The 72,089-nt window shown below is 36.1% G+C and overlaps 1 protein-coding gene across 1 annotated transcript; it reads left to right on the top strand.

Moving 5' to 3' along the window:
• The first annotated feature begins 39,172 nt into the window (after window positions 1-39,172).
• LOC113299997 (protein MAIN-LIKE 2-like) lies at window positions 39,173-43,012 on the top strand. Its single transcript, XM_026549127.1, has 3 exons — window positions 39,173-39,309; window positions 39,784-40,563; window positions 41,167-43,012. The coding sequence occupies exons 2-3, from the start codon at window positions 40,219-40,221 to the stop codon at window positions 41,383-41,385; spliced, it is 564 nt and encodes a 187-aa protein (XP_026404912.1). The 5' UTR covers window positions 39,173-39,309; window positions 39,784-40,218; the 3' UTR covers window positions 41,386-43,012.
• The last annotated feature ends 29,077 nt before the right edge of the window (window positions 43,013-72,089 follow it).

Raw genomic sequence — 72,089 nt, 5'->3', positions numbered from 1 at the left:
CGACAACGGATGAAGACCAAGTGATCCATCAAGTGAAGATTTAAGTTTATAATTAGTGTAGAAATTCAGAACCTCTTAAAGGTATCTCTCTAGAAAATGTTACAGCGAATTGGTCTCAATTCGTTGTAGCTTAATGGGTTGTAAGTTTTTTGGGTTGTTTTTTCTCTTTTTTTAGAAGAGTTCGGCTTGAGTTTCTCTTTGCCTTGTCTGTGTTTGGGATATTTGTTCTTCGCTTACTTCCTGTAAGCTTTTTTCAATGAATTATTTTCTTTGCCGAGGAAAAAAAAACTACGAAATGTGGTCTATTGAAAATTAGATGCCTTCTATATTGGTGTATAGATTATTTTTTTTTAATGAAATATTGGTGAATGGATGAAGGTGTAAGTGTAAGACCATCTCCATTGAGGGATTTGTTCAAGAAGCCATCTCCTGAGGGGTTGGAATTTCCCATAACTCTTTTTCCATATCCCTGAATCTGATAAGAGAACATGGAACAAGGAAAGCCGTAAATTATCCCCTGGTAATGGATTTAAACAACATTCAATTTCGATCTGTATTAACTTCAACGGTCAGTATATATGTTCCTATTACAAAGCTCTAAATATCTACCAAAAATGAGTGCATTCCGGAATACCAATCTTCATTGTTTATCAATCATAATTTAAACGTTTGAAAATCCCATGGTTTTCAATGGCAGATTTTCAAAGTAGTAAATGACGGTGTTATACGTCTCGAAATGTAAAATAAAAGTCAGGTTTTCTTGTTGTTGGATTCGATTGGTACAATTTTTTTGGTTGAGTCAACCTAGTGGAAATTTTTTCATCTTTCTTTTGATTTTGTCTTTCTGAAATCTTTGTTGTTAGATGTTTGAAATAGTTGCATTAAAAAGCTTTCGTTCCTTAAAAATTCACATTCTAATTTTAATATTTCCGTAAAAAGTTTTCTCCGTTTTGAATGTCTAACTAATTATCTATTTTCTCTATGTGTTTACAAATTATTTTATCCCTAACGGCCTTTTCCTTGGTTTCAGTTGTGATTAAAGCGTTCGTAGAGTACGTTCAAAAGCTCATCGAAGGAATTATCATCAGCAGTATGGCCAAATTTTCTTGGAAGAAGAAACCAGATATCTACACTGAACTGGTTCAACCATAAAAATCCTTCATGTTGAATTTTTTCAAATTTTAAAACTAAGTTATGCTTTAGAATTCAGTTTCCTTATTATTCTCATACACCCCCTTGACAACTACCCAATATTCTATGTTACAAATATTCTTATTATATTATTCGTTACAAGATTTTATCCCGAATACTTGTGCAAATATTTTGAGTAATTACATCGGCTAGTCAAAGCAAAACAATAACACTCTTAGAAGCCGTCAAATCAATACATATCTTCTGATACTAAAAACTATTTTACACATTACAGACATGGATGGTGAGAATTAAAATCGAGTATCTGATCTAGTGTGAAAAAGCAGGGGTCTAACAACCACACCCAATATTTCGTTCGGCAATCTGAATAGACAAACTCCAATATACTTTCAAGAGAATCAACTAGACAGTCAGACTCAATCTATAGAAAAGTATATCAAAGAGTTTATATCTCTATCTCTCAATTCAATCTGCAATCAACAAATAGGAATTTGCGAGCCTGATTGAATATAAGAGAAATAACTTGACACGGTACCAGAGACTAATGTTCAAGGATCAATCAATTTTACTCTACAACCAAAGGTTGGATTTACCAATTGATCGATTCAACGCACAACCTGTGATATTTCAATTATATAACAAAATATAATGCGGAAAATAAATAACACAAACACCAGAATTTTGTTAACGAGGAAAACCGCAAATGCAGAAAAACCCCAGGACCTAGTCCAGCTTTGAACACCACACTGTATTATCCGCTACAGACACTAGCCTACTACCAATGTACTTAGGACTGGAATGTAGTTGATCCCTAATCAATCTCATATTGATCAAGGTACAGTGGCGCTCCTTACGTCTCTGAACCCCAGCAGGATTCTACGCACTTGATTCCCTTAGCTGATCTCACCCACAACCAAGAGTTACTACGACCCAAAGTCGAAGACTTGATAAACAAATCTGTCTCACACAGAAAAGTCTATTGGAATAGATAAATCTGTCTCCCACATAAGTACCTACGATTTTTGTTCCTTCTTTTGATAAATCAAGGTGCACAGGAACCAATTGATAAACCAGACTTATATTCTCGAAGAACAGCCTAGTATTATCAATCACCTCACAATAATCTTAATCGTATGGAAGCGAAACAAGATATTGCGGAATCACAAACAATGAGACGAAGATTTTTGTGACTACTTTTAATCTTATCTGTCGGAGATAAATCTCAAGAAAATCTTAGCAAAGATAGTACTCAATCACGATAGTAGTAGTAAGATCGAAACACGCAACTATAGAGAAAATAGTTGGGTCTGGCTTCACAATCCCAATGAAGTCTTTAAGTCGTTAACCTACAGGGTTTCGTGAAAAATCTAAGGTTAAAGGAGAATTGACTCTAGTCGCAACTAGTATCACACATGAGGTGCGGGGATTATATTTCCCAGTTGCTAGAGTTCTCCCTTATATAGTTTTCAAATCAGGGTTTGCAATCTTAGTTACCTTGGTCACAAAGCATTCAATATTCACCGTTAGATGAATACCTGATTAGATTCAAGCTAATATATTTCAACTGTTAGATCGAACTTAGCTTGTTATACACAAATGAAATGTTCCCTCATTTAGGTTTGAGTAACCGTACCTAAACGTGTACACCATGTTGACTCAACAGTACTTAACCGAGGTTAGCTATATGAACACTCTCATATCAACATTATTCATCTTAACCATAACTAGTTCAAATGACTCAAATGAAACTAGTTAAAGAGTTGTTCAATTGTTATATTCTCATAGAAGTATCCAAGAACACAACTGAAGCAAAATCGGTTTGATTCACTCGAATCAATTCATGAACATTATAGCCACAGTTTTCAAAGAATGCATTCCTTAATATATAAATGTATTAGTTCATGAGCCACCGATTTTAGAACTTTAACCACACAAGTATGCATACGGGTACGCATACCTAAGTAGCCGGTCTGAGTTTGGGTTTGCCAGTATAGGAACGGGTACGCATACCTTAGTACACTTCCAAAACCCAGCAGAAATTTCCGTACCTATACCATACGCAAGTACTCGTACATGTATGTGTACTTGGTACCCGGAATTTCACAAACCATCCAGTACGCATACGGGTATGCATACTATGGTTCCCGTACATGGATTACATATATGCAAGTACGCATACTATGTATATATCCAATAGTTTTAAGCTCTATTTAAATCATTGAAATTTTCTTAGAGGATGACAACAGCTATTTTCATACACTATTAGCATCAAAGAAATTTTCAAGATGTTGAAATAATCATTGAAAAAGTGGGGGTCTAACAACCTCACCAATAATTCGCTTAGCAATCTGTATGGACTAACTCCAATATACTTTCAAGAGAATCAACTAGACAGTCAGACTCAATCTTAAGAAAAGTATATCAAGGAGTTATATCTCAATTTCTCAATTCAATTCTTACTCAAGCAAATAAAAATCTGCGAGTATAATTGAATACAAGAGAAATTAACTTGAACGGTATCAAAGACCAATGTTCAAGTATCAATCAATTTCAATCAACAACTAAAGGTTGGATTTACCAATTGATCGATTCAACGCACAACCTGTGATATTTCAATTATATAACAAAATAGAACACGGAAAAAAAATAACACAAACACCAGAAGTTTTTTTAACGAGGAAACCGCAAATGCAGAAAAACCCCAGGACCTAGTCCAGATTGAACACACTGTATTAAGCCGCTACAGATACTAGCCTACTACAATCTAACTTCGGTCTGGACTGTAGTTAAACCCCAATCAATCTCACACTGACCCAAGGTACAATTGCGCACCTTACGTATCTGATCCGAGCAGGATACTACACACTTGATTCCCTTAGCTGATCTCACCCACAACTAAGAGTTGCTATGACCCAAAGTCGAAGACTTTAATAAACAAATCTGTATCACACAGAAAAGTCTACAGGAATAGATAAATCTGTCTCCCACAGAAATACCTACAAGTTTTGTTCCGTCTTTTGATAAATTATGGTGAACAGGAACCAATCGATAACCCGGACTTATATTCCCAAAGAACAGCCTAGAATTATCAATCACCTCACAATAATCTTAATCGACTAGCCAAACAAGATATTTCGGAATCACAAACGATGAGACGAAGATGTTTGTGACTACTTTTCTATCTTGCCTATCGGAGAAATTAATCTCGAGCCAATTTTACAATTGTACTCAATACGATAGAAACATCAAGATTAGATCACGCAACTACAGAGAAAATAGTTGGGTCTGGCTTCAAAATCCTAATGAAGTCTTCAAGTCATTAACCTACATGGCCTCGATAGAAACCTAAGGTTAAAGGAGAATCGACTCTAGCTTATACAACTAGTATTACACAGGAGGTGTGGGGATTAGGTTTCCCAGTTGCTGGAGTTATCCTTTATATAGTTTTCAAATCAGGGTTTGCAATAAATGCACCTTGGTAACAAAGCATTCAATATTCACCGTTAGATGAAAACCTGATTAGATTCAAGCTAATATCTTTCAACCGTTATATCGAATCTTAGCTTGTTATACACAAATGAAATGCACGTTCATTTAGGTTTGTGTAACCGTACCTAAATGTGTACACCTAGTTGGTTCAACAGTAGTTAACCAAATGGTTAGCCATATGAGCACTTTCATATCAACCATATTCATCTTCACCATAACTAGTTCACTCGAATCGATTCATGAACATTATAGCCACGGTTTGCAAATTGCATTACTTAATATATAAATGTTTTAGTTCATGAACAAACCAATTCTAGAAAGTAACATGCTTAAGTATGCGTACGGGTATGCGTATTTAAGTAACCAGATTTGTGTTTGTTTTGGTTTTCAAACTCAGTAGAAATTCACGGACGTGAACTTTACGATAGTATGCGTACAGGTACGCATACTTAGGTAACCGGATTGAGTTGGTTTTGATTTCCAAACTCAGTAGAAATTCACGGTCGTGAACTTCCGCCAGTATGCGTACATGTACGCATACTTACCCAGTCTCCATCAACCATTTAGTACGCACACAAGTATGCATACACTTGGTTCCCGGTTTTGGACTTGTACACTAATGTGCGAACACACTATATGCTTATATCCAAAGATGGTTACATATTCTAAACTCTCATTTCAATCATTGAAATATTCTTAGAGGATGTTATATAAAGGTTATTCACACACTATTTTTCATCAAAGTGATTTTCTACAATCTTTGATTGATATCATATGGAGAAAAATTTAGATGCTTCCAGACTTGGAAAAAGGCAGAGAAGTAGCAACACTCCTTCTACAAATCAACCTCAAACTTCTTCTTCCAATCACCAAAATGGCCATGGTGTAGATGAACATGCTACTCACATAATCACTACAAGGGATAACAAATAATGATACGCACAAAGGGAGAGTCAGGTAAACTACAGAGATTCATTCTTTTATTTAAGAAAACTATTTCAGTTTAACTCTATTTAAATCATCACTACATTTTCATTGTCCTTACATACTTTTTGTCTCTGCGTTTTAATTTTTTACTATTCTACTTCTTTACATTGTTGCATCTTAGGTCTTTTTTCATTTACATATTAATTATTCAGTTTAATTTCAACATGAAAGTCATTTATTGGAATACTCTGGGATTCAAATCCTCAAATACCGGAGATCATATCAGAAACTGAAGATAATACCGACTCAACATGAAAGTCATTTATTGGTGATCTAATTCATCTTTTGAATAATGATTCTTCTACAAAAACCTAACAAATTCTAGCAACCATACCCACATGATAGGCCATCCATTCTCCACATAGCATACTAGTGTACAAACATGTACATCTCTTCAAAAACCTAACAAAATCTAGTATCCATACCCACATGACATGCCATATATTCATCACAGAGTATTTCAATGTACAAACATGTACACATCTAAATAAAAATAACAAAATATAGCATTCATACCCGCAAAACATGACATGCATTCATCATAGAGCCAACTAGTGTACAAGTATGTACACAGCTACAGAAAATAACAAAATTAAGTAGAGCATTTATTGAAACAAAATAACTCATGTATTCATCACAAAAAATTTCAGTGTAGAAATATATACACATCTACCAAATAAAGCATCAATATATTCATCACAAAGCATTTCAGTGTATAAACATGTACATATCTACAAAATAATTTAACAAAATGGAGCAACGATTCAAACAAATATACCTATCAATACATGAGGTCCAATCAAGATTATATGTTTAAGTTTTCTTTTGTAGGATCAAAATCTCGCAACAACGACATGCTTGCAAAATTACTAGCAATACATCACGAAGACATCGCAGTATGATTTCAGAAATGACATAACAGATGAAATCAGCTTAAACGTGAGAAAAGTATGATGATCGTGCGAAATTTAGGATGTTTGCGAAGTTAACATTTGTAAGTTTGCGAAAATACCGCAAACCGGATCCGAAATTAGGGGAAATGTGAGTTGTAATCCACTACATATGAGCTGTCATCCACTACGTAATATCCTATATAAAGAGAAAGGCAAGAGAGAGAAAGGGGGATAATCAAAAAAAGAAAAAGGAGATAGACACTTTAGGGAGGACACATTTGTAGAGAGAGAGAGCAGAATTTGTATTATTATCTTCTTCTTCCTTCTTCAACCAAGAGCTCCAAATACTCATTAATGGAGTCTCAATTATAATCCATATGTAATTACAAATAATCATAATGAAGATCCCTAAACCCGTGGATGTAGATCACATTGATCGAACCACGTAAATCTAGTGTCTTATTTTCTATTTTCATTATCTTTATCTTTATTTTCATATCAAATAAGTTTAGATCTAGAAATCATAGTCATGATAATACAAGGGGTGTGTTGTAGGATTTCCTGCAACTACATAATGGCGCTAGAAACAGGGAGGAGTGAAGGATTTATCCCTCCTGTAGCTTGTTGGTTCAAAAAATTTCCATGAAGATTAGCTATTGTTCATATTTTTCTAGATCTACAAAGTTTAGGTTCAAAAATGGAAATTTTATGGAAGAAATCACACTTTCAGGGAGTAAACATCATCAACAATTCAAAGACATAAAAAGAGTGAGAGAAAAAATTAGTTGTTGTGGTGAAATTTAAGGAAAAAATGGAAGTTTCAGTGGAAGCTTTTCATGTTCAGGAGAAAAAGGCAAATGTGAAAGAAGTTAAGGAAGGACGAAGAAAATATAAGAAGCAGATGCTGCAATTTCTATCACAAACAGAAATTCGCACAGATGGTTTGAGCTGGAGCGAGTAACCGATAGGTCACGGGTTCGAATGTCGCAGTGACACATATTTTTCATTTTCTTCTCATTTGCATGGGAGAATAAAAGAATAAGAGAAAAATATTGTGCGTTTATTTTGCAAAGAGATTCTTGAACAGTTGGTCAAGAGAACAATATGTACGTTCGTGGTCGCAAGTTCGAACTTCCCTGCGAGCATAGTTTTCTTCTTTTTACAGATAGCGAAAAAATGAATAATTTCGCAATATTGTTTCATTAGTTCGCAAACAAGAGGTAGCACAGTTGGTCAAGCTTCGCTAGAGTGAGTTGTAAGACTCGAGTTCGAATCCCTCATCAAGCTTAATTTTTCGCACATTTTTTAAATCCTAAAGGCGAAGAAATGGAATAAAGTACAGCATTGTGTGTTTCTTTCGCAAGCAACAAGTAGCGCAGATGGTCAGAGAAGGAGTATGCAAACTAGAGGACATGGGTTCGATTCTCCCTGCGACCAAATAATTTTTGCTTCGCAAATATTCATTTCGCAGAGTTGATATGTGATTACTTCGCACAGTCTTTGATTATTTCGCAAGAGAGGGTTAGCACAGTTGGTCAGGAGGCATGAATACAAGCAGCAGGTCGCGGGATCAATTCTTGCTTCTCGCATGTTTATTTTTATTATGCGAAATTTATACAGAATTGCCTCTTACACAGTTGGAATTTGATTACTTCGTAAGAACTTTGATTATTTCGCAAAAGAAGCTTAGCACAGTTGGTATGGTGCGAGAAAATCCAAGAAGCAGATCAAGGGTTCAAATCTCACTTCTCACACTTCTTTTCGCTGCGCTAAATTCATACATTTCAAGGCATTTATTCACTTCTTTGACAACAACAGTGACTCACATGAAAGCTAAGTACCACTTTCCTTGAACATTTTACTTTATACTAAGAACGAATAAAAAGATTTTTGATTTGATTTACAAAAAAGCGATTCAATCGCACGATTACAAATATTTCAAGATTTCAAAGATTATAAAGATTACTAAGATTTCAAGATTACAAAGACTTCAAAATTACAAAGATTGCGAGATTTCAAAATTACAAAAACTGAGAAAATTCAATTTATATATTTCTCTAGAATATTTCTTTTGCGGAGAACAAAAAGATTTTTGATTTGATTTACAAAACGCGATAGAATCGCAGAATTACAAAGATTTCACAACTACAAAGATTTCAGAGTTACCATGTATTAGAATTTCTCTTGAATATTTATTTTGATTCAAATGATATGATATTATGAGAATGAAAGAATGAATGAAAGAGATGACAGAAATGAAAGAATGAATGAAAGAGATGACAGAAATGAAAATATGAATGAGAGAATAAAGAAACACGAACATTTTGAAGAAACAAAGAGACGCGAAAATTTCGCAGAAACGCGAATAAAATTTCGCAGATAGGGGCGAACCTTTATGGCGTACACCCTAGTTCGCGAATAAAATTTCGCAAGAGGCAAATGTGATACCTAAAGTACGTCATATAAGGGGGTACCTGTTGCATGGCTCAGGGAAAGGTTACACCGCCCCCAGAACCTGAGTCATGGAGATTTGGGGTCAATAAAGCCCATCCGGGAGAGGCACCTTGGATTCTCAGCTTAAGCATATGACTTAGATTGGGAGACTAAGGTAATAAGGACTCTCCCAAGGAGTGCAGAATCTGATCAAGGCGCCGAGGTACACGGTTGAGTCAAGAGTTCCAGGGGCGTTTGAAGCATCCTTGCCATTCTTGACAAGTCTTGGCTTATACTGCACTCGGCCCGAAGAAAACCCCACTTCGCGTGCAGTCTCGTAACCATAATCCCTGTAGGTAAAAGGTCTAAGAGGCTGCGAAAACAACTGGTTGTTGTTAAGACCGGATGGGAGGAGCTAACCTTGTATGGTAGAAGTACGCCTCCTTGAAGGGGCAACCAGGGGGGAGATAAGGGCGGCACCCTCCATTAGGGAGCTGATAAGTGTCTTAAGACGCAAATGTCATGAGGCTTTTTACTCGCAAGGGTATTAAGGCTTGTCATATTTGTGCAACAATCCTGAAGAGACAATAATACTAGAGAAAAAGATAAGACGAGATCAATGGGTCATTACATGAAAGTGTGAAGACGTCCTGCGATTTCGTCGCAAGACGGCAATGTCATGGGGCTTTATTTTCGCAAGAATATTTAGGCCTGTCATATTGTCGCAACAATTCTGAAGAGGCAACAATACAAAAAAAAAAGTTAAGGCAAGATCAATGGGTTTTTGCATGAAAGTGCAAAGACGTCCTGCGATTTTGTCGCAATGACAAGAGGTGGCAAAATAAGACCTTTAACTAGGAAGGCAAAATAAGACCACATAAGAAAATGAGTAAGCAAGTAAGCTTGCGAGAATGATTATATGTAAGAAAACAAGCTTGCGAATATGTACATGGAAATGAAACTGAGGCAGTGAAAATGCCGCAGACTTGATATTATGATCATACTGTTATGAGATACTAATAGTGCAGGAAAAAAGGAAATATGAAACACAAGTAAGAACTTGTGAGGAACAATAACTACACGAAGAGGAATGCATACACTAAAGAAAAAGTCAGAGAAATGGAGAATGAAGGAAATTTAAAGCTACATCAATTTTAGCGTGCAAAATGAGCTAAGTAACGCAAACATTAGATATACATTGCAATAGATAAGCATTCTCATCATACAAACATCATACTCGCATCATAAAAGCATTACATAAGCATTTCATAGCATAAACATCGCATACACATTTCATAACATAATCATCACATAAGCATTATATTCGCACAAGTACTTTCCAAAATTGTACGGAATAATATTGCAGAACTTCGCGATAATATCGCAGAATTTCGCAGAATTATTCAGAATTTCGCAGGATTATTCAGAATTTCGCAGGACTTTTCAGAATTTCGCAGAATTATTTAGAATTTCGCAGAATTTTTCAGAATTTCGCAGGATTATTCAGAATTTCGCAAAATGTGTCAGAATTTCGTAGGATTATTCAGAATTTTGTAGGATTATTCAAAATTTCGTAGGATTATTCAGAATGTGTCAGAATTTTGCAGAATGTGATTATTTCGCAGAATGTGATTATTCCGAACGATATGATCATTTCTCTCAATTATTTCGCACAATTATAAGCAACTTGAAAAGATTATACTATCGCATGAGCACAAAACATGAGACAAATGAAAGATGAGAATGAAGAAACAATTCGCACATTCAACATTTTCTCAAGGATTCTACCCTCATAGATAAAGAACAGAGGCAACTATGGATTACCAAGAAAACATTTTATGTTCTTTATCTTCTCGGCAAGAATCACCAAAAATGGAGTAATAATTTCGCATGAATAGAGGCAATACTTATTATTCGCAGTCAAGGATGGATACTTCTTATATTTCGAGGATTGAGTACTTCTTATATTTCTTCAAGGATACTTCATACTTCTTATACTTCAAGGTTTGATACTTATTATTTACTTCGCAACGCTCCGGAATTTCACAAAATAATAGAGGCAAGGACGTACTTTTCAAGTCCAGTATTCTTTCGCTCGTTCCTTCATCAACAAAGATCAAAGACTACTCCAACAACACGTATCTCGCTCCAACAATTACAACAACGGATTTTTTCCTGAAGATCGCTCTTCAAGCAATATTCAAGAAAAAAAAGGCAAGATGTAGGATCAGAATCTCGCAACAACGACATGCTTGCGAAATTACTAGCAATACATCAAAAAGACATCGCAGTATGATTTCAGAAATGACATAACAGATGACATCAGCTTAAACGTGAGAAAAGTATGATGATCGTGCGAAATTTAGGATGTTTGCGAAGTTAACATTTGTAAGTTTGCGAAAATACCGCAAGCCAGATCCGAAATTAGGGGAAATGTGAGTTGTAATCCACTACATATGAGTTGTCATCCACCATGTAATATCCTATATAAAGAGAAAGGAAAGAGAGAGAAAGGGGGATAATCAAAAAAGAAAAAGGAGAGAGACACTTTAGGGAGGACATATTTGTAGAGAGAGAGAGCAGAATTTGTATTATTATCTTCTTCTTCCTTCTTCAACCAAGAGCTCTAAATACTCATTAATGGAGTCTCAATTGTAATCCATATGTAATTACAAACAATCATAGTGAAGATCCCTAACCCCGTGGATGTAGATCACATTGATCGAACCACGTAAATCTTGTGTCTTATTTTCTATTTTCATTATCTTTATCTTTATTTTCATATCAAATAAATTTAGATCTAGAAATCATAGTCATGATAGTACAAGGGGTGTGTTGTAGGATTTCCTGCAACTACATCTTTCAAGAACACAACTGATAGAAACATGTTACTTCTCCGTTGATTAAAGTTTTATGAATACATAAAACAAATCAAAACATGAAACAAAAGATCCAAAAACTGATAAAAAACTGAAACAAGAAATCAAACATCAGATAAATATTTTTGATCAATCAAAAAGCAAACAGAAAAAAAATTGATATGTGAATCTCATCGAATAAATCTCCTCTCTCTATGAGCCTCATCGATAATATCTCTCAGATCTAATCTCAAACAACAAAATAATAATTAAGAATAAAATTTTATAATTTCAAGTCAGAAATGTTAATCAAAAGAAATCTTGAGTTCAGTCTAAAAAACACTAAAATAAAATTTAACTGAAATTCAATTTTGAAAATGTTAAACTAATAACTGTAAATAGAATGTAAGTGGTAAGAGGAGATAAAACTTATCTTGATAATTATTTTAGCTGACGTAAATCTTTAGATTCAATTGTTGATGATGATGTATTGATGCTCAACAACTTTTCATCATTGATTTCCAGTAGATCTCCAAGAACAAGCGTTGTTGGTGATGATTTTTTTTTTGTGCTTGTGTTGAATTAAATCGAGATAACTCAAATGTTTTTTTAATCTCCAGTTCAAAATCGCCTCTCTCCCTCTTCTCTCTTCTATGTTTTCTCCGATATAATTTTTTAATTTCCAAAACTATTACAGTTCAAGGACATTTTGGTTAATGAAAAAAGTCTTTTTTTTTTTTTTGATTTGTAAGAAAAATAAATATCTCGTCTAAATTTTGGACTAACCATTACTAGACTTGAGGGACAGGACTAGAGAATCCAAAGCTCATATTAACTTACAGACTAAACGATTATTTCTACTCACGCAAAGCTCTTCCCCAGGAGAATCCGGATGCCCACTTTAAGAAATACGCAACTTTTTAACCGTATCCAAAAATACGCGTCCCTTTGAAGTTTATATGCTTTGAATTCGGTGGGTCTTTTATGTTTCAAATTACAGGAAAACCAGGTGTCCACTAACAGTAACAAGAAAATAGCAGAGATCCAATAAAATAGTTGTAAACAGAGGTGAGAAAGAAGATGAAGGTGAAAATAGTAAAAAAAATTCTTTGAGACCACAAATCTCAGAGAGTGATCAAGTCAGGCTGATTTCAGACCAAAGGCAACACCCTCTTCCCGTATGGGCAATGGAAAGAGATGAAACTGCTGCAACTCTCCCTGATAATGTTCATAATTTATTACTGATGAATAAGATGATGAACGCCAAGGTTTGTTCAAAATATTCTTTCTATGTATATTTGATGACTGTTAGTTTGATGTTTTTATAATACGTAACAATGTCATATCCTAGGTTGTTTTTGAATACGTGGATGTTCTGGGGTAGGACCAAAACTCGAAAGAGTTTTGTGTATTTGGAGGCAAGAGAGGGGGATGGGAACTCCACCAACTGTGTCATGGTTCACTGCAACCATGAAAATGTTCGGGATTAGGGTGGTTAATAGTACGAAACAAATTAGTGCGACAAAGAAAAAAACAGTTCCACTGAAAAAAGAGGACATCCCCAAGTCTACAACGACAAAGGTGAAAAAATTAAAATTGATGTTGAATTTTAGACTAAAAAAACAAGAATTCATGATTAACCCTAATAAGATAATGTCAATTTTAAGGTAATTAGACTTCATGATTGACCTTGCGAAGATTTCTAAATTAATGTAATTAAATTGATAACAAAGACAAAAAGTAAAATTATCATCTAAACTTACACCATGTTTGTTTACTCCTGATTTATCTGAGTCGTCTGGATCTGAATCATCTGGATCTGAGTGAAATCACCTGACTCATCTGAATCTGAGTCGATATGTTTGTTTTGAGTCAGATCTGACTCATCTGACTCGGAAATAAGTGAGTCAGTGGTTTGGTCCCATGAGTCAGGGGTATTTTGTTACCTGACTCAAATGAGTCCGAGTCAGGGGTTATGTCTGAGTCAGAGGTCGAGTCAGATCTGACTCAAAATGGAAAACAAACGGTCTGACTGCTGACTCGGTCCGAGTCAGGGGTTGACTCAGATTCAGACGCCGAGTCAGCTGCAAACAAACAAGTTCTTAAACTTATCTCTATAGCCTCCACTTAATGATTTTTGGTATTCTTCATCTTTCTCAGTGAGAAATCAGACTTAAAATCACAAATATGATCACATAAAATAGAGAGATGATTTTAGTACTAAATATAAATTAGATCCAGAGGACAAACAAATACAGAAAGCTGAGTTTATGTGTATTATATTTTCCATTTAGTTTTAATTAACAAACAAACTAGCTCAATATAAATAATTTATTTGTATCACATTTAATAATTAATCAATTGTTTTCCTTATATATCTACGGACCGTGAGTTATAACCCCAAAGGTGTCACTGTTCATCCACAAAAACCCATCAAAATAAAAATATAATAAATAATGATAAGAAAATTTGTTTAAAATAAATAACGATAACTATACATATACTAGTGATATATGTATAGTTATATAAGTATTACAAAAATAAAATAAATAATAATAAGAAAATAGATAGTTCATTATTATGTTGATTAACATATTTATTGTGTGCATTAATACTAACTTAATTCTGAAAGTACGTGGGATGCGTTAAAAATACAATAATATAAAGACGTGATATTCCTTTGAAAAATGTGAAAAAGTAATACAAACAAACTCTGATAATTTAAAAATATCCTATGATCTGTACTGGGACTACTTCCAACCTTAGTTGGCAGCATAAGCTGACATGTCCTAGAAAAAAAATAGATCCATCTGGACGTAAACGGTAGTTTAACAATATTTTTAGCCATTAATCATAAAAATAAAGGGGCGTTCCTTTATATACCCCACAAAACACTAACGGTACCCCCAATAGTTAGTTATATTAGTTATAATTTGGATAACATGAGAAATGCTGAATTAATAGATTCTTTTGATACAGATACCTCCTATATAACCATAAAAAATGATCGTAAGGAAAATAAAATCCCGTACAAAAAAATCATCTTCAATATCCTTGAAGATTCGAACTGCGTGGAGCTTCTGCTTAAGATCTAAATTCCATTTACAACTGCAACTGCCTGTTTTACAGCGTTCTTCACAAGGCCATGGATTTCTTGCATTCCTCACCACCTCATCATCATGTGTGTACGCTTCATGAAGAAATTCAGTCCGATAGGAAAATCCATCAACATCCTTAGGTCACTACCTTACACTTTTTAATACATAGAGAATGATACCTTTGAATACCAATGAAAAACAACGAACCATCCTAAAACAGAGATACCAACATGATCATTACTATTACTAACCCAACATATTTTATGATTCAACCAATTAACCCTTTTTTTCTAATTAAACCAAAAGATATAAACCCTAAATACCAACAGAACTCATGCCAATATATATAAACTTCCAATTCCCACAAAGAATCCACTTATTTAACATAGACATTATCAAAAACATAAATAAGAAAACTCCGACCAATACCCAACAGATGAACACAGTCAAATTCATACATCTTGACAAAACCAACGCATAAACACCCAATCTTTCCCCATCTTCTCTACAAAAAGCACTAAGGAAAAAACTCTATAAGTGTTTATATCAAGTAATCAAACCTCTTCAATCAACAAAACAAGACGAACACAAGATTAAACGTAAGACTATGATTATAATGGGGGGCACCGTTTAATGAGAAAAGTTCAAATAAAAGCTCAGACTACGGTTAGAGGTTCCTCGAACCAGATCTGTGAAGAGAGTAGAGAAGAACAATAACTCCATAGTCTCATCAATTTCGTAGAAGTTAGGTTTGGGTTTTTGTCTATCTCGCAGATATGCGTATTTAGAAGATTGATGGGGTAGGTAGATAAATGTTGGGGGTAAGCAAATAAAGGGGTATCGTTAGTGTTTCTGGGGATATATAAAGGAACACCCGAAATAAATAACGGTGGAGATTAGATTTTATCTATTTGGGTTAGTTTTTAGTAGAGATCTTTTTCTCTTGAAGTATATGTTTATAAAGTGTGTGTCAAGGTGTGTGTCAAACATCGACTATACATTGTGCATATTCAAAAGGTAAATTTTTATAGAAAACGACTCTTCACGAAGAATGGAAAAACCAAAACGTAATAAAGAACTAATACAACAATATCACCACATTTTACGATATGCATCTATGATCTAAAGATGTACATAACCCTTCAGATTTCTTCATCTTTATTTTGACAACAAATAACGAAATAATTTAGTATTTATTTCTCTAGAAATAGAGACGATAAAACTAAATCTAAAATAGATCAAACCTCATAAGAAGTAGGGTGGGAATTTTGGTAATGATAATAATTGTCCAAATCAAGACGATTCTCTTTCTATTTTCAGAAGGTGATCAATGCATGCTAAATACAAACAAAGATCAATACCTTATGCCAGTATGGATGTAGGGAGAAGATGTTTCCGAAAATCTCACAGAGTATATTTTTATATATCCTGGCTAAATCGGGACCTACGACTAAAAAAAGGCTTATTAAGAAGTAATTTCTAGAAACCCCTTATCCTCCTATTTATGTTAATGGCTAATATGCCCTTATTCATTAGTGATGATTAATTAAGTTAATATTAGTGAAATTAATTAGTGTTTGAGTTTGATTATAGTGTTAGTGAAAAACGGGAGTCTAACAACCACACCCAATATTTCGCTTAGCAATCTGTATGGACTAACTCGAATATACTTTTAAGAGAATCAACTAGACAGTCAGACTCAATCTTAATAAAAGTGTATCAACGAGTTATGTCTCACTTTCTCAATTCAATACTTACTCAAGCAAATAGAAATCTGCGAGTCTAATTGAATATAACAGAAATCACTTGAATGGTACCAAAGACCAATGTTCAAGGATCAATCAATTTCAGTCAACAACCAAAGGTTGGATTTCCTAATTGATCGATTCAACGCACAACCTGTGATATTTAAATTATATAAAAAAATATAATGCGGAAAAGAAATAACACAGACACCAGAAGTTTTGTTCACGAGGAAACCACAAATGCAGAAAGACCCCGAAACCTAGTCCAGATTGAACACATACTGTATTAAGCCGCTACAGACACCAGCCTACTACAAACTAACTTCGGTCTGGACTGTAGTTGAACCCCAATAAATCTCACACTGATCCAAGGTACAGTTGCGCTCCCAGCAGGATACTACGCACTTGATCCCAGCAGGATTAGAGCTGTCAATTTATAACCCGGCTTGCGGGTTGACCCTAACCCGGCTTGTTTCAACCCGGCCCGGCTTGGCTTGTTGTCTAAACGGGCCGGGTTAGGGTTGGCATATACAACCCTACTAGAAAACAAGCCGGGCTAGGGCCAATCCATGGGTTACCCGTCAACCCGTCAAAATTAATAAATATATCCCTCAATCCCACCAACTCTTTAAAATCCATGATTTGCAAACATATATTAGAATTAGTTAATTTTAAATCAATAAATAAAGCTAATTTTGGATCTACCCAAACAAATATAACAATTTTTAGATTTTAAATAATCAATCAATAAATTAAATTACAACTTAGATTCATCAATCACATATTTATTCGGGATGTCCTAAATTGATAAAAATGACTAGCATAATTTAAACAGTGAGTTAGTCTTACTCACATTAATTTAAACTTATAAAATGATAAAAAAAAAAAAGTAAAATGCTTAGTTGATGTTAGGGTTCTCTGCCTAAGAAAACTAAAGCGCCGTAACCGGCTATATCGTTGATTAAGTGGCAATAAAAACGTCCACTTTACAACTCAGTGGTGGGGCTTCTAGTTAAACACCAAATTGACCTAGGTTCGAACTTTACTAAATGAATAATCCTAAATTTTAAATTTAATTTTTAAATTGATAACATTAACAAGCCAACCCGCCAACCCGTCAGGGTTGACCCGTCTAGGGCTAGGGTTGGGGTTTTGAGCTTGTTCGTGAATAGTATTAGGGTTAGGGTTGACCCTAACCCTAGTACGGGTTAACAAGCTAGGGCCGGGTTGACCCTAGCTTGCCCGTTTGACAGCTCTAAGCAGGATACTACGCACTTGATTCCCTTAGCTGATCTCACCCACAACTAAGAGTTCCTACGACCCAAAGTCGAAGACTTTAATAAACAAATCTGTATCACACAGAAAAGTCTACGGTAATAGATAAATCTGTCTCCCACAGGAATACCTACGAGTTTTTGTTCCGTTTTTTGATAAATCAAGGTGAACATGAACCAATTGATAACCCGGACTTATATTCCCGAAGAAAAGCCTAGAACTATCAATCACCTCACAATAATCTTAATCCACTAGCGAAAGAAGATATTGCGGAATCACAAACGATGAGACGAAGGTGTTTGTGACTTCTTTTATATCTTGCCTATCGGAGAAATCAATCTCAATCCAATCTTACGATTGTACTCAAATACGATAGAAACATCAAGATCAGATCATGCAACTACAAAGAAAATAGTTGGTTCTGGCTTCACAATCCCAATGAAGTCTTCAAGTCGTTAACCTACAGGGTCTCGAGAAGAAACCTAAGGTTAAAGGAGAATCGACTCTAGCTAATACAACTAGTATCACACAGAAGGTGTGGGGATTAGGTTTCCCAGTTTCTAGAGTTCTCCTTTATATAGACTTTCAAATCAGGGTTTGCAATCAATGTTAGCTTAGTAACAAAGCAATGAATATTCACAGTTATATGAAAACCTGATTAGATTCAAGTTAATATCTTTCAACCGTGAGATCGAATTTAGCTTGTTACACACAAATGAAATGCACGTTTATTTAGGTTTGTGTAACCGTACCCAAACATGTACACCTAGTTGGTTCAACAGTAGTTAACCAAATGGTTAGCCATATGAGCACTTCCATATCAACCATATTCTTTTTTACCACAACTAGTTCAAATGACTCAAATGAACTAGTTAGAGAGTTGTTCAATTGATTAGATCTTATAGAAGTATACAAGACACAATCGAAGCAAAAACGATTTGTTTCACTCGAATCGATTCATGAACTTTATAGCCATGGTTTGCGAATATGCATTCCTTAGTTTATATAAGTTTAAGTTCACGAATAACCGTTTTTAGAAAATAACCAACTTAAGTACGCATAATGGTTCGCGGACTTAAGTACCCGGAATAAGTTTGTTTTCAGTTCACAAACTCCAGCAGAAATTCACGGGACGTGAACTTCTGACAGTGCGCGTACTAGTACGCGGACTTTAGTTCCGGTTTTTCTTAGCAGCAAAGTACGCATACTTTGGTTCAAGGAATAAGGACTTACACACGTATGTGTTACCGCATAATGTTTATATACTTCCAAAGTTATATATTCTAAACTCTCATTTCAATCATTGAAACATTCTTAGAGGACGTTATATAGTTGTTATTCACAAACCATTTTTCGTCAAAGCCATTTTCAAGTAATTGAAACTAATATGACTTTCGTCACTAGTAAAGATGAACTTGGCCAAAGCGAAAGATTACCAACACATATTTCGAGAAATAGATAAGCGAGATAAACTCAGCTCGAAATAGCAAACGTGCATAATCAAATTTTATATATCAATACGACTTTTGTCTCAAGATATGAGATGGAGTAGTTAGAGTTTTGAGTGATAGATAAGTTCAAGTCTCCACATACCTTTTAGTCGATGAAGTTCCACAAGTTCCTTGAGTAGTTCTTCGTCTTTGTATGATGATCTCCATGGAGTCTTGAACTCAACTACACTTTCTATCCTAGTCCGACACTTAGCTATAAGTAGACTAGAAATCAAGACTTATAGTTTTGATCACTAACATTGACAAACATGCTTGAGATAGAAACGCATGTGAGTTCGACCGAGCATGGCTCTAACAGTTAACATTAAAGTATAAATTCATTTCCTATTTTAAGGTTTGGAGGGAAAGAAGAAGTAGAGGGAAAAAAGAAAAAACTAGGGTTTGTGCTTTTCTTAGCAAAAATGAAACTTTATAGTGACGATGAAGAATCTAGTAGTGATGAAGAAGTGGGTGCATTAGATAATTATGAATTCGATCCTACCTAATTGGATAATTTTTTGAATGAAGAAGAACATGACAACCAAAGAATGCTTGAGGAGCACAAGAACACTATCTTCGGGAAGAAGAAGATGATAATGCTTCAAATACACAAGTATGAGTTGTAATTATTAGAGCACTGCTCGATCGAACTCGCATGCGTTGCTATATCAAGCATGTTTGTCAATGTTAGTGATCAAAACTATAAGTCTTGATTTCTAGCCTATTTATAATGTCTCGGACTAGGACATAGATTGTATAGTTGAGCTTATTTTTCACGGCGTTCATCATTTGAAGACGAACAACTACTAAATGGATCTTGTGGAACTTCATCGGCAAAAGGTATGTGGAGACTTAAACTCATCTATCACTTGGAAAGTCTATTTCTACTCTATCTCCTATATTGAGACATAAGTCGTATTACGATATACTTTTCTATATACACATTTGAGATTTTGAGCTGAGTTTAACTTGCTTACATATTTCTCGAAATATGTGTTGACAAGTTTTCGCTTCGACCAAGTTCATCTTATATCATGTGAAAATTTCCGAGTAACATCTTACATGGTTTGCGTGATACAATTCATTTGATGTTGTCTTGGAATGTTTCGTAATGATTATATCAATAACTTGAAAATTGCTTTGATGTTAATTGTGTGTGAAAAACGACTATTGTCATACTCTAAGAAAGTTTCAATGATTGAAATAAGAGTCTAGAACACTTAACCATTATTGGATATGTCATGTTATGCACTTTTACACATATGTAATCCATGTCCGGGAATCATAGTATGCGCACCCGTTTGCGTACATGTTGGTTTGAGAAATCCGGGAACCTAAGTATGTGTACCCATTTGCGTACTGGCGTATAGGTTCATGTCCGAGAATTTCTGCTGGGATTTTAAGTTTGCGTACCCGTTTGCGTACTGGTGTAACTCAATCTTAGTCCGGGTATTTCAAGTATGTGTACCCGTTTGTATATACTTGAAAGTTAAAGTTCTAGAATCGGTTTTAAACATGAACATAAACATTTATATAATAAGGAACACAATCTTTGCAAACCGTGACTATAATGTTCATGATTAATTCGAGTGAATCAAACTGATTTTGCTTCAATTGTGTTGTTGTATAATTCTATGAGAATATAACAATTGAAAAACTCTTTAACTAGTTTCATTTGAATCATTTGAACTAATTATAGTTAAGATGAATAAGGTTGATATGAGAGTAATCATATGGCTAACCTCGGTTAACTATTTGTTAACCAACATGGTGTACACGTTTAGGTACGGTTACATAAACCTAAATGAGCGTACATTTCATTTGTGTGTAACAAGCTAAGTTCGATCTAACGGTTGAAATATATTAGCTTGGTTCAATCATGTTTTTCATCTAACGGTGAATATTGAATACTTTGTTACCAAGGTAACTTGGATTGAAAACCCTGATTTGAAAACTATATAAGGGAGAACTCTAGCAACTTGGAAAACTAATCCCCACACCTATTTTGTGTTACTAGTTGGATAACTAGATTCGATTCTCCTTTAACCTTAGGTTTCTATCGAGACCCTGTAGGTTAACGACTTCAAAGACTTCATTGGATTGTCAAGTCAGACCCAACTATTTTCTTTCTAGTTGCGTGTTCTGATCTTGCTCGATTCTATCGTATTGAGTACAATTGAAATAATTGACTCGAGATTAATTTTTATGATAGGCAAGATAAAAGTAATCACAAACATCTTCGTCTCATTGGTTGTGATTCCACAATATCTTGTTTCGCTAGTCGATTAAGATTATTATGAGGTGATTAATAATACTAGGTTGTTCTTCGGGAATATAAGTCCGGTTTATAAATTGGTCCCTGTTCACCTTGATTTATCAAAAGACGGAACAAAAACTCTTGGGTATTTCTTGGGTATTCAATCTTATATACTTTTCTGGGTGAGACAGATTTGTTTATCAAGTCTTCGACTTTGGATCGTAGCAACTCTTGGTTGTGGGTGAGATCAACTAAGGGAATCAAGTGCGTAATATCCTGCTGGGATCAGAGACGTAATTAACGGAACTGTACCTTGAATCAGTGTGAGATTGATTAGGGTTCAACTACATTCCAGTACGAAGTTAATTGGTAGGAAGCTAGAGTCTGTAGCGGCTTAATACAGTGTGTTGTTCAATCTGGACTAGGTCCCGGGGTTTTTCTGCATTTGCAGTTTCCTCGTTAACAAAATTATGGTGTCTGTGTTATTTATTTTCCGCATTATATTTTGTTATATAATTGAAATATCACAGGTTAACTTGTGCATTAAGATCAATCAATTAGAATATCCAACCTTTGGTTTTTGATTTACATTGATTGACACTTGAACGTTGGTCTTTGGTACCGTTCAAGTAACTCCTCTTATATTCAATCGAGATCACAGATTTATAAATGTTGATTGCGGATTGAATTAAGAGTTAGAGATATTAAGCTCTTTGATATACTTTACTCTAGATTGAATCTGACTGTCTAGTTGATTCTCTAGAAAGTGTATTGGAGTAAGTCCTCTCATATTGCCAAATGAATTGTTGGGTGTGGTTGTTAGACCCCCGCATTTTCAATTAGTATCAGAGCAGGCAAACACGTTTAAGACCTCATAAGTCTGCGTTTGTAGCAATCTGATTATTATGAGCGAGTCTATCTCTAATAACGTACCGGTTCATAAATTATCAGATGATTTTCAAAGCTTGGATTCACCTGAGAGAACTGTCACATCTAGGTCAGTATCTAAACATTCTCTTAATGTAGAACCTGTTGAAGTTTGGGAAATACGCCTAGAAGAACAGTTGGATGAACTTTCTGATGAAGGTGATTCAGATATTGATAGAGATGTTGATGAGGAAGTCTCAGAGTATGTTAAGGTTTTGAATTCTTTAGAAAAGAAGAAGATGGCAACTTCTCATGTCACACCTATTCTGACTCCTCTCTGTCGAGAAAACAAGAAATTGAGAAGATGTTACGCAGGTGTTTATGTTTCGAATCGTTCTAACAAATTGATCCTCAAGGATTCTGAGGAAAACCTACGTACAAAGTCACTTGAATGTGATAATCTCTATCAAAAGTATTTTTTGTTGGAAGAGAAACTTGCAGAATGTGAAGCAAGGATTAACTCCCAAAAAGCAAGTTTTGATGATAGAGAAAGCACTTGTCTTGCTCGAGAAAAACGCCTTGAGGATGATTTAGCTAATGCTCTTGGTAAAATAAAGATGTTGGAAGATGACTTGCAAAAGTTCAATACTAGTTCAAGCAAATTAACCACTATGCTAGGAGCAAGTAAAAATGACCGTGATACACGAGGATTGGGCTATAAGGGAATAAATGCTCCAAGTATTAGCAAAGAGGTAAAATTTGTCAAGGCTAGTGAGTCTTCTCAACAAAATGTTTCCACTGATGGCAAAAGTGAAATACCTTCACCGGAAGTTAAAATTTGAAAGATCAATGTATATCAACCTCCAAAGTCAGCACATACGGATCGAGGTAAGAACATTCCTCATGTTTGCCACTATTGCGGAAATAAAGTCCACCTGGAAAGGAGATGTCGTTTCCGTATAAGGAATGAGAAACTTGATGATGTTCTTGTTTGGGCATCACAAGAAGTTGTGAAACCAAGATCATATGTTAAGGTTAATCCCTTTAACGCTATAGGTTGTAACTGTCCAACCTTTAGGCAAAGGAATCAGTGTTGCGATAAACCTAGATTTGCCTATAAATGTCATAAGAATCCTTTTCACAATCGTAATGATTATCAAAAGGATAACTTTGTAAATATGAAGACAAGATCCGATGCTCCCAATTGGAGAAAGACTAACTTGCAAAAGAATAATCAATCCAATTCTCTTTCGAGAATTCCAGAAGAGAGTAACGGGAAGAAGGGTCAGGTTGTTTCTAAACATACTCAGAAGTGGATACCAAAGAAAGTTTATGATGCCTTGAGTGAGAAAATAAATAGTCTCCCAGAAGATTCCATGACTATGGAGAAGGCAGTATCCATGATGTTGGAACTTAAAAAGTTCTTTGGAAAGATGGATTTGGATGTGAAAGGTTCTAAAAACGCTCTCTTTCATGATAATCCAAAAGTCACTTGTGGTGAGCAAGATATTGTTCACCTCAACACAACTTGAGTGTGCTGTAAGTGCATCCTCACCAAGGAATGCCCTGCTATGAATACGGTGGGGGAAGCATGAAAATTGGGGCGCACACATTATGTTCGGTAAGGATGTAGAATTCGATTCTTCTAAAAAGGTATGTCTATAAACTTGAACTATATTTTTTTATTTGCTTAGAGTACTTATAATTATCCATGTACCGTGATTATCGTTCATTTCGACCTAGCTTGATCTGTGTTTAAGGTTCTTAAATGTTTAGATATGAAAATAGTAGTTCCGGATGTTTGGACTTCATGGTACACATACCAAGTATGCATACCATCATTTAAAATCAAAATCCAGGGGTTTTAGTACGCATACCCGTTTGCATACTGCTCCAGTACACGCAAATTCGTTTGCAAACCCGTATGCATACTGGCCTGTAGATATCGTTTTTCGGTAAACATGTGTTGGCCGTAACTTCTTCGTCCGAACTCGGAATGACCTCATTCTTTTTGCATTCTCTTCCTATTTGAATTCTCTTCAAAATGGTGATGACAAATACTAAATTTGGATGAGTTGAGGTTAGTCCTTGTCCCATATCTTGTTTTTGAGTGTTTTGCTCCGTTTTGTCGCACTTGTTCTACTTCTGTTGGACTTGGGCACTTAGATTCTTGGAGTAATTCTATTCTAAGATCATTTGTAGCTTTTACAAGAATTATGTTGGTGAATCATAAAGAAGGAAGTTCAAGAATGGACAGTAGTACACATTGCTATGAGATTCTTGAATGTTCACAATCATCTTATGTGAACTATGATGCATGGTCCTTAATGACTTTGTATGTTCTTATTTGTTAATAAAATCTTTTTATACGCCTCTGGTAACACTCTTGGTGTAAATCCGTGCGAAAAAAACTTATTCTACCTTTTAAGGGCAAAGATTGTTTTTGCAATATTAATTCTTATGGTTTTATATATTGCAACTTGTTATGGGATATGTGTGTTAGTGTCCGTGAATTTTTATTGTCCCATACTTTGTCAAAAGTTAAGTATTTCATATGTCGGTATGCAAGTATTGATAAAAAATTGAATGAACTTTTGACAAACAAAAGTTAAGCCTATTATGATATTATGCAAATATTGATGGAAGATAGGATGAACTTTTGTTTACAAAGTTTAAGTCTATTATATGTCATTGTGCAAATAGTGATGAAAGATATAATGAATATTTGTTTATTCCGCAGTATTTATCTTCCCTGATCCATATTTTTTATGTATATACTGTGCGGCTTCGTAAGTTCTCTTATGTTTAACATTTCCGATTGAACTAATCATGGGTTCTCTTGTGGTTAATTTAGTTGAGATTTTTGGGCCTTCTTTTCTTGTGAAAGTAAGGTCACTCTTGTTGTTCTTTCGGGAATGACATTTTGTGGGGGAGAGTTCTTTTTGAACTTGTGCTTAATTGCCAAATCTTTATGGGGAGTGCGGCTGCGGAATATTATAGGGGTTATCTTGTATCTTTATAAACTCCTTGATGAATGCATTTAACTTCGGCTTTATGATTGCATCTAAATTAGTTGGTATGTTATTCTCTTTTGGTCATGAAGTATCTCTATGAAAATTTCTTGAGGATCCCACTAGTTTTCGTACCTTTGCCAATTTATATTGACAAAAAGGGGGAGAATTAACGTGTAATTTCATACTACAAATACATATGGTTTACGAATCATTATGTAAGGAGGAGTGGTTTTCATATTGATATGAAGTATTGACTAAGGGGGAGTGATACATATCACCATAGTATTGATACATATCACCATAGTATTGTTGTCAAAGTTGTGATACAATTGAACTTTGATGTTGTGTAATAATACTATGACACTGTATAACAATGATTGAGAGCATTTGTTTTCTCATTGTTATCGCTACGGATCTTCAACAACTATGATGCTGAGTTGAACACGTTTAGAATCATGGAGTACTTGGAACTGACGAAGTTTTCGAGTCGTGTTGAATATTCCAAGAATATCAAGCATTTGTATGAGAAGCTACAAATTTTTATTTATTTTGTAATCCATATGTATTGATAATTTTGTAACTAAAATTGACAAAGGGGGAGATTGTTAGAGCACTGCTCGGTCGAACTCGCATGCGTTGCTATCTCAAGCATGTTTTTCAATGTTAGTGACCAAAACTATAAGTCTTGATTTCTAGCCTATTTATAGATGTCTCGGACTAGGACATAGATTGTGTAGTTGAGCTTAGTTTTCACGGCGTTCATCATTTGAAGACGAACAACTACTAAGGGGAGTTTGTGTAACTTCATCGGCAAAAGGTATGTGGAGACTTAAACTCATCTATCACTTGGAAAGTCTATTTCTACTCTATCTCCTATATTGAGACATAAGACGTATTACGATATAGTTTTCTATATACACATTTGAGATTTCGAGCTGAGTTTAACTCGCTTACATATTTCTCGAAATATGTGTTGGCAAGTTTTCGCTTCAACCAAGTTCATCTTATATCATGTGAAAATTTCCGAGTAACATCTTACATGGTTTGTGTGATACAATCATTTGATGTTGTCTTGGAATGTTTCGTAATGATTATATCAATAACTTGAAAATTGCTTTGATGCTAATTGTGTGTGAAAAACGACTATTTTCATACTCTAAGAAAATTTCAATGGTTGAAATAAGAGTCTAGAACACTTAACCATTATTGGATATGTCAGGTTGTTCACTCTTTCACATATGTAATCCATGTCCAGGAACCATAGTATGCGCACCCGTTTGCGTACCTGTTGGTTTGAGAAATCCGGGAACCTAAGTATGCGTACCTGTTTGCGTACTGACGTACAGGTTCATGTCCGAGAATTTCTGCCAGGATTTGAATTTTTCGTACCCGTTTGCGTACTGGCGTAACTCAATCTTACTCCGGGTATTTCAAGTATGCGTACCCGTTTGCATACTTGAAAGTTAAATTTCTAAAATCGGTTTTAAACATGAACATAAACATTTATATAATAAGGAACGCAATCTTTGAAAACCGTGGCTATAATGTTCATGATTAATTCGAGTGAATCAAACCGATTTTGCTTCAGTTGTGTTCTTGTATAATTCTATGAGAATATACCAATTGAACAACTCTTTAACTAGTTTCATTTGAGTCATTTGAACTAGTTATTGTTAAGATGAATAAGGTTGATATGAGAGTAATCATATGGCTAACCTCGGTTAACTATTTGTGAACCAACATGGTGTACACGTTTAGGTACGGTTACATAAACCTAAATGAGCGTACATTTCATTTGTGTGTAACAAGCTAAGTTCGATCTAACGATTGAAAGATATTATCTTGGTTGAATCAGGTTTCTCATCTAACGGTGAATATTGAATGCTCTGTTATCAAGGTAACTTGTATTGCAAACCCTGATTTGAAAACTATATAAAGGAGAACTCTAGCAACTGGGAAACCTAATCCCCACACCTCTTTTGTGTTACTAGTTGGATAACTAGAGTCGATTATCCTTTAACCTTAGGTTTCTATCGAGACCTGTAGGTTAACGACTTCAAAGACTTCATTGGATTGTCAAGCCAGACCCAACTATTTTCTTTCTAGTTGCGTGTTCTGATCTTGCTCGATTCTATCGTATTGAGTACAATTGAAATAATTGACTCGAGATTAATTTCTCTGATAGGCAAGATAAAAGTAATCACAAACATCTTCGTCTCATTGGTTGTGATTCCACAATATCTTGTTTCGCTAGTCGATTAAGATTATTGTGAGGTGATTGATAATACTAGGATGTTCTTCGGGAATATAAGTCCGGTTTATCAATTGGTTCTTGTTCACCTTGATTTATCAAAAGACGGAACAAAAACACTTAGGTATTTCTGTAAGAGACAAATTTATTCAATCCTATAGACTTTCTGTGTGAGACAAATTTGTTTAACAAGTCTTCGACTTTGGGTCGTAGAAACTCTTGGTTGTGGGTGAGACCAACTAAGGGAATCAAGTGTGAAGTATCCTGCTCGGATCAGAGACATAAGGAACACAACTGTACCTTGAATCAGTGTGAGATTGATTAGGGTTCAACTACAGTCCATTCCGAAGTTAATTGGTAGTAGGCTAGAGTCTGTAGCGGTTTAATACAATGTGGTGTTCAATCTGGACTAGTTCCCTGGGTTTTTCTGCATTTGCGGTTTCCTCGTTAACAAAATTCTGGTGTCTGTGTTATTTCTTTTCTGCATTATATTTTGTTATATAATTGAAATATCACAGGTTGTGCGTTAAGATCAATCAATTAGAATATCCAACCTTTGGTTGTTGATTTATATTGATTGACACTTGAACATTGGTCTTTGGTACCGTTCAAGTAACTCCTCTTATATTCAATCGGGATCGCAAATTTCTATTTGTTGATTGGGTATTGAATTAAGAATTAGAGATATTAAGCTCTTTGATATACTTTACCCTAGATTGAGTCTGACTGTCTAGTTGATTCTCTAGAGAGTGTATTGGAGTAAGTCCTCTCAGATTTCCAAACGAATTGGTCGGTGTGGTTGTTAGACCCCCGCATTTTCAGTAATTAATGATCCACAAACATCTATTTGCATGTCTAGATCTCCCACAAAGGAAAAAAAAATTCAAAATAAATTCCCAGAATTGGTTTATTCGATATCACCACTTAAATCGATTCTGGATAAAATCCCCAAATTGGGTATCATAATCAGTTGTTGCTCATCACCATATAATCCGATTGTAGTAAATTTTTGGCGCGATGGGTACGTGACCAAAATCGGTTTCAGTTGGTGATGTACATATGCCGATTCCTTCACTTGGATGTTCAATTAAAATACACTAAGTTCACAATCGGTTCATTTATGTATATATGTAATCCGATTGTGGAGACGAAATGATACAAGAATATAGATGACGAAGATCGGATTACATATTATGCAATGTGAACCGATTGTGAAATATGGAATTTTTCTCTAAAATCATCAAGTCCTTAATCGGACTTTATAATTTCTCATATAATTTGATTCCTGTCAATCGGTTGTCTCGACTGTGACACATAAACCGATTCTAAATCCTACACCTTTCTATATATGTTGTAGATTGTTGTGGCGTTCGACGAAGATCATCCCAAAGCTATGTCTCTGCTGGGTGCTGATACCTCTTCCCATTATTCACCGAGTTGGAATGGAAAGAAAGAAACGATGCAAAGCAATGGTTTATAGACAAGGGCATAAAGATCAAATGCACATTAGTTTTAGGTCGTCGTTCAAAAAAAGATCGTTTGAACTTGTTTGTGAGAGAGGTGGAAAGCAAGAAAGTCACTGGGCAAAGGACAGACCGTACGCGAAGAAGACGACAAGAGAATACATTACTAAATCAAAGAAGTATGGTTGCCCGTTTAAGATTATAGTTAATAGACCCAGTTGATCATTTGCACTTTTCATAAACTCTTAAAATTGAAACTAGCACGGTTCTATTTCTTAGTGTGAGCTTCAACTATCAATGCCGCTTCGAAATGATAAAACCGCTCTCCTCTCCAAGCGGCATATTCATCCCGTGCCAAAGTACCAACAACTATAATCCTATTCTTGACTTCTCTACAAATCCGAACTTGAACCCCGAATCGGTTGATTCGTGCATTAACCTAAACCGATTATTGTTGATGTTCAACCATAATCGGGTTATGTAGGTGCACAATAAAAACCGGCTGCTTGTAACATCAACCATAATTAGACTAATATAATGCACATATTAGCCGATTCTGGGTGCATTTTCAGAAAATTTGATGAGTGAATTTCAAAGATTTAAAGGTAAATCATTATAGAGTAGCTCTTAGAAGGAATGGATTAAAGGGATTTATCTCAATCACTTGAATTGTTTGGTTTTTTTTAGAAAACCCAAAAAGGGTCATTAGATTTCAATTGTTGTTTGTGATTGATTAGGTTTCAGTTTTAACTTTGATTTTGATAAAAATTGAAAAAAATTTTGAGTTTTGATTAATGATTTTTTTTATTTGTTAATTAAATGATTATGATTTTGTATTTGCATTTGTATTAGAATAATTAAAGTTTTTTTTAAGGTTAATTTAGTATTTTTACCATCATTTAGACACCCCATACCCTACTCCTTAGGTTAGTTGGAGTAATTCATAAACCCCAATTAATCACAGTAGGTCCCAATTTATCCAGGTTATATATTCAATACTAGAAAATAAAAAATTAAAAGTTAAGTATGTCTTCTGGTAAGTGAGACTTTGAAACTCTAACGAAACCCTCTCTCCGTAACTGTGTTTTCCAAAAAAACTCTCTGAAATAAATCTTCCTAAATCTTTGATTCTCAAATATTGTAATCCAAATCTGTTGGATATTATCTAAATTTTTCAGATTTTCCAAATAGATTTGGATCCAATACGTAGACATATTATCAGTATTTTAATTAAATAAAACATCGCTATTGTATGCGATTTATGGGTTTTCCCAATTTCAATTTCATTATCTCTCTAATGGTTTTCTTAAATCCATCAGAGGTTTTTCATAGTCTTATAGGCTTTTCTAGCAATTGTTACAACAATTGTTTCAAATACATCAAGGACAATTTCTTCCGGCTTGACGTATATCTACAATTTCATGAAGATCAATGGCAACCGGATTTGATTGTGATAATGATGTTTCGTGCTTATTACTCCCCTTTGGGACAACATCTTAATGAAGAAGACATTGAAGAAGAAGATAAATTCTTCAAATCAAAATGGCAGAATTCTAATTCAAAGGCCATCCCTCAAATATCATCAATTTCCTTTTTGAAATTCATGTATTTAATACGTTTGTATTACAATTTTCTTATTATTGTGATACAAAAAATCTGTATTTTATTATGTTTTTCAATGATGTATCTGAACACGATGTATACAATCTTTCCATATCAATGAAATTGAGAGGATTACCTCTTTTCCCGTCAAAAAAATAATAATTAAACAATGTCATAGCGTACGTTGCTTTTGAACACCTATATACTAAAGGAAACTATGGTGTCGAGCTAAATTCATCCATAACTTAATGACCATCCATATATATGAGGACCCTCGGAATTTTGTCGGGTGAAAATCCAAATGGGAAGTATCAAAATGATTCTCCATCAACAATCATTAATCTCCCAATTCTTCCATCAACTCTTTCCCAATTCTGATTACTTTCATGTAATGTAATCATTGTCGCTCATTTTGTTAGAAAATTATTTTATCTATATCCAAGTTTTACAAGTTTTATCTCTGCAGTGTTCTGAAACTACAATCCTTAGCCACTTTTGCAAGAAACCTGATTTCCAAGTGAGGAAATCAGTGTTTTAGATTTCTTTTCTTCCCACTCTCTACATGATCCCCATTCTTCCTGGCACACCTTCACACATGAACCATTAATTTGTCAGTTACAAAAACTTATCTATCTTGTAACTGCTAATAACTGCTTGTCAACTGCCTTCGATTGGTTTTATTGAAACCTTTATCATCATTACCTCTTTAGGTTCTTCTTCTATACTCTACATTCTTCCCATCATGATGAACTCTAATCATTTCAACCCCGATGGTGATCTCTTACAACACTTCTCAAACCTGTTATCACAAGAGAAATCTTCATCCACCATTAACCTCAATGCAAATTTCCCAGGCGCAAAACTCAACCATCAAAATTGTCTGGTTCTCAAAATCATTAAAGCAAAAACTCCACAAATCAACACTGTCAGAGAAATACTTCAGAAATTATGGAAAACTAACCATCCATATTATATTTCTCTCTTCACAGATGATGCATTTTTAATCAAATTTGAATCTCAGGCTGATGCAATTATGATATTAGATGGTACTCCATGGATCATCAAAGAAGAATTATATGCTTTGGAAAAATGCTTACCTGGGAAACTACCTACAAACTACAAGTTTGAAACTGTTGAATTTGGTCTACAGATTCATGGCCTCTCTGTTGAGAACTTATCTGCAATGTTTGTCTTTGAATATATCTCTCAATTAGGTACAACCAAACCTATAAGGAGTTATGAGGCGATGTCATGGGGAAAATTCGCAAGAACTAAAACTCACATCAATATCAACGATCCTCTGCCTCAAGAATTAGCCTTTACTCTACCAAATAACCCATACTACACTGTTTCAATCAAATATGACAGACTGCCTAAGTTTTGTTTATTTTATGGTCGTATAGGTCAAGGTTTGTCCTAAGGTCAGTGTTCTCAAGGATTACATCTTCACCAACTATCCAGAGGCGCTTCATGAACAAGCACTTGAGATGATACAACCTAACTTTTCTCCATCCATTAATACATCTGCAAAATATCACGTATATGAAGTTCCGGTTTTCAAAGATATTTATGTGGTTGAAGAACATAATAGAACAACATCAACACCCAACTATTATGCTGCTTCATCTACCCTTAAAATCCCAGTGATATCTCCCTCTACAACTACAACCCAACCCTCCAACCTTCAGGAATTTGATAATACACCTGTTACTGGAAATATCCCTTCTTCAAGGTTGAGATCAAAGATAGTTATACCAGATAACTTTACAGTGAAAAGAAGATCTATGGAATTCTTCTACTTTGGAAGACAACAATCAACCTTTGATATTGTTTTTCAATCAGCAGGTAAGGGTAATGCATCTTTGAACAAGGGTAAACAAATTATTCGATCAGAGGGTACTTCTTCTCATAATTATTCAGGTTTTCATCAAAAATGGTCTGCACAATTTATTCCTTCCTCTGTTGTATCGGTGGCTGAAAAACCGGATTGTCTCAATCCGATTAATACTTATCCAAAATATCATAGTACAAAAAGAAGTCGGATTTTACCTTCTTGTTCTCTAAGAAATATCTCTGATAGGGAAGGAATATCTAGTGGTAATTTTCAAAGCCAAAACTTCAGGCTTATTATGGATAATGCTGTAATTCCTAGTTCTTCTGCGTTATCTTTTTCAAGGGCTATGGGGACTGACAAAGGAAAGAAGGTTGTTGCTAAACCCCCTGCAAACTCAAAAAGTTCGCAACGGAAAAATGTACCTGGAACACAAGGAAAAAATAATAACCTTTCTATCCAACAATCTGTTGAAGTAAAAACTCCAAAGAGAAGACAAGATGAGGGTTATATCAAATCTAATTCTCCTCATCCTAAATCTCAAAATAAATTGATAGCTGGAAATTCTTCTTCTTATGGTGCAGCGATAAAACCTAAACAACCGCATGATAAATGTTAATCCTTTCATGGAATTGTTGGGGTTTGGGGAATCCCCCAACAATTAGATCTTTGAAAACATTCCTCGGTGGTACAGATCCTTCTATTCTTTTTCTCTCAGAAACAAAAATGTCTGAACAAGTTTCTCTTCAGCATGTGACTCAATTTGGTTTTCAGCATCATTGTATTGTGGCTTCTGTAGGAAGAAGTGGAGGATTATGGTTATTCTGGAAGGATGATATAAACATTGAAATTGTTTCTCAATATTCAAATCTTATACGTGCTAAGGTTCAGGATATTTCTCAACATTCTTGGAATTTATTTTGCACTTACGGACCTCCAGTTTCTTCTCAGAGATCAAGTTTTTGGTACAATATGACTACATATGCACATAATGTCAATGGAGCGAAGTGTTTCATAGGAGATTTTAATGCTATCGTTTCTGGTGCTGAAAAATTTGGTGGTCTTCCTTTTTTAAACTCAAATATTTCGTACTTTAATAAATTCATTCATCTGAATCACCTCATCGATCTGGGATACAAAGGTCCGGCTTACACTTGGACTAATGGCAGGAATATTGAAGGTTTAATTCGTCAGCGCCTAGACAGAGTCCTCGCAAATCCAGAATGGTGTATAGCATATCATAATGCAGTTGTACTTCATCTCCCAAGGATTGCCAATGATCATGCTCCGATTCTTTTGAATACATGCAGAAATATTTCAAGAGCACCTCCTCAATACAAATTTGAAGCAATGTGGCTTTCTCACCCTGAATTCTTTCAGAAGGTTAGTGAGTGTTGGTCTCAATACAATGAAGAAGATATACAGTCGAAATTAAGAAAGATTGGTTCTTTCCTCACTGAATGGAGTCATAGAAGAATTGGTTGTGTAAAACACAAGATCACAATTCTTAAACAAAAACTTTTGAGAATTCAATCTTGGCGTCCTTCTGCAGCAAATATCCAAAAAGAAAAATTGGTAGCGGATGAACTGAATGAATATCTCATCATGGAATCTACCTATTGGGATCAACGAATGAAGCAGAATTGGGCCAAATGTGGAGATCAGAACACAAGGAATTTTCACTTATCTGTAAATCAAATGAGGAGGAAAAATACTATTAGCCATCTAATGACTAGTAATAAAACCTGGACGTCAGATCAAAGTGAGATTGCTAATGAATTGGTCCATCATTTTCAGAATTTGTTTCAACAACCTTTACAACAGGTTCCCTCTCAACTGTCTTTGCAAGGTCAAGCGGTTTTCACTCTGGATAATGATGCTCTATGCAGGGTTCCAACTATGGAGGAGATATGGGATGTTGTAGTTAAAATGGGTTCCTTTACTTCTCCTGGTCCGGATGGATATTCTCCGGTTTTCTATAAGAAATGATGGTCAACTGTTTGTAATGATGTTTTTAAATCAATAAAGAACATATTCGAATATGCTGCTTTACCAGATTTGCTCAATCATACTAACATCTCTTTGATTCCGAAGGTTAAGAATCCTGCTACACCAACAGATTTTCGTCCTATATCTCTGTGTAATGTCTTATATAAGATTGTTACAAAAAATTCTATCAAATAGAATCAAGCCATATTTGGAGGAATTTATTTGTTGGTCACAGAACGCTTTTGTTCCGGGCAGTCAAATTCTTGATAATATTATCATCGCAAAGGAGCTATTACATTCTATGAATATTTCAAGGGCTACAAATGGACACTTTGCTCTTAAGGTGGACATGGCAAAAGCATATGATAAGGTGAATTGGAACTTCTTAGGAGATATGTTAAGTATAATGGGGATTTCAGGTACTTTTCATACTCTTATTATGAATTGTGTGACTTCTGCTTCTTTTTCCATCAACAGCAATGGCTCTCACATGGATTTTTTAGAAGTGAACGTGGCATTCGTCAACGATGCCCTCTTTCCCAAACTCTATTCATCATTTGATCTCAAGGTCTCTCACTTCTTATGGAGAAATATGAACGAAAAGGATTGTATCATGGCTTTCAAATTAATAGATGGGCTCCAATTATTTCTCATCTGATGTTTGCTGACGATCTTTTCTTTTTTGGTGAAAATATAAGAACCAATGTGAGGAATCTTTTGAGGTTGTTACAGGAATATGCGGATATGTCAGGGCAGCAAATCAATTATAACAAATCATCAATTCACTTCAGCAAAGGTATTTCAGCATTCAGAAAAGAAGTTATTATGCAAGATTTAGGTGTTAGAGAGATGAATATTGAAGATAAGTATCTTGGCATCTACCCTCTCAAATCTGATTTTAGGATTTCTAGCTTTGATTTCCTGTCAGACAAATTTATTAGCAGATTTCCAGGGTGGAGACTGCATTTTCTCAATACAGCAGGCAGAACTGTGTTAGTAAAAGCTATCTTCAATGCAATCCCAATTTACATCATGGGGTATTGCTTATTACCTAAAGGAGTCTTGCAAGAAATTGAAAAGATAATTCGTTCCTTCTGGTGGGGTCATAGCTCGGAGGAAAGAAAACTTCATTTCATAAACTGGAAAAAAAATGGAGCTACACAAAGATGGTGGAGGCCTGGACATAAAAAATATGGAACTGATGAAAATTGCTTTGGTATGTAAACTTTCCTGGAGATATTTGGAATCAAAAGACGCAATGTGGGTTAAACTACTCTCTGCAAAATACATTCATGATATATCTTTCTGGAATGCTGAGGTTTATGAGAAATGTTCTTCAAGCTGGAGTAGTATTCTACAAGTAAGACATGTTCTCGTTAATAGGGTTTTCTGGCAAATTACAAATGGTAACAGTGTAAATATCTGGAATGATCCTTGGCTTCATCAACATTTGGATCATCTTTTGAATCGTCCTTCTCAGTTGCCAAACAATATTGTAACAATTAGTGATCTAATTCTTCAAGATACAAAATCATGAAATGTATCACTGCTACAACAATTATTCTCGCCTGAGACGGTTCAATCCATTTCATCCATATACTTAAGTGCATAGGAGAACTCTGAAGATTTTTTTGGTTTGGTATGGTTCATCTTCAGGTAAATTCACTACCAAATCTTGTTATAAAATCTTACTAAACTCATCTCCTTCAAGCTCAATTCTTAGTGCTTTTCCATGGAAGAGATTTTGGTCTTTCAAACTCTTGCCAAAGATACAATTCTTCATATGGAAAGTGATTCATAATGGGATAGCTGTCAAAGGAAATATTCACAGATTTGTGCCAAATATGGAAGCTGATTGTACCTTTTTCCATCAAGAGTTGGAAACAGTGGGTCATTTATTATTTGATTGTCATAAAACAAGGCAAATTTTTATGAGTGCTGGAGCTGATCTAGGCGTTTCCTCCTCAGGGATTGATATTAATCAAGTTTTACTTAATTGGATGGATGAAAATTTAAACCACAATTTTATCTTTAATCTTTGTTTGATCTGGAATTTGTGGAAGCTGCGAAATGAAATAATCTTTTCTCAGGGTAACTTTTCAGAGACTGTGGTTATCAGAAACACACATGTGGACTTCAAATTGTGTGTTGATACAAATGATGGGTACGTTTCTCATCTTATCCAGTTAGGGAATTTTCATAGTTGGAATCCTCCAGAGTTTCCTTATGTCAAAATTAATGTGGATGCTGCTTTCATTCCAAACAATGGAGCGGCTGGCGCTGTAGCCCGTGATCACAATGGTGTTTTCCTTGGATGTGGAACTATCACTTTTGATGCAACTTCCTCTTTACTGGCAGAAACAATTGCTTGCAGACTAGGAATGATGTTGGGAAGTCGCTTTAATTTTAACAAGATTATCATAGAAGGTGACGCAACAAATGTGACTGATGCAGTGATGGGGGATATTCGTAATATTCCTTGGTCTATATGGTCTGTAACTCTTGAAATAAGAGATTTAGTTAACTCTTTTTCTGATGTTAAGTTTCAGTCAGTTCCTAAAATTGCAAAAAATTTGGCTCACTTGTTATGCCAATATGCAATGCATCACAATGTAAATAGTTGGTGGGAAGCTCATTCCCCACCTCTTTATATCATTTCAAACCTCAATTCTACTGAGGTAGTTTAATAAATTTGAGCTCGTTGAGCCCCTTTACCGTTCAAAAAAAAAAAGATTCTCCATCCGGTTACTTCTAGTCCGATACGTCATCCGGCTCATTAGTGTCCGGACGCATATTTTTGCGAAATAACTTATCTGGTCACTTGATGACCGGATGAGGTTTCTTTTTTAACTTCAAAAAACACGCACAGTTCTTTCCTTTCTTTCATCGATAAAATTTTTTCTCTTCAAAAAAACGTTAGTGAGGCACAATGGTTCACTTTAGTTATTTTAAGTTTGAGGTTGGAGGTTCGAAACTCTTTATACCTTTTTTTTTTGTATTTACGGTTTTATATGACAGCCTATGTTGTTCTAGGTGTGAAGGTGTCCTTGTCCTTAAGAAGTTGATAGATGTCAACAAAGCTATGCTTATGCAGCTATGGATCTCTATTCGTGATTCAAATAAAACTTGGACCAGATTTTTGAGGGCGACGTACTTCAAATTGAATGGTGTCTTGATTGATTACAAATTGGGTTCCACGGTTTTTCCTGGGATCAGATGGGTTTATGATTTTGTGCAACATCACACTAGATCAATTATAGGTAACGGTTCCAATACTTCTTTATTTTTTGACAATTGGTTGGGTGATTTTTCGATTGCAAGAAGATTGGGTATTACTTCCAAAGGCCCTAATGATTTTAAGGCTAAGGTTAGTGATATCATTATCGATGGTGCTTGGGTTATTCCATATAACTTGTGAATTTTGCTGGTTCAGCTTAATATTGATGTTGATAATCTTCCTATTATTGGTGGTGGTGAGGATTATAAGGTCTGGGATCCAGATAGCAAGGGGATCTTCTCAGTGAAGTCTGCAAAGGATGTCATTCGAGAACCTGCTGAAGTTTTGCCGATTACAACTTTGTTTTCCAGGCCAGTTGTGCATCCTATAAGGTTGCTAAAGGGCGTAACAGGATGATTAAAGATCTGTGGTTGGTTGCTAATTTAGCAATCTCTACAGAATTATGGAGGCTACGCAATAAAGTTTATTTTGAAGATAAGGAGGTGCGTTGGCTAGGTTTTAAAGGTAGAGTTTATCAAGTAATCCGTGATAACTCAATTCGATTGAAGGGCCATATGTACAATAATATGGAGGATTTGCGCATCTTGAATTATTTCAAGGTGAAGCATAGATCGTGCAAGGTCTCTTCTCCAATTGAAGTAAGGTGGGATCCTCCTTTTCAAGATGAGATAAGGATTTGTTGTGATGGTGCGTCTCTTGGTAATCCAGGCCCTGCAGGTGCTGGTGTTACTTTTCGGGATGCAAATGCAGCGGTGTTGGGGGCTTTGAGTGTTGGTCTTGGCCTACAGACCAACTATTTTGCTGAAGTGTGCGCAGTTATTTATGGGGCTATGTTGGCTAAGAGGTGGAATATACGGAAACTCTGCGTGCAGTCTGATTCGATGAGTTGCATTCAAGCATTCCAGAATGTTTGCCATGGCAACTAAGGCAGAAGTGGAGATTAGCTAGGAATTTTTATTCCAACATTCGTTTTATTCATAAGTATAGAGAAGTAAATTTTTCAGTTGATGCTTCGGCAAAGCAAGCTTGTTTGCTAGCTGAAGACATTTTTGAGTTTTCTGAGGAGAGGCCAATCTCTATGCTTTCTGTGGAATGGTCGGGTGAGGTTTATTTCCGTTTTAAATAGGCTTGTTTAGAAGGTGGTCTCTTGGCTAGCTTCTATTTGGCCCAGGACCTGTATAGTTTTTGCTTTTTTAATCTATTTACTGACCGAGTAAAAAAAAATTTTTTTTTTGCTCTTCTCTGTGTTTTTCCCTCTCTGGTACATATGAGGGTTTATCACCTATATAAGATCTGAGGGTTTAGTATTGTCCTTATTTCTTCCGAGTTCGAAGTTCTTGTTCGAAATTCTCTATAGAAGATCTTCAATGTCATCAGGTATGTCAGGGGTTACTCAAAAATTGAAATTTCAATTCAGAAATCGGTTGATTGATGATTTTTGTGTTCAGAAATCAATCGGTTTTTTGTGTTCTAAAACTAGTCTTTGATGATTTTATAGTGTTTTATAACTAGGGTTTACGGCCATAGTCTATGATTTTTTAGTATTTCATACTTTAGTTGAAATCACATGAGTAAATCTGAATGCTATTATTGAAAAATTAACATGCATGTTAACTGTTTGCTGAAATTCCTCGTAGGAAATCTAGTTTGTTCCACATGCATTGATGAATTTCAATGTGATTTTGTTGTTGGCTTGTCTGTGTTGTTGTACAAATTCCTAATAATTTTCATTTGTGTTTTTTACATATAGTTTATATATGCAAATATTTTAGAATCAAACTGAGGTTGTAGTTGTTTTGCTTTATTTAAGGGATTTGAACTCACTCAATTGTGATGTTTCTGAATGAATAGAGAGTATGAATGGCTTCGATCGTCGTGTTGTTTCGGCAATGGACTCACCACTACCACATATATGTAGGAAACTTAGTACTAGGAAAGAGATAAGATTTAGAGGTGGATGGTCTGACATGAAACTTATGTATGACATTGTGACCCAACATGAAGAATGTAAACGTATTATTGGTAAATGTGGTTGGGAAGATTGTTCGAAATGGATGTCTCCCTTTGCGACAAGAAGCTTGCAGATGCAATTGTTGAGCGATGGTGGAAGTCCACCAACACATTTCATTTTCCGGAGTTTGAAATAGGTCTCACACCACATGATTTCACTTCATTGACCAGTATTTCGGTGGGAAGAGGGATTGATCCTTTGTTTATCCCATGGGAAGCAGATGAAAAGGAAGATTGTATAGCAGGCAAGTGTTTATTTAGGTAATGTGATCGTAAATGCTACACACTAACGATTATAAAGAAGATTACTTTAAGGGTGGTGGAATCCCTTGTTCGCACTTGTACCGATGGCTTCTACAATTCAAAGATGTTGCAACTGATGATATGGAACCCCATTGGCAAGAGATTACCCGAGCATTCCTAATGTGGGTTATTGGGCAGGTTCTGTTTCCTAATAGTTCATCAATTGTCAAAGTTGGATGGTTGGCATCCCTCGAAGACCTAGAGAAGATCGGTACATATGATTGGGGTGGTGCAACTTTAGCTCGTGTGTATCAATCATTATGCGAGACTAGTAGCGGAAGAATCTTGTCATTCGATGGAATGTGGATGATCCTACCGGTATGTGTTAATATGTTTATTATTTAAATTTAGTCTATCAATATCGAATATGCTGTTAATAAAATAATGTCTGGTTATTTATTGTACGATAAAGATGTTGTCGCCACCATTTAAATTAAGACTCTGATGCCTGAGCTACGAATTTAGTTGGTTAAGTCCACTAGCAATTTATTTGACTATTACCTACTGAAATACGTGTATGCAGTTGCATTTCCAAGTATAGATGATCACTATAGGAGGGAGATTACTGCACTACTACTCAGGACAGTGGGAGTACTAATCTCTGAGCACATACTTTTTTTCTTTCTTTTTCATTTTTTAACATGCTGCACCTAGACTACCAGTATTGAATATGCATCGTGAGGTGGTTGGATGGTGGGGGAAGGGGAAGTACCAGTGTAATACTATGTGTGTAATTTGAATTTGTGTAATAAATTTAGTGTTCACAGCAACTATGACATCTCAGAAACATCTCACATGATATGCACAAGCTGTTTGTGGAGTACGGATGCACGGTTTAAATGTCTATTTATTAAAAATTGTTTGTTGTATTTCCTAGCCAGCTGCTTGTATTTACTTGAACTTGTTTCATTCTTTTTGCAGTATTGGTTCTATTTTTACTTCCGCTCGTTGATTCCAATATTTGAAGAGAGGATTCCCAATTCATTTGGTTATGAGCCAATAGATCTTGACAGATTTCCCCAAATTGCGGTATTTAATAAAGACCAACTAGCGGACGTTCAAGTAGGCACGGCGAGACACTCCAGACCAGAAGCTCAGAGACAAATAGACATGAGAACAATAGAGTCCACAACATGGTAGCCTTGGGAACGAAGTAAGAATGCAGGGAAAAAAGATGTCACTCCATGCAAATCAGTTATCTAAGTGTAGATATCTTCTTTACAATCCAGAAGATAGGGAAGCAGTTTTGTGTTTAGGAGAAAGGTGTTGGTGTCAAGTAACTGGAGAACCCGCCATTCCAGATGATCCACCTGCGCAACTATGCAAAATTACATACACACCTTATACAGAGTTCTTGAGCAACTTCGATATGGAAGTAGATGCTGGTGCTTATAAGCTTGGGGTGGATGATGGACTTTATAGAATGTATTGGAAGCAAGTTTCTGTTGGTCCTTATTTGCCTCCATTGGATAGGCTAGGTCCGCGAAACCGAGATGAGATTGGACCATCATCATCCCAAAATCCAGCACATCGTCTTCCTTACCCCGCTAGTTTGGTTTCAGCTCATGATGTTTACGCTACACAAGAGGACAATCGCTTTCCACTAGTTGATTGGAGCATGACCGTTCCAAATTCTGATGGTGATCCAGTGTCTATCCCAGTTAGTCCTCGTGTTCCTAGCACCTCATGTAGCGTAGACATGCATCCGTTGGTAAGTTCTCTAAGCTTTTTTTTCATATCAGTTGGTACGTCTTCTATGTATCATTGCACTAAGTTGGTATGAGGTACTTGAGAAAATCCACACCGGACGATGTTAAACGTTTGTCGAAGGAGAATGATGAAAGAGGTTTTCTTGGTATGCTTGGAAGTGTTGACTGTATGCACTGGCCGTGGAAGAATTGCCCGACATCGTGGGCTTAACAATACAAAGGATATAAGCCATGTCCCTCCATTGTATTAGAGGCAGTTGCATCTTACGATGGATGGTTTTGGCATGCATTTTTTGGTATACCTGGTTTGTGTAATGATCTCAATGTAGTCGATACATCACCACTGTTCGACAATATCTTATCAGAGGCTGCTCCAAAAGTTGATGTTCGTATAAATGGTCATAGATATGATATGGGTTACTATTTAGCCGACGGAATCTACCCAAGATTGTCAACTATTGTTCAGTCTTACAAACAGCCGCATTCACAACAACAAACATTAGTCAACGGTCACCAAATGGGAAAACGTAAGGATCTTGAGCGGGCATTTGGGATTCTGCAAGCAAAATTCCACATTGTGGCAGGACCGGTAAGGTATTGGGATGAAGATGACCTTAAGTACATAATGAAGACTTGCATTATTCTCCACAACATGATAATTGAGGATGAACGTCATCATGGTGCTTGGAAAACACCGGGAGCGGGAGAAATGCGAATTTATCGCAGTCATGAACCAAGACCTGTCAACTACCATGAATTGATTAACATACCAATGCATGAGGCCCTTCGCGAAGACTTATGTGCACATATTTGGGCGAGGCACGGGGCAGAGGTGGCAAACTGAATTCTGCAAACTGCAATTTTTGTTGCTCTTGCGTCTCTGTTTATTATGGCTAGCACTTGTAGTAGCAATTCTCGCTCTGTATGCATTCAGTCTGTGATCATGTTGTCTTATGCTCGGTTCGAGTAGTTAAATTCATTTCTGAAGTATATATACATCCAGAAGTTTAGTTGGATACTGTTGGGTTTTAATCTTGTAATTCAATTACATATTTTGTGGCATCTTGTAATTTAGTTCTTCAGTTCCTTCCTCCTCCTTACAGAAGATACAGAAAAATGATATTGCTTGTATTCTAATTTCATGTGTTGGTTGTCTTACTCCTACCCACTCTCAGGGATTTTGATACAAGCTGGTAACATTGCACCTGACAGCAAATGATACCAATGAAACATAATACCATTGTATTCAGGAAAAAAAAAGTGCAACATAAAACAGTGAAACATAATACCATTGTATTCAGAAATAAAAAGAAGAAACAAATCCACATCAAACTTTTGAGCCTAGCTCTTCTTTAGCATCTCTTTTTGTTGCTTTTCAACCCATTCCCTTTGAATGGAACTCATCTTAGACATGTCCATTGTCATCAACTCTTGCTTCTTCGGCTTTGGGACGACCATCAATCATAGCGTTCTCTTCTATAGTCGCGATAGACTTTGTTGCATGTTTTTCTTTGAGGTATGAGATGATTTTGTCGGAGCTTTGGGAGAATATTGAATCGGTTAAGGACGACGAATTCTCTCTGGTGTATTTAGCCTTCTTAAGTGCTTTATTGTGTTTAATGCCTCTTGTTCTTTTCTTTGGGTGATCTTTTTCAATTTCAACATTTGGTGTTGGTTTATAGGGAGGGTGGATAGATACCCTTACTCCATCTATTTATATAAAGGAACGCCCAAAAGCGGGGATAAGTTTGTTTTGATATCCATATTTATATTTTTCAATTTCAATATATTTTTGACATGAAATATAATTGGATGTTTGTTTTGATAAGTATCTCCAGTAAAAGTTGTATCAATATTTATTTTGGTATATGTATCATTTAATTGTATAAAACATAATTCACGAAAATTTAAAAACAAAGTTAAAATAGCTGTAAAATGAAAATAATTAATAACGTGGGTTGTATAGGAGTGTCTAAAAATAAATATTCTCGCTCAAACTCAAGTTGCCAAACAAGGACGCCATGTGTGAAAGATAAAAAAAATTAATATAACGAAAATTCTTGTTGCACAATTTCAATGAAAGTCCTTTAGGATCGATACTTATGTGAATAGTATTAGTCATGGGTCGACTATAAAAGCTTCATGTGTTGTGTATTTCTTTTGTTGTTCTCCGAAATTAATAAAAACCTAAAACTAGTCGACTATTAATGATTAGAGAAAAAACTCTTCGCTCTTCTTATATATTTTTTTACAGTAAAGTTTGAGAGAAAGATTAATAATTGCTGGGTAGTAGAGAAACTTACTGAATCGTATCAGTGTATTAATGTTCTTGGTGTTAGAGCAATGCTCGATTGAACCTACAAGTTTTGCTACCTAAAGCTTGTTGTCAATGTTAGGTGACCAAAACTAGGTTTGGTAGTTGAGTATCATACATCACTCTAGAAGACTGAAGATCGACAAAGATATTTGGGGAACTTCTGTATCAGGTGTGTGAAGACTAGATTATATAATTTTACTCACTATCTTACCATTCTGTCTTTTGAGACGATGTCGTATGACTTCTAGTAGATTTACAAAGAAGAAGTTTCAAGTCTAGTTTGTCTTGTTAAAAATCTTGAAACATGATTTAGCAAAGATGTTCAACGATCCTTAACAATATTAGTTTCAAGCAATTTATTGTTTGTGAATTAATTTGTGGATCAATTGAAAATTACCTACGCAAGTGATTCTATCACTTGGGAATGTTTCAAACATCATCAGAGAGAAATTCTGAACTACTGATATTCTACTAAGGCTAGGTTGGCGAACCAGTTTGTAAACTATATATATCTGAGATTCAGAAATACGGGAAGGTTGGAAAACCAATTCGCAAACCGTAAGTTCAGTTGGGAATAGTTCACGAACCGTCATGAACTGAATTTTCTAATTTGGTATTTTAGGCTAGAAGTTGGCGAACTCGGTTCACAAACCGTAGTCAACTGAGTTCGATAGTCTCGTAGGGGCGGTGAACCCGGTTCACGAACCGTTTCACCCTGACTTGTGAACAAGCCCAACGGTTCACGAACCGTTGTACCAACTGTCCCAGTTTATATTATAGCAGATGCTCAAAGACATCTTGAACTTTCCTATTTTCCAAACTCAAATTCCAAAATCACGCAAACCCTAACGTGTACGTGACTATAGAAATTGGTTTTGCATATGAGGATCGGTTCTACCATGACTCCCACTGTAGGTAGGGATCGATTATACCTTAACTACCAATATAGGTAAGGATCGGTTTTACCTTGACTCCCCACATAAGTAAGGATCGGTTTTGTAAGGACCCTCAAGCTCGTCAACGGTATTTGACTGATCTAGCGATGATCAAGAAACGATTTAGTCACTAATGACTCGATTAGTTAATATTGTTTTTAATTAATAGGAATTAACCTAATAATGATCTAGATACGAAACTAGTATATTTGGGTATAGCTCGAAAAGTTATGCGAAATGGACTACTCGAACGTGTCAATCAGATACCGGACGAAGAAGATAACATCAGAATTGTACGAGGGGCAAAGTAGTTATTTTGCTGCCAAACCGCCTGGCTGCCCGTATCAAATTTATGGGTGCCTTAATTTCTGATCGGCCTTATCTACCCGTGTCGAGAGGATAAACTCTCATTTCTCTTTTCTTTCTTCTTCATTCTTCTTTTCTCTTCTTCTTCTGTTCTTTCTTTCTTTCAATCGGTTTCAAATCGAAGAAGCGATCTTGAGTTGATGTGAGTATTCTGTTGAAGCTGTTTAATGATCAAGGAGATGTAGTTTCTGTTAATTGTGAAGAAGAAGTTGGTGTTGATGAAGAATCGATGAAAGGTAATTTAGGGTTTCGTTTTGGTTGATGTTTCTTTATGAAATCATTCTGTTTTGATTAATTATAGATGTGTTTGTTCTTAATTGAAGTCTAGATGGTTCTTTAGAGTTTAATTTTACTTCTTAGTAGATCAAATTGGAAATTATGTTTTCTGTTAAATTGAGTTTGTTATTAGAAGAAGAAATTGTGTTAATTCGAGGGGGTTTGAGTTAATTAAGGCGCTGATGCCAGTGGGTGTGGTTGAATTGCTGGAATTATGGAAGTTTAGATTATCATAGCAAACCAGGAACTAGGGTTCTTTCAAATTAGGGTGTCTGAATCAGAGTTGCAGATGAAGAAGATGACTTGGTGAATTGGGGTTGGGTTAGTTGTGACATTTAACCACAAAGATGAAGGAATTGCCGTTCAAGGAATTAGGAGTGGCCTGAGATGATTTGGGGTTGTTGTTGGTAAATTAGAGATAGGGTTTGTGACAAGAAAAGGATGAAGATGGGAGTTATTGAGGTGTAAATGGATGTTTAGGGTGTTGCAGGGGAGATGGAGATGTAGTTAAGGTTATGAAGTAGCAATGGCAGTGATGTAAAGGTTGGTGTTATTCCTAAATTTGTAATGAAGTGACTTTAGATAAATTTTAGGTTAGCTGCAGATGATGATGAAGATGATTATAATTGAGATGTTGGTGTTTGAAGATGTTATGGATTACTGGTAGTTGAAGTAATTGAATTTGAGTCAGTCTGTCATAGAGATAAATTGAGTATTGCATGTGAGGATTTTGTCAACTGTGATGAATATAGATAATGACAAGTCTAGAACTGTTTGAGAATCAAGAATTAGAAATAAAGATTGTATTTTGGTTAAGCTGTAGGGTTGTATATGAGAGTTAGAAATGCATCTTTTGAGTCTTGGTATGTTTTTCTTTTTGTTACAATGTTTGTGCATGAGTTCTTTGGCCTGTGCTTTGGCTAAAGTCAGAATCAGTCAGATGTCTGACTGATTTAGTTTAGTTGACTTAGCCATCTGACTGAGTTGGATCGTTGAGTTACATATCTTGACCTGAGTTGATTCGATAGACTTGATCTGGACCTTTAACCCTGGACTTGACCTTTGACTTGGACTGTTGACCTGACCTTAGACGTTGACTATTAATTGACCCGTGAAGGTCATTTTGACTGTTAATTGACTTGATGGACTGGACCTTAAGTTAATGGGCTTGTTTAGTGAACTTGGACTTAGGCATAGTTTTTCTTCTTTGATGATTTAGACCCTTGTGGCCTAAATTAGCCTTTGGTTTCTTCTACAAAGTTGTAGGTATTCTTAAGACATATCTAATAGACTATAAAACCAACCTATTTGGTTTAGTAGACCTTAGTTATGTTAAAGATAGATAATGAAAAGATATAAAACCATAAATGGGCTTAGAACCATTAGATAGTTCATTTAGCTTATTACTTATAACTAGAGAATTGTATGAGATTATATTATGATCCTTGTATGAGCCTTTTGGCTAATATCTTAGAGTGCTTGTGTGATTAACAGTTACTCTTATTAACAATGATCGATCTAAAGAACAAACCAGTGGGTGGTGGATTTCAAGGTAGGCGAGGCTTGTCATCAGAAGAGATGGGAATCAATAACGAACTCTCTTGTACTCATTATTGTTTTACAAATCATATCTTATGAAATGCATGCATATCTTTGTTACTATATCATATGTGTATGCATGTATTATTTATGTGTAATACAAACTAGTTTTGTTTTACATTTTGGGATGTGATTGAATCTTTAGACACAACTAATATCTGTGTTTGGGAGTATTTACTTATTTTTCAAAAAGTGATTCCTTCCATTGACTGGAAATTGGTTACAGCCTTTACTTATTGTTAGTGTTAGAGCACTGCTCGGCCGAACTCGCAAGCGTTGCTATCTCAAGCTTGTTTGTCAAGTTTAGTTGCCAAAACTATAAGTCTTGATTTCTAGTCTATTTATAGCTAAGTCTCGGACTGGGACAGAAAGTGTAGTAGAGCTCTAGACTCCACGACGTTCATCATACAAAGACGAAAAACTACTCAAGAAACTGGTGGAACTTCATCGACTAAAAGGTATGTGGAGACTTGAACTTATCTATCACTCAAAAGTCTATCTACTCTATATCCTATCTTGAGACAAAATTCGTATTGTTATATAGACTTCGATTATACACATTTGTTATTTCGAGCCGAGTTTATATAGCTTATCTATTTCTCGAAATATGTGTTGGTAAGCTTTCGCTTTGGCCAAGTTCATCTTTACAAGTGACGAAAGTCATGTTGATTGTTTCAATCTTTTGAAAATCGCTTTGATGAAAAATGGAGTATGAATAACCTTTGTATAACATCCTCTAAGAATGTTTTCAATGATCGAAATGAGAGTTTAGAATATGTAACCATCTTTGGATATAAGCATTTAGTGTGTTCGCACATCAGTGTATAAGTCCAAACCGGGAACCAAATGTATGCATACTTGTGTGTGTACTAAATGGTTGATAGAGACTGGGTACAAATGTACGCATACGGGTGGAAGTTCACGACCGTGAATTTCTGCTTAGTTTGGAAATCAAAACCAACTCAATCCGGTTACCAAAGTATGCATACCCGTACGCATACTAGCGGAAAGTTCATGTTCGTGAATTTCTGCTGAGTTTGAAAACCAAAACAAACTCAAATACGGTTACTTAAGTACGCATACCCATATGCGTACTTAAGTGTGTTACTTTATAAAATTGTATTGTTCATGAATTAAAACATTTATATAGTAAGGAATGCAATTTGCAAGCCGTGGCTATAATGTTCATGAATCGATTCGAGTGAATCAAAACCAATTTTGCTTCGATTGTGTCTTGTATTCTTCTATAAGATCTAAGCAATTGAACAACTCTATCACTAGTTCTTTTGAGTCATTTGAACTAGTTATGGTGAAGATGAATATGCTTGATATGAAAGTGCTCATATGGCTAACCATTTGGTTAACTACTGTTGAACCAACTAGGTGTACACGTTTAGGTACGGTTACATAAACCTAATGAACGTGCATTTCATTTGTGTATAACAAGCTAAGTTCGATCTAACGGTTGAAAGATATTAGATTGAATCTAATCAGGTTTTCATCTAACGGTGAATATTGAATGCTTTGTTACCAAGGTAGCGTTGATTGCAAACCCTGATTTGAATATTATATAAAGGAGAATTCTAGCAACTGGGAAACCTAATCCCCACATCTCTTGTGTGATACTAGTTGTATAATCTAGAGTCAAGTCTCCTTTAACCTTAGGTTTCTACCGAGACCCTGTAGGTTAACGACTTGAAGACTTCATTGAGATTGTGAAGCCAGACCCAACTATTTTCTCTGTAGTTGCTTGATATGATCTTGCTATTTCTATCGTATTGATTACAATTGTAAGATTGACTCGAGATTGATTTCTCCGATAGGCAAGATAGAAAAGTAGTCACAAACATCTGTGTCTCATCGTTTGTGATTCCGCAGTATCTTGTTTCGCTAGTTGATTAAGATTATTGTGAGGTGATTGATAATTCTAGGATGTTCTTCGGGAATATAAGTCCGGGTTATCGATTGGTTCATGTTCACCTTGATTTATCAAAAGACGGAACAAAAACTCGTAGGTATTTTTGTGGGAGAAAGATTTATCTATTCCTGTAGACTTTTATGTGTGATACAGATTTGTTTATTAAAGTCTTCGACTTTGGGTCGTAGCAAATCTTAGTTGTGGGTGAGATCAGTTAAGAGAATCAAGTACGTAGTATCCTGGTGGAATCACAGTCGTAAGGAGCGCAACTGTACCTTGGGTAAGTGTGAGATTGATCGGGATTCAACTACAGTCCAGACGGAAGTTAGTTTGTAGTAAGCTAGTGTATGTAGCGGCTTAATACAGTGTATATTTAATCTGGACTAGGTCCCGGGATTATTCTTCATTTGCGGTTTCCTAGTTAACAAAACTTCTGGTGTCTGTGTTATTTCTTTTCCGCATTCTATTTTGTTATATAATTGAAATATCACAGGTTGTGCGTTGAATCGATCAATTGGGAAATCTAACCTTTAGTTGTTGATTGTAATTGATTGATCCTTGAACATTGGTCTTTGGTACCGTTCAAGTGATTTCTCTTGTATTCAATTAGACTCGCAGATTTCTATTTGCTTGAGTAAGTATTGAATCGAGAAATTGAGATATAACTCTTGGATGTACTTTTTATAAGATTGAGTCTGATTGTCTAATTGATTCTCTTAAAAGTATATTGGAGTTTGTCCATACAGATTGCTGAGCAAAAAATATTGAGTGTGGTTGTTAGACCCCCGCTTTTTCAATTGGTATTAGAGTGGGCAAACACGTTTAAAGACCTTATAAATATGTGTTTGTAGCAATCTGTGTCTCTGGATGGAAGATTATCTCTTGCTGTTGAGCACACCAAAATGTCCTCTAAAGCCTTCAATTATGCCAAATATCTTGGAATTACCTCAAAGGATAACTCTTTAGTTGATTCTTCTGAATCCCGAGGTAGAAAGGTTGTTTTATCAAATATTGATAACATTCCCTCAATTGAGATACTTGACATTTTGTCGAAAGCTGAATGGGATATCACCAGAATCTCAGAAAAATCTAATGCGGCTATTGATTTTCATAATCATGCTCATATCATTGATGAATTTGAAAAGTCTCTTGGTCGAGAACAAGAACTCTATAGTATCATTGAATCCTTCTCCAAAAATATCGAAAAAATATTCAAGATACTACCCTTCAGCGTGAAAAGATTAGTGTTCTTGAGAATTTTGTTAAAGAAGACTAAATTAGGGAAAAACGTTTGACCGAGACGCACTCATCTGATCTTAACAGACTTCGTATTGAAAAATAAAAAGTAGGTACATCCCTTATTCTAGCCCAAGAACAGTGTGAATCCTTGAAAAAGGAAAACTCTGTTTTAATGAGAATTTCTTCTGTACCGATGATCAATTCTCAGACAGAATTACAGTACATGAAGAAATTTCTCCAAAAAAAGTTTCCGCTAAGAAGTGTTTACATGACTTGCAATCTTCTAATAGGGCTGCGAATTTAAAACAAGATCCTGTCAATGTTTCTCCTCCACGAACCTGTTCCTTCTGTGGGAAAAACAATCACTATGTTCATCATTGTTTTGCTAGAAAGAAACAGATTTCCGATCTTCAAAATCTACTTCTTTTTCACTGTCAACAAAGTAAACTCTCTAATGACCACTGCAATGGATTTCTTCCCTGCAGAAAAACAGGATTCTCATAAAACTGATTTCAATGGTCACTCATCTCGAAATCTCCACAGGAAACGTGTTCCTTCGAATGGTGCAAATTCTTACACCAAAAAAATATACATTCCCAGTATTTATGAGAATATATAAGTCTGGTAAATCCAAGTCTAGATGGTGGAAACTTGTCTCTTCCAATCATTTGGAACCAATCTCTAGAGGTTCTAGACTTAATCCTCAGAAAAATATTTTTGATGGATCACCTGACAAGGTTATGTTGAATCCTTATGGAATAAAAAATAACCGAAAGAAGGTAAGGAATACCAGGTTCAAACCTTCAGATGGAATTTACAACTCATCTCTCAATTCTCATAGTGGGATTACATCTCACTTGACTGTCTAATCTTAGGAATTTTCATTCTTGTATCAAACTTGAGGGATGCAAAAATGCTCTTGGGAGATACTCAAGTCTATTGTAGTTTTCCATTTGTATTATTTTTGACTATTATGTTTTCTCTTGATGCGAAAGTAGAGTCAATTGACTCCTTGGTGCTATGTACCTCACTCTTATGCTTTGAGTCATGATGATGAGGGATATATGAAAACACAGGTATTTCATTCTTTTCGATTCTCTTTTATTCTGTTATTTTCATCCAGTCCACGAACGTTCGTGTCTCTCTTGGGAGTTTAGGGTTTCCACAACAAGGGTGTATCTCTCTTGCTTGAAGGCATATATATACCTTATCTTTGTGGAGAGTGCGGCTGTGGAATATTATAGGGGTTATCTTGTATCTTTATAAACTCCTTGATGAATGCATTTAGCTTCGGCTATATGATTGCATCTAAAAAGTTGATATGTACTTTCTTTTGGTCATGAAGTGTCTTTATGGAAATTTCATTAGGATCCCACTAGTTTTCGTTCCTTCGCCAATTTTATTGACAAAAAGGGGGAGAATTAATGTGTAGTTCACACTACAAATACATATGGTTTTCGGATCATTATGTAAGGGGGAGTGGTTTCCATGTGAGATGGAGTATTGACTAAGGAGGAATGATACATATCACCATAGTATTGTTGTTGAAGTTGAGATACAATTGAACTTTGATGTTGTGCAATAATATTATGGCACTGTATAACAATGATTGAGAGATTTTGTTTTCTCATTGTTATGGCTACGGATTTTCAACAACGATGATGCTGAACTTACAACCTTTGGAATCATTGGAGTACTTGGAAGTGACGAAGATTTCGAGTAATGTTGAAGAACCAAGAAGATCATGCATGTGGAAGAGAAGCTGCAAAGTTTATTTATTTTGTATTCCATATGTATTGATAGTTTTGTCACTAAAATTGACAAAGGGGGAGATTGTTAGAGCACTGCTCGGTCTAACTCGCAAGCGTTGCTATGTCAAGCTTGTTTGTCAAGTTTAGTTTCCAAAACTATAAATCTTGATTTCTAGTCTACTTATAGCTAAGTCTCGGACTAGGATAGAAAGTGTAGTTGAGCTATAGACTCCATGACGTTCATCATACAAATACAAAGAACTACTCAAGGAATTGGTGGAACTTCATCGACTAAAAGGTATGTGGATACTTGAACTTATTTATCACTCAAAAGTCTATCTACTTTATCTCCTATCTTGAGAAAAAAGTCGTATTACTATTTAGACTTCGATTATAAACATTTGCTATTTCGAGCCAAGTATATCTCGCTTATATATTTCTCGAAATATGTGTTGGTAAGTTTTCGCTTTGTCCAAGTTCATCTTTACAAGTGACGAAAGTCATGTTGATTGTTTCAATCTTTTGAAAATCGCTTTGATGAAAAATGGAGTGTGAATAAACTCTATATAACATCCTCTAAGAATGTTTCAATGATTGAAATGAGAGTTTAGAATATGTAACCATCTTTGGATATAAGCATTTAGTGTGTTCGCACATTAGTGTATAAGTCCATAACCGGGAACCAAATGTATGCATACTTGTGTGTGTACTAAATGGATGCTGGAGACTGGGTGAGTATGCGTACCCGTACGCATACTGGCGAAAGTTCACGACCGTGAATTTCTGCTGAGTTTGGAAATCAAAACCAACTCAATCCGGTTACCAGAGTATGCGTACCCGTACGCATACTAGAGGAAAGTTCATGTCCGTGAATTTCTGCAGAGTTTGAAAACCAAAACAAACTTAAATCCGGTTACTTAAGTACGCATACCTGTACACATACTTAAGTGTGTTAATTTCTAAAATTGGTTTGTTCATGAACTAAAACATTTATATAATAAGGAATGCAATTTTCAAACCGTGGCTATAATGTTCATGAATCGATTTGAGTGAATCAAAACTAATTTTGCTTCGATTGTGTCTTGTATACTTCTATAAGATCTAAGCAATTGAAAAACTCTCTAACTAGTTCTTTTGAGTCATTTGAACTAGTTATGGTGAGGATGAATATGGTTGATATGAAAGTGCTCATGTGGCTAACCATTTGGTTAACTACTGTTGAACCAACTAGGTGTACACGTTTAGGAACGGTTACACAAACCTAAATAAACGTGCATTTCATTTGTGTATAACAAGTTAAGTTCGATCTAACAGTTGAAAGATATTAGCTTGAATCTAATCATGTTTTCATCTAACAGTGAATATTGAATGCTTTGTTACCAAGGTAGCATTGATTGCAAACCCTGATTTGAAGACTATATAAAGGAGAATTTTAGCAACTGGGAAACCTAATCCCCACACCTCCTGTGTAGGATCAGAATCTCGCAACGACAATATTTCAGCGAAATTATCAACAACACAATACAATAGCGTTGCAGAACAATTTCAGGAAGAATATAATAAATGACGTCAGCTAAGATCACGAGAAAGATGTGATAGTCCTGCGAAAATTAGAAGAGCTTGCGAAATTAATATTTGTAAGGTTGCGAGAATATCGCAGATTATACGCGAAAATAAAGGACAGATTAGCTGTCATCCACTATGTATTTCCCTATATATAGTCGTTCAAGTTGTAAAGAAAAGGAGGAGATCCTTTTTGAGTAAGAAACAAGTAAATAGGAGAGAGAAATCTAGAGCAGAGGTGATTCTTGATTTCTTTATCTTTTCTTGTAAGAACATTCAAAGATTGATCAATAAAATTAAGAGTGTAAACCTAAAAATGAGTTTATTAATAATGAAATCATATGAGGGGTGTAGTGTAGGATTTCCTGCAATTACATAATGGCGCTAGAAACAGGGAATGATTGAAGATTATTCTAGAAAAAGCTGAAAATTAATATTGAGATTTGTGAAAATTTAGAGTGATTGATTAAGAATTTTCCATAATTTCTTGCAATATTTTTAACATTGAAGAAATGGCTAGAAGAAGAAATACATCTGAACAACCAACTACTGTTAGAAGAAGCAAGAGAATTGCTGGGAGAGAAAGAAGTGAAATGGGAGAATCTACTAGAATGAGAAGTAATAGAGAAAATCAAATTCAACCACCAATTCAACAAACACTAGTTCAAGGGAGGAATACAGATTATGATAGGGTGAGTATACACACTTGGTAATCAAATTCGGCAGAAGAAGTAGAAGAAGAGCAACAAAATAGAAATTATAGACAGGAAGAGAGAAATCAAGAAGCAGATACAAGAATAATTCATGGAGATGAGGAAATTGGAGCTTTAGAAACGTTGAGACGAAGAATACATGAAGAAAGAAGAGTTGAGGCAGAAGAACATGCAAATCTAATAAGGAAAAATCACGAATTAAGGATGGAGAATATAAGACTACAGAATAGAAAATCGAGAAGTATTACAAAATCATATCCAAGATCAACTAGAAGAGAAATGAGGCGAAACTCACCCACAATCAATGGTGGAAACAATATTCAAGAAGAAATATCAAATCCTAATGAAGAATATCGCGAAAATAGAGAAATAGCTGATGATCGTTACGTTCCACAAAATGAAACTTTTGATGATGGGTAAAATGGTAGAAATCAAGAGAACGGACAACGCCAGGGACGAAATGACCAAGATGGAGAAGGAAATCGGGAGGAAGGAATAAGAATTTTACATGAAAGACAAAATCAAGGAAATCAACAGACAATTGAAGAAGAAATTGAAAGACGTTATGCTGAACAAGCATGTTTAATCTGCGAACGTGAAATATTGAGAGCGGAAATGGAAGAACAAGAGATTCAGGAGACAATTCGCCAGAACAATCACGACAATCGAGGAAGAAGGTGTACACAAACCCGGAATAACGGTAATCTCAATGAGGAGTATGATAAAGTACAGAGGATGGCTGAAAGACAGCGAATGGAATTGATAAGAAATGAACAAAATCATGGAGGGGAAAACAAAAGGCATCATCATATGTGAATTCAAGATAGAGATGAGGAAGAGAATCGCAGAAGAAGACGAAATGAGGATAATGAAGAAGAAATGCAAAATTTCGCGAGAGAAGATAGATATGAACGCAGAAGAAGAGAGGCGAAATTAAAAAGACCAATGGATCAAGATTTAGGTGTAAATAAACAAATCTTGAAAGAATTAGAAGAAATGAGAGGAATGCTAAATAATAGAGGAGAAGTAGGCAGAAGACAATTGGATGAAGCAATAAAAGAAGCTGCGAAAACTCCATTTACAAGGGAAGTACAATTAGGAAGAATACCACCGAAATGCAATTTGATCGCATTAACCAACATTTTTGATGGAACAACTTGTGCAATTCAACACATTAAAGCCTATGTGAGGTGCATGTTACAATGGGAAAATCATGATGCCGTATTGTGCAAATATTTCGCATCCAGCTTAACAGGAGAGGCGTTAAAATGGTTTGAAGGTCTACCAAAGAACACAATAACATCCTTCAGTCATTTGAAGACTACATTCTTGGGGGCATATATAAGTAATAATTCCTCGCGACCTGGTATAGAAGATGTGTTTGGATTAAAACAAAGGATTGGCGAAAGTTTGAAGCACCTGACTAAAAGATGGAGAACTATGTGTAGCGAAATGGCTGGCCGTGTAGATGAGAGATATCTTATATTATCGTTTATCAATGCTATGTTTGCAACAAACCTATTGTATGTCCAAATTTTCAGAGTCAAGAATACGATCACAATGACTGAATTACGAGAACTTCAAGGAGAATACATTGCTCTAGAGGAAAGGAAAAATGAAATGGAATCATATCCAGTTGAGAACACCAGCTCACAAACAGCGAATGCAAGCTTATTACCCAATCTAATAAACACAGTAGTGAATACTTCGCAAGTACCACAAGAGAAGGTAACTGTAGTTGCAGGAAATCCCACAACATACCCCTTGTATTATCATGACTATAATTTCTAGATCTAAACTTATTTGATATCAAAATAAAGATAAAAATAATGAAAATAGAAAATAAGACACAAGATTACGTGGTTCGATCAATATGATCTACATCCACGGGGTTAGGGATCTTCACTATGATTGTTTGTAATTACATCTTGATTACATGGAAACTCCATTAATGAGTATTTGGAGCTCTCTCTCTGGTTTTTGGGGAAGAATAAGAAGATAATAATAATACAAGTTACCTTTCTCTCTCCTACCTTTCTCTTTATATAGATATTTACATAGTGGATGACAGCTCATATGTGGTGGGATACAGCTAACATTTCCCCTAATTTCAGAATCACCGTGCGATGTTCTCGCAGGCTCACGTTGGATCTTAATTTGCACACATGCTACGTTCTCTCGCAAGCTTCCCTACATTCTCGCGAGATCTTATTATTGTGCGATATTTGGATCCTACATCTTGCCTCTTTTTTCTTGAATATTGCTTGAAGAGCAATCTTTAAGGAAAAATCCGTCTTGTTGAAGTTTTTGGAGTAGTCTTTAATCTTTATTGATGAATGAACGAGCGAAAGAATACTGGACTTGAAAAGTACGTACTTGCCTCTATTCTTTTGTGAAGTTATGGAACGTTGATAGTCCCCGGCAGAAGGGTATAAAAATTATCCCCGGCCAAAAACTTGGTGGGCCCGGAGATATGTATAAAATTAAGCGCAATAAAAACGGGGGCCTACAGTAATACCGCAAGTGCACGGTCGTCGGTTGTAGCTCGTGCAAGTACGGGTCGATCCACAGAGATCGGGTGTGTTTGGAGTGTTTCTAGCTATTTTGGCTTCCTAAATTGCTATTGGGCTATGAAGCCTTTTGGCTTAAATTGGGCTTTGAGTACTAATGGGTTTGATAACAATAAAATGAACTGAGCTTGGGCTCAGTTGGTCTTTGAAGTGTAAATGGGCTTTGGCCTTACAGGGAACTGAACTTGGGCTCAACAGTTCACTTGTGAATTGGGCTCAGTGTCTTTTGATGTGAACTGGGCTTTGGATTCAGTTGGCTTGGTTTAGCTAGGCCTTTGGGCTTAGTGAACTGTGGCTGGACTTAGTGAACTGTGGGCTTGGGGAGGAAGCAGCAGCAGCAGAGCAAAGAAAGCAATGCAGCAGTGGTGCAGCAGCAGACAACAGCAACAGCAGCAGCAGAAGGGCAGATGGGTTGCAGCAGCAGCTGCACAAGCAGTGCACAGCAGCACAAGGGCAGGAAAAGAAAGCAGAGCTGGCAGTGAAGCAAAAACAAATGAAGAAAAACAATGCAGCAGTGCAAGGCAAGTGAGAAAGAAAAGATGGCAGTGAACAAAACAGTGAAGACAGTAAAGAAAAAACAAGCAGAGAACAATGCAAGAACTAAACAAAGCAAATACTAGACATCAAAGAAAAATGATAAAACAAACCAAGGCCTAAGGCCAAGGGCAGGGATGATGGTGAAACTGAAATGGAGCAAAACTAAGGCACTCTTCTAGAGTGGGAAGAGAACTAGCTTGCTCATTGTCACTAGTGAGCACTAGTTTCTCCCCACTACTCAATCAACTCAGTGCAACCTAAGCATACACAAGGAATGGCAAGAAAATCAGCTTGCTATGAGCACTGATTTCTTCCATTGCACAATCAGCACAACGCTTCTAAGATATCTAGCCTAGCATTTCATCAAATGTGACAGCAAATTAAACACAACAATGAACATGTAACTGACAGTGAGCAACAACAAACATGAACACAACTAACTGAACTAACAATGAACATTTAACAGAAACACTAACAGGATACAACATAACAGGACACAAGTAACATGAACATGAAACTGAACTAACAATGAACATTTAACAGAACAACAAATTGAACTAAAAAGGAACAACATTAACAGACATGAACTGAAATTAACATGTGAACTGAAATTAACAGGACATGAAAGTCCTGGATGTCGGCTAATCCAAACATGGTTTCTAACACAACCCATAGTTCCTATTTATAGCCACAGATACATCATTAGGGTTTTACCCAATTTTTCACCCAAACTGACAGAGCTAGGGTTTAGTAATTTCTCACCTAATTTGATGTAGCAACATCAAATTGAACGCAACCCATTACTCTATTTGTTCTCCTGTACCTTTCCCTGCCTTCAATTGCTTCTCTAGCACACGTTACTCCATCAATCCATAACCTAGGGTTTAGGTTAGGTAATGAGTTGATGGGATAAAGGGCTAGAATGATGGGGGAAGGTGTTCAATTACGTGTAGGATGATGACGGAGGTGGTATGGTGGTGTTTGGTGGCGGTGTGGTGGTGGCAGTGGAGGTGAAGATGATGGTGGCAGGACATGGTGTCTCTGCAGAGGGGTTGAGGTCGATGGAGAGGAAGGAGGAGATGTTTGGTTGAGGTTAAATGGTTCGGTCGCTAGGGTGTTAGGCGGCTTCATCAAGGTTCGATGTTCTGTGACACTGAGCTGCGAGATGCGAAGATGGTAGGTAGATCGGACGGTGATGCGGAGGCAAGCGATGAGCGACCGTTGGATTATATGATACAACAAAATCAACGATGCCAGATGGAGTTAGGTGTTGTAGTGTTAGGCGGAGATATCAAACTTCGATGAACAGCAAGGAATCGACCGTTGGATTCAACTACCATCTAATCTGAAGGCTTGGAATTTCAGCGCTGTGGTGCTTGGCAGAGACTTCAGATTTTGATACTCTATGAAGGAGCGACCGTCGGATGCTTCTGAGAACTGATCTGACGGCTGAGAACGGAGGCGCTTTTGTGTGTAGAAAATGAGGTTGTGCGCACCATTCTTCGCGGCTTCCTTGCGTAATTTCTCCCGGCTTTTCACTACTTTTCTGCTCTTTTCGCTCCGCGACTCATCCGAACTTTATTTATTACCTAAAAATGCAAAATTAAGTAAGAAAAATATTTATTCTTGAAAACAATGAAAATACAGAATATGGGATAAAATGTAGAATTAATGCATAAAAGATGAGTTAAATTGCCAACAAAAAGGGATAAATATATACAATATTTGGCACTCATCAAATACCCCCAAACCTGAATTTTACTTGTCCTCAAGTAAAACAAACTAAGGAAATCCTAACTATACCACTGTCGCTGGTCTCTCGAATGCATTTAGCGTATGCACTAAGCCTTTTAAACCACTAAGTGTCCCTAGTGGACGAGTTGAAGTCTCGTGAAGGTTTGCTTAGAACGTACCTACAAAGTTCTAGGTCAAAATATAAGCTCAGATTCCCAAATGTGACATGTGCAAAACAGTTTAAGCTCACAGCAAAATGGAGATGTCAATCTAGCTATCGAAGGCACAACCCTAGCACTGATAACAAAAAAAAGACATGTGATAAGAGTGTAAAGTGTATCTACACATGTGTAAAGAAAGATCTGAAGTCATGACTACTAATCACCAAGAGATAGTTTCTCAGGCTAAGAACCAAGGTCGAAATCTAGCTAGCTGTCCGGACTTTACGAGAATTGTGAATGAGTTGGAGGTATTTCACAATTACTCGCGTTGTACATCAATGGCATACACCCTCCTTGCTTATTACAATGAAACAACAAAATGACTCTTTACATGACTCTTATTTACATTGACTATTCTCTTTTATTTTTGGAACAAGAGATGATGGAATTGATAAATACTTGATTTTTTTTTTTTTTTTTTCTGAATATATTTTTCGTTTTTTTTTTTTTTTTTTTTTTTTTTTTTTTTTTTTTTTTTTTTTTTTTTTTTTTTGAACAAGAAACACTTTTGATACATGTACAAAAGGAAACAAAAAATTACATGACACTTTGCAAGAGGTAGCCCTTTTTGATGCACCCAGTTAAATTCGATGGTTGTCTTTCTTAATGTAACCTCCACCTTCTATCCCAACCAACCAAAGAACAAGCTAGTCAAGTTTCGTTCAGTATTCTAAAGTGATTGGCAATCGTAACTTCCTATCAAACACCTTGAAGATCGAGGCCATACATGTATTGGTAGATCGTGCGCGTGCAAATTTCTTATCACAATGTGAATTGTGCTAGAATCAGGGTGCCTAAATATCTAGACTAAGACTCCTAATAAAAATACATATTTGCACAAGAGTCAACATTTCAAGGTAAATGAGCTCCATTTTTATGATTTTTTCATTTTTTTAATTGTTTTTTGAATTTTGATTTTTCAATTTTTTTTTGAATTTTTTCAATTTTTTCAAAAAGAAGAAGGAGTTCGTTTTTAATTATAGCATATTATCATGGTATCTACTCTATACCCCCAAACCTAAACTAAACATTGTCCTCAATGTTTCAAAATATGGAAAGAATTAAAATGCAACATATGGAAAGGGACATGCTGAGTAGAGTAAAAGGAGAGAGAATACCCGATTTCGGCGAAAGCAGAATTAAAACTCCGTTATTCAAGGCAAAAATCCAACATATTTCAGCCGAGATCATATTGGATTAGCAAAATATATACAAAAGGAACAAAAGGGTTTTTAAGAAATTTTATCTACTGGATTATATACAAAAAAATCACCATACACCAAAAGTCTAAAGAGTTGAGGATCAACCCAAAAGAAAAAGTGTAGAGACATGGAAAGTTTCAAAACACTAAAATTGGACTTAAATGGGAGAAAAATAAAACTTTTTTTTTTTTTTTTTTTTTTATTTTTTTTTTAGAAAAGAAAATAAAATTTGGTTTTTGAATGGAGAGCAAAGGAAATTTTTGGTTTTTTTTTTTTTTTTTAATTTTAAAAAGAAAATAAAATTTGGTTTTTGAATGGGAGCAAGCCCACTGTTTGTCCTCTAATGGAATGGAAGGAAGGCTGCGGCCCACGAAACACTAAGTTTTAATTTTGAAAGTTTAATTTGGCCCAGTTGGTTAAGGCCCGACGTTTGTTTTAAAACTTTGGTTTCGAGGTCCACTCTTGAGTGGAAACAAGCCCACAATCGGTTACAAGCTCAGCTGGGTTTAAACCCAGAGTCCAAAATACAAGTCCAATGAAAGAATTTAAACAAGCCCAAAATTAAACAAACAAGCCCACAAATAAATTATTACAAACCCAACAGAAAATAAGAGAAGCCCAAAAATTGGCTTTAATATTACATGCCCACAATTAAAAATTGGAAGCCCACAATTCGGGTTCTCTTAAATGGGTTACCTTTTAAGCACAGCCCAGCTGCTCTGATATTGTTGCAAAAACCCAGTTGGGCTTTGGTTCTTTTCCTTGGTGGCGTCCCAGCAGAGGAAAAACAGGTTCAGAACAGCAGGTCCAACAGCAAATGAAGTGAAGCAGATGCAGATGCAAATGCTATGAAATGAAATACAAAAATAGCTAAGAAAAACACAGATAAAACACAGCACCAATCCCCGGCAGCGGCGCCAAAAACTTGATAGTCCCCGGCAGAAGGGTATAAAAATTATCCCCGGCCAAAAACTTGGTGGGCCCGGAGATATGTATAAAATTAAGCGCAATAAAAACGGGGGCCTACAGTAATACCGCAAGTGCACGGTCGTCGGTTGTAGCTCGTGCAAGTACGGGTCGATCCACAGAGATCGGGTGTGTTTGGAGTGTTTCTAGCTATTTTGGCTTCCTAAATTGCTATTGGGCTATGAAGCCTTTTGGCTTAAATTGGGCTTTGAGTACTAATGGGTTTGATAACAATAAAATGAACTGATCTTGGGCTCAGTTGGTCTTTGAAGTGTAAATGGGCTTTGGCCTTACAGGGAACTGAACTTGGGCTCAACAGTTCACTTGTGAATTGGGCTCAGTGTCTTTTGATGTGAACTGGGCTTTGGATTCAGTTGGCTTGGTTTAGCTAGGCCTTTGGGCTTAGTGAACTGTGGCTGGACTTAGTGAACTGTGGGCTTGGGGAGGAAGCAGCAGCAGCAGAGCAAAGAAAGCAATGCAGCAGTGGTGCAGCAGCAGACAACAGCAACAGCAGCAACAGAAGGGCAGATGGGTTGCAGCAGCAGCTGCACAAGCAGTGCACAGCAGCACAAGGGCAGGAAAAGAAAGCAGAGATGGCAGTGAAGCAAAAACAAATGAAGAAAAACAATGCAGCAGTGCAAGGCAAGTGAGAAAGAAAAGATGGCAGTGAACAAAACAGTGAAGACAGTAAAGAAAAAACAAGCAGAGAACAATGCAAGAACTAAACAAAGCAAATACTAGACATCAAAGAAAAATGATAAAACAAACCAAGGCCTAAGGCCAAGGGCAGGGATGATGGTGAAACTGAAATGGAGCAAAACTAAGGCACTCTTCTAGAGTGGGAAGAGAACTAGCTTGCTCATTGTCACTAGTGAGCACTAGTTTCTCCCCACTACTCAATCAACTCAGTGCAACCTAAGCATACACAAGGAATGGCAAGAAAATCAGCTTGCTATGAGCACTGATTTCTTCCATTGCACAATCAGCACAACGCTTCTAAGATATCTAGCCTAGCATTTCATCAAATGTGACAGCAAATTAAACACAACAATGAACATGTAACTGACAGTGAGCAACAACAAACATGAACACAACTAACTGAACTAACAATGAACATTTAACAGAAACACTAACAGGATACAACATAACAGGACACAAGTAACATGAACATGAAACTGAACTAACAATGAACATTTAACAGAACAGCAAATTGAACTAAAAAGGAACAACATTAACAGACACATGAACTGAAATTAACATGTGAACTGAAATTAACAGGACATGAAAGTCCTGGATGTCGGCTAATCCAAACATGGTTTCTAACACAACCCATAGTTCCTATTTATAGCCACAGATACATCATTAGGGTTTTACCCAATTTTTCACCCAAACTGACAGAGCTAGGGTTTAGTAATTTCTCACCTAATTTGATGTAGCAACATCAAATTGAACGCAACCCATTACTCTATTTGTTCTCCTGTACCTTTCCCTGCCTTCAATTGCTTCTCTAGCACACGTTACTCCATCAATCCATAACCTAGGGTTTAGGTTAGGTAATGAGTTGATGGGATAAAGGGCTAGAATGATGGGGGAAGGTGTTCAATTACGTGTAGGATGATGACGGAGGTGGTATGGTGGGTGTTGGTGGCGGTGTGGTGGTGGCAGTGGAGGTGAAGAAGATGGTGGCAGGACATGGTGTCTCTGCAGAGGGGTTGAGGTCGATGGAGAGGAAGGAGGAGATGTTTGGTTGAGGTTAAATGGTTCGGTCGCTAGGGTGTTAGGCGGCTTCATCAAGGTTCGATGTTCTGTGACACTGAGCTGCGAGAGCGAAGATGGTAGGTAGATCGGACGGTGATGCGGAGGCAAGCGATGAGCGACCGTCAGATTTTTTGATACAACGAAGTTAACGGCTCTAGATGGGGTTAGGTGTTGTAGTGTTAAGCGGAAGTATCGGGATTTGATGAACAGCAAGGGAGCGACCGTTGGATTCAACTACCATCTAATCTGAAGGCTTGGAATTTCAGCGCTGTGGTGCTTGGCAGAGACTTCAGATTTTGATGCTCTATGAAGGAGCGACCGTCGGATGCTTCTGAGAACTGATCTGACGGCTGAGAACGGAGGCGCTTTTGTGTGTAGAAAATGAGGTTGTGCGCACCATTCTTCGCGGCTTCCTTGCGTAATTTCTCCCGGCTTTTCACTACTTTTCTGCTCTTTTCGCTCCGCGACTCATCCGAACTTTATTTATTACCTAAAAATGCAAAATTAAGTAAGAAAAATATTTATTCTTGAAAACAATGAAAATACAGAATATGGGATAAAATGTAGAATTAATGCATAAAAGATGAGTTAAATTGCCAACAAAAAGGGATAAATATATACAATATTTGGCACTCATCAAACGTTGCGAAGTAAATAAGAAGTATCATCTCTTGAAGTATGCGAAGTATGAAGTATCCTTGAAGAAGTATAAGAAGCATGAAGTATCCTCGATGAAGTATAAGAAATATTCAATTCTCGAAATATAAGAAGTATCCGTCCTTGAATGAGAATAATAAGTATTGCCTCTATTCATGCGAAATTATTACTCCATTTTTGGTGATTCTTGCCGAGAAGATAAAGAACATAAAATGTTTTCTTGGTAATCCATAGTTGCCTCTGTTCTTCATCTATGAGGGTAGAATCTTTGAGAAAATGTTGAATGTGCGAATTATTTCCTCATTCTTATCTTGCCTCTGTCTCATGTGTTGTGCTCATGTGATAGTATAATCTCTTCAAGTTGCTTATAATTGTGTGAAATAACTGAGCGAAATAATCATATCGTTCGGAATAATCACATTCTGCAAAATTCTGACACATTTGACGAAATTTTGAATCATTCTGCGAAATTCTGAACAATCCTGCGAAATTCTGAATAACTCTGCGAATCTAATGCTTATGTGATGATTATGTTATGAAATGTGTATGCGATGTTTATGCCATGAAATGCTTGTGCAATGCTTTTATGATGCGAGTATGATGCTTGTATGATGAGAATGCTTATCTATTGCAATGTATAGTTAATGTTTGTGTTACTTAGCTCATTTTGTCGTCTAAAATTGATGTAGCTTTAAATTGCTTCCATTCTTCATTTCTCTGGATTTTTCTTTAGTGTATGCATTCCTCTTCGTGTGGTTATTGTTCCTCACAAGTTCTTACTTGTGTTTCATCTTTCCTCTTTCCTGTACTATTAGTATCTCACAATAGTATGATCATAATATCAAGTCTGCGGCATTTTCACTGCCTCAGTTTCATTTCCATGTACATATTCGCAAGCTTGTTTGCTTACATATAATCATTCTCGCAAGCTTACTTGCTTACTCACTTTCTTATGTGGTCTTATTTTGCCTTCCTAGTTAAAGGTCTTATTTTTCCACCTCTTGTCATTGCGACAAAATCGCAGGACGTCTTTGCACTTTCATGCAAAAACCCATTGATCTTGCCTTAACCTTTTCTTTTGTATTATTGCCTATTCAGGATTGTTGCGACAATATGACAGGCCTAAATATTCTTGCGAAAATAAAGCCCCATGACATTGTCGTCTTGCGACGAAATCGCATGACGTCTTCACACTTTCATGTAATGACCCATTGATCTCGTCTTATCTTTTTATCTAGTATTATTGCCTCTTCAGGATTGTTCACAAATATGACAAGCCTTAATACCCTTGCGAGTAAAAAGCCTCATGACATTTGCTTCTTAAGACACTTATTATCTCCCTAATGGAGGGTGCCGCCCTTATCTCCCCTTGGTTTCCCCTTCAAGGAGGCGTACTTCTACCATACAAGGTTAGCTCCTCCCATATGGACTTAACAACAACCAGTTGATTTCGCAGCCTCTTATCCCTTTTACCTATAGGGCTTATGGTTATGAGACTGCACCCTAAGTGGGGTTTTCTTCAGGCCGAGTGAAGTATAAGCCAAGACTTTTCAAGAATGGCAAGGACGCTTCAAACGCCCCTGGCACTCTTGACTCAACCGTGTACCTCGACGCCTTGATCAGATTCTGCACTCCTTGGGAGAGTCCTTATTACCTTAGTCGCCCAACCTAAGTCATATGCTTAAGCTGAGAATCCAAGGTGCCTCTCCCGGATGGGATTTATTGACCCCAAATCTCCATGACTCAGGTTCCGGGGGCGGTGTAACCTTTCCCTGAGCCATGAAACAGGTACCCCCTTATATGACGTACTTTAGGTCTTACATTTTCTTCTTGCGAAATTTTATTCGCGAACTAGGGTGTACGCCATAAAGGTTTGCCCCTTTCTTTTTTGTCATTTTTATCTGATTTTCTTCTGTAAAATTCATTATCTCTGCGAGGGTCTCGCAAATCATCATATTGTATATGAATTTCACAATCTCAATTTTGTCATTCAATCAAATGTATTTTGAGAATTTTACTTATTGCGAGAGTATCGCAACAACTTAATCATTCATACATTTCTTGTGTTTTATTACCTTTGTCATCCTCTGCTTTTTTATTATTTTCTGTTACTGCTTCCTTGGTAGTGGTATGTTCATCATTTTTATTCTGAGCTAGCATTAGTTTCGCAACATCTCTTCTCCTTTCCTTTCGATTGCATCCACCATCAACTTCTCACTTCTTTATGTATCCTTGATTTTGTTTTGCCAGTTTTCCTTCTAGTTTGCTCTTCCTTCGCAAGATTCTATCTCAGTTTCGTAACACCTCTTTCCGTCAACCCAATCTCCCTTTATGATTCCTACACCACTGGGGTGAGGGAATTTGATGCACTGGTGGAAAGTTGAAGCTACACCTAGAATCCCATGTAGCCAAGGTCGACCAATTAACGCATTGTAGGGTGATTCTACATCAACGACACAGAATAAGATTTCGGAAGATATTCCTTTCAATGGAATTCGCATAGTAACCTCCCCTTTAGGCTTGTTAGTAGTACCATTAAAACCATATATCTTATATGTTGATGGTATAAGATCATCATCTCTTCTACCCATGGTTTTATAAGTATGATAAAATAAAATGTTCACAGAGCTTCCAGTATCGATTAGAATTCTATTAATTGCCCATGAATCTTCAGCTTCATCATCCTCATCTTCTTTCGGTTTTGGATTAATCTCTAATTTTACTACCAATGGATTGTCATGCACCTCTTCTCCTTCCGGAATTTCTTATGCGGTAAAAGAATGATGTGTTTCTGACATTCCTCTAGTGGCGAGATTTTTGCAATATTCATAATTTCTCTTCCATCATCATCTCTTGAGAACACTATACTCAAAACATTATCATGAAAATCTTTAATTGTCTTATATGAATGTACGATAGAGTGACAAAATAGAATTTTTGCTTTTGCACCAACTTCTATGAAGAATGTTTCCTTCTTTTTCATCGTATTCACTTTGTGATGCTCTGGTGGTGGTGGCAGTGGTTGAGATTGTGGATGCCCTACCAGAAAGTCATTTAGTTTTCCTTGATCTATCATTCTCAAAATAATTCTTTTTACATTTATGCAATCATTTGTTGTATGTCCATGAAAATGATGATAAGAACAAAACTCATGGCTTCTGTGGTTTGGAGGTGGTTCCGTTCCCATGTTCCATGGTGTTGGTATATTTTCCATCAAGATTATAACTTCCCATATCTTCTCCACACTTGCATTTAGAGGTGGCATCTTGATTTCTTCCCATACTACCTTGTGACCTCCTTGTCCTCTATTATAGTTTTGTCTTTGACCTCCATAGGGAGCTGATAAGTGTTTTTAAGACCAGATGGGAGGATCTAACCTTGTATGGTAGAATTACGCCTCCTTGAAGGGGAAACCAGGGGGAGATAAGGGCGGCACCCTCCATTAGGGAGCTGATAAGTGTCTTAAGACGCAAATGTCATGAGGCTTTTTACTCGCAAGGGTATTAAGGCTTGTCATATTTGTGAACAATCCTGAAGAGGCAATAATACTAGATAAAAAGATAAGACGAGATCAATGGGTCATTACATGAAAGTGTGAAGACTTCCTGCGATTTCGTCGCAAGACGGCAATGTCATGGGGCTTCATTTTCGCAAGAATATTTAGGCCTGTCATATTGTCGCAACATTCCTGAAGAGTCCATAATACAAAAGAAAAAGTTAAGGCAAGATCAATGGGTGTTTGCATGAAAGTGCAAGGACGTCCTGCGATTTTGTCGCAATGACAAGAGGTGGCATAATAAGACCTTTAATTAGGAAGGCAAAATAAGATCACACAGGAATGATATTTTGAAAAGAATCAAAATTCACTTCGCATAAGATTGCGAAGTTATACATAATTAACCACGAAATTGAGACATAAAATAAGAAATTTTTATGAAATCTCTCATTTGGATTCAAATAGCAGAGGAAAGTATGGGAATGTATGAAATTAGAAAATGTTATTTGTCTCCATATGATAGATTTACTCAAAGATTCAAGAATTAACAATTATATTAATTAACTGTATTGCAAAGAAGAATTGTTTTAATGAATGCAGGTCAAAATGAAAGAAACACAAATATACAGAAAGAAGAAATAAATGTACAAGTATTACAAAGAATCAAAGAAAGAAATAAAGCTTCTTAGTTGATCCTTCATTATCTTCATCAGACTTGTTCCCTTCTTTGTCTGCGTCAGAATCTTCATCACCATCAGAACCTCCATCACTATCAGATTCTTTATCGTCAGCTTCGCTATCAGAGATAATCAAACTGGGAGTATTCTGTGGGATTTCTTCCAAGATACAAGGATAATCAGAATGTGGGATATTATGATCGTCACAAACCATTTGGATAGTTTGATTGCGAAAATGCATAGCATCATTCTTAAAATTCGCAACAGTGATCTTGATTTGATTATTTAATCTAGAATACTTGTCGTTGCGAGAAGAAAGATTCTTCGCGGGTTCCTCCTTTTCAGCTTCGAGTTCTTCAATCTTTTCACGATATCTATTTTCAGAATCTGCGAGCAAAAGACAATCAATTATTAACTTGATGAAAATTCATAAGAAGCAAAAAATTAGTAAAGAAGAGCAGTTAGTAACCTTCTCTGTAAGAAATCATATCTCTAATCAAGGTTGTATGCTCAACTTGGAGACTAACATGTACACCTAAATCTTTTCTAGCATCATCTAAGATTTTCGCAGCCCAAACAAATTCATCCTCACTAATTATAAGAAGACGAGAACGAATTTGATTTTCCCTTTCGCAGAGTTCGATGTTCTTGCAGTTAGCTTCATCTCGTTCAAGTTGAACTTCAAGAAGAGCCTCTTGGAATTTCGCCAAAGCCTTGGCACCTTGATCAGAGATGCGATCCTTATCATCTATGAGACCGCTAATTTTGGTTCTTAACTCATTGGTTTTCTCTTTAGAATCAAGAAGGAGACGCTTAAATCGGTTGGCTAAGCCTAAACTAGATCTATGGTCAATTTCTAAGAGGCGAAATTTAGATCTAAACTCATTTAGAGAAAGAGATGAAATTCTATCATTTGCGAAGCTATTTAAGGAATTATTAAGACGCTCAAGAAGGGTATCATTATCCAAGGCATTAGGAAATGAACGAAGAAGGGTAGCTTCATCAGAAAGACCATAAATGTCTGCAAAAAGGATCATTTAAATAAGATAAAACAACAGGATGAATGAATGAAGGGAAAAGAGAAAAGTAACATATCGTAAAGTTGATTATTAGCTTTCTGAAGGCTAGAGATTTTGTTCTTATACGAAGAAGAATCAATTTCTAATTGTCTATTTTTCTCGCGAAGACCTTTAACTTCAGCTTCCAATTCTTCATTCTTTGTGCGAAATTGAAGATTCTTCTTTTCAAGATTTTTGCGTCTTCTCTCTAAGTCTGAGGCAATAACAAAAGAAGCTTTTCCAGCCTGCGAGAAAATATAAAAAATATTGATATAGAAAGAAATTTTGAGTTATGACAATAAAGAAATAAAGGGATAAAAATATACCAGACTATTGAGAGAATGCAAGAAGTCGGGAGTCACTGATCTAGAAACTCCACGAAGAGAACTGTCACCATCCAGTAAAGGGACATCGCAAAGTGTAGCGAGAGCCTTGCAGGTGTTGGCGAATTGGATATCTCCCATTCCTTGCAGAGAGTCAGAAAAGAGGCCAGAGAACTTATCCATAGAAGATTTAGGTGGAAAATCTTCACTTGCGACAAGATCATCATTGTCCTCATCATCCTTGTCACTTTCGAAATTTTCTTGAGGAGGAATATTTGAAGGAGAAGAAGAACGGACTTTCCTTTTCTTTGGAGGAGGAGCAGTTGATTTTTCTCTGCGAATAGCATTTTTACCTTTATCACCAGTCTTCGCAACATCAACAGGCTCTTCTATTTCAGCAATAATCTTCACACACAGATAGAAATAAGAAATGGAAGCAACAATATACAATTTAAAATCATAAGAGAAAATTTCTTACCTCATCTGTGTATGAGCGAAGAGCTAACAGAGTACTAGCTTTCCCGGTCCTGTTATAACTATCTTTCAGTTTTTGGATCTGCGGAATGTCGCAAGAGTTAGCGAACAGAATAATAAAAATCAATAAATAAATATAAAGTGAGTTAAATGGGAAGAAACATACCTCTTTCTCCTTCTCGGGCCAAGAGAAAACCCAAGGTTGATAAGCAGCGAGATTCGCAGGAAGAACATTTGACCCAGCAATGTAGGGTCCTTTTATCATTAAAGGAAAAACACACCATTATCATCTTTGGATTGGCGAGGAGTTGTGTTTTTACCAGGATGCCAGTCAATATCTTGCATGAGAATTTTGGCTTCATCAATGTTATCTTTCCTTTTTAAGCGAATACCCCAGCGAGTATTCTCTTTCTTCATGGAGATAAGTTCATAGTTCTCAAATAAACTCGCTACTGTGTATTTATCAGCAATTATCTCTAGGTTTGCGAATTTAGGATCCCTAAGTTCTTTGGAATATAGAGATCCTCTACCAGCACCACGGTTAGCGAACTCTAGCATCAGACGGATGCAGTCCCCACTCAGTTGGAAGACAGCTCGCGAAAATCCCGAGTGAGCGAGAATTTCATAAAATTAGAAGAGATTGCGAAATTAATATTTGTAAGGTTGCGAGAATGTCGCAGATTATACCCGAAAATAAAGGACAGATTAGCTGTCATCCACTATGTATTTCCCTATATATAGTCGTTCAAGTTGTAAAGAAAAGGAGGAGATCTTTTTTTAGTAAGAAACAAGTAAATAGGAGAGAGCAAATCTAGAGCAGAGGTGATTCTTGATTTCTTTATATTTTCTTGTAAGAACATTCAAAGATTGATCAATAAAATTAAGAGTGTAAACCTAAAAATGAGTTGATTAATAATGAAATCATATGAGGGGTGTAGTGTAGGATTTCCTGCAACTACATCCTGTGTCATACTAGTTGTATAAGCTAGAGTCAATTCTCCTTTAACCTTAGGTTTCTACCGAGACCCTGTAGGTTAACGACTTGAAGACTTCATTGGGATTGTGAAGCCAGACCCAACTATTTTCTCTGTAGTTGCGTGATCTGATCTTGCTATTTCTATCGTATTGAGTAAAATTGTAAGATTGACTCGAGATTTATTTCTCCGATAGGCAAGATAGAAAAGTAGTCACAAACATCTTAGTCTCATCGTTTGTGATTCCGCAATATCTTGTTTCGCTAATCGATTAGATTATTGTGAGGTGATTGATAATTCTAGGCTATTCTTCGGGAATATAAGCCGGGTTATCGATTGGTTCATGTTCACCTTGATTTATCAAAAGACGGAACAAAAACTCGTAGGTATTTCTGTGGGAGACAGATTTATCTATTCCTGTAGACTTTTCTGTGTGATACGGATTTGTTTATTAAAGTCTTCAACTTTGGGTCGTAGCAACTCTTAGTTGTGGGCGAGATCAGCTAAGAGAATCAAGTACGTAGTATCCTGCTGGTATCAGAGACGTAAGGATCCCTACTGTACCTTGGACCAATGTGAGATTGATTAGGGTTCAACTACAGTCCAGATGAAAGTTAGTTTGTAGTAGGCTAGTGTCTGTAGCGGCTCAATACAATGTTTGTTCAATCTGGACCAGGTCTCGGGGTTTTTCTGCATTTGTGGTTTCCTCGTTAACAAAATTTCTGGTGTATGTGTTATTTCTTTTCCACATTATATTTTGTTATATAATTGAAATATCATAGGTTGTGTGTTGAATTGATCCATTGGGAAA

Source organism: Papaver somniferum, chromosome 7 (assembly GCF_003573695.1).
Source record: "Papaver somniferum cultivar HN1 chromosome 7, ASM357369v1, whole genome shotgun sequence".
In the NCBI taxonomy this organism is placed as follows: Eukaryota; Viridiplantae; Streptophyta; class Magnoliopsida; order Ranunculales; family Papaveraceae; genus Papaver; species Papaver somniferum.
This window is presented reverse-complemented; position numbering and strand designations above follow the sequence as displayed.

Excerpts from the sequence above, each read along its gene's own strand:
- LOC113299997 (XM_026549127.1), top strand. The coding sequence starts at position 40,219 with ATGCTACACACTAACGATTATAAAGAAGATTACTTTAAGGGTGGTGGA. Across the intron at positions 40,564-41,166 it reads GAATGTGGATGATCCTACCG|TATTGGTTCTATTTTTACTT; the intron begins GTATGTGTTAAT and ends TTCTTTTTGCAG.